This window comes from Sardina pilchardus, chromosome 2 (assembly GCF_963854185.1).
Source record: "Sardina pilchardus chromosome 2, fSarPil1.1, whole genome shotgun sequence".
In the NCBI taxonomy this organism is placed as follows: Eukaryota; Metazoa; Chordata; class Actinopteri; order Clupeiformes; family Clupeidae; genus Sardina; species Sardina pilchardus.
This window is the reverse complement of record NC_084995.1, coordinates 42,023,580-42,095,483: the sequence shown is the minus strand read 5'-3', so window position 1 is coordinate 42,095,483 and position 71,904 is coordinate 42,023,580. Positions and strand designations below refer to the sequence as shown.

At 45.4% G+C, this 71,904-nt stretch overlaps 4 protein-coding genes across 4 annotated transcripts in view; 3 read left to right on the top strand and 1 right to left on the bottom strand.

Annotated features, from left to right (window-relative positions):
* The window catches only part of rnf24 (ring finger protein 24), a 40,914-nt gene extending 40,600 nt beyond the window's left edge, over positions 1-314 (bottom strand). The window contains exon 1 of the mRNA XM_062530655.1: positions 1-314. This exon is cut by the window's left edge and continues 99 nt beyond it. The gene's annotated coding sequence lies outside the window, so the exon portion shown is untranslated.
* Positions 315-25,904: 25,590 nt separating this feature from the next.
* Positions 25,905-40,860, top strand: smox (spermine oxidase). The gene is made up of 7 exons (XM_062530654.1): positions 25,905-26,028; positions 30,174-30,408; positions 30,693-30,919; positions 33,465-33,638; positions 34,475-35,177; positions 39,477-39,637; positions 40,343-40,860. The coding sequence occupies exons 2-7, from the start codon at positions 30,201-30,203 to the stop codon at positions 40,493-40,495; spliced, it is 1,626 nt and encodes a 541-aa protein (XP_062386638.1). The 5' UTR covers positions 25,905-26,028; positions 30,174-30,200; the 3' UTR covers positions 40,496-40,860.
* Positions 40,861-52,351: 11,491 nt separating this feature from the next.
* LOC134099784 (atrial natriuretic peptide receptor 1-like) lies at positions 52,352-60,287 on the top strand. Its single transcript, XM_062552792.1, has 8 exons — positions 52,352-52,380; positions 54,423-54,532; positions 54,721-54,867; positions 54,978-55,132; positions 55,237-55,372; positions 55,481-55,569; positions 56,650-56,785; positions 60,277-60,287. The coding sequence occupies exons 1-8, from the start codon at positions 52,352-52,354 to the stop codon at positions 60,285-60,287; spliced, it is 813 nt and encodes a 270-aa protein (XP_062408776.1).
* A 2,050-nt stretch (positions 60,288-62,337) lies between these two features.
* Positions 62,338-71,904, top strand: part of si:dkey-37g12.1 (atrial natriuretic peptide receptor 2) — a 10,879-nt gene continuing 1,312 nt past the window's right edge. The window contains exons 1-11 of the mRNA XM_062552782.1: positions 62,338-62,427; positions 63,420-63,524; positions 63,665-63,736; positions 64,022-64,187; positions 65,348-65,500; positions 65,726-65,900; positions 68,439-68,582; positions 69,408-69,531; positions 71,195-71,263; positions 71,480-71,654; positions 71,802-71,900. Coding sequence (XP_062408766.1) covers positions 62,338-62,427; positions 63,420-63,524; positions 63,665-63,736; positions 64,022-64,187; positions 65,348-65,500; positions 65,726-65,900; positions 68,439-68,582; positions 69,408-69,531; positions 71,195-71,263; positions 71,480-71,654; positions 71,802-71,900 — 1,372 coding nt within the window. The remainder of the gene's footprint in view (positions 62,428-63,419; positions 63,525-63,664; positions 63,737-64,021; positions 64,188-65,347; positions 65,501-65,725; positions 65,901-68,438; positions 68,583-69,407; positions 69,532-71,194; positions 71,264-71,479; positions 71,655-71,801; positions 71,901-71,904) is intronic.

Below are 71,904 nucleotides of genomic sequence, written 5' to 3'. Positions count from 1 at the left end.
AACCAGATCAAAATACACGGGGTTCTAAATGAGACCCGGTTGTAGTAAAAGCCACTTGCTCACCGTTACCTGTTACGAAAGACAATCTCGCCGCACAATCATTGATCGGTAGTCTTAACTTCACCAACCAAAACAAATACAGAGGATCTTGCATTTAACAATGTTTTGGCCACTACAATTAAGCTTGACACGAAAATCTCCTTAGATGCTATTCTCTGTGTTAAGGCAGTCTCTCAACTGGCTGGTCGATTCCTTTCTATACGATTTTGGCAAACAAATCTGCACGTAGCACACAACACGGTCCCTCCTCCTTGCCGGCTCAACACAGACAGAGGGTAGAGGAGTGTGTAGCCTGCACTGGGATGTAAACGGGCGGTGACGAGAGGGAGGGGAGGGGGTGCATAGTCGCACTAAGCCCGCCCGGCTCATGTGCGATGCAGTTGAGTCTATGCACAATGATTGAAGAGAGAGATTTAATTAGCACCTAATAGTGGTGTATACCTGGTGTATACCCCAGAAAAGTCACAACTTACTTAAACAACACCAGAAACCGCATGGCAAACTACGTGCACGACTGAATGTGAGGCAGTTTGAATGTGAGGCGATTTGGTCATATCCAGTTGACCACAGCAGGGCATTGTTCAGCTCAATTCCACGGAAACACTTGTATCAGTGAGCAGGTCTTTGCTCCCAGGCCAACTGAAACAGTCACTTACCAACTGGAGAGTGACAAAATAAACTGGTGACTGACCATGTTTATACAGTGTATCTAAACTACCCAACCATTACCGCAAAAGAGGCATTGATCAGGGTTTCATATTGTTATAGGCATCTTCAACTGTCTCTACTGTGAGGGGCAGCCGCAGACACCCTCAGCAGAGAGTTGTAATAATGAGTGCTACAAACTAGCCTACGTGCACGACTGAATGTGAAGCAGTTTTAGGCGATTTGGTAATATCCAGTTGACCACAGCAGGGCATTGTTCAGCCCAATTCCACGGAAACACTTGTATCAGTGAGCAGGTCTTTGCTCCCAGGCCAACTGAAACAGTCACTTACCAACTGGAGAGTGACAAAATAAACTGGTGACTGACCATATTTATATAAACTACCCAACCATTACCGCAGAAGAAGCATTGATCAGGGTTTCATATTGTTATTATAGGCATCTTCAACTGTCTCTACTGTGAGGGGCAGCCGCAGACACCCTCAGCAGAGAGTTGTAATAATGAGTGCTACTGCATGCCAATAAGATGTCCATGACAGGGCTGTATTGTAAGGAGGCCAAGTGGGCGTATCATGTGGCCCCCAGTGAATGGGCAGCCGGGGGTCGAGCGGGAGACCAGGATGGCAGTGCCCACAAAGGCTTTATTGACTATGGCACACTAGGCAGTATAGATTGGCACTGGATACCCTGACATGCTGGGCATAAAAGAGGGTGTGAGTGAGTAGGAAACCCAGGATAAACAGAGTGCAAATTCAGATATCCAGCGCCTCTCAACTTTACTTGGATTATTTTTGCATTTCTGTCACATTATGAGGCCCTAACATTTGAAATGCTTCAGAAGTGTCCATCGAAAGCCAGTTTTGCCCAATTGCTTGAATAATGGGCCTGCACCCGTTCTGTGCAAAAGGCTGATGGTGTTAGCATGATCACAGGGACATGAAGAGTGTTAACAGATCTGTATTTCCATAACCATGACAGCCACCGTAATCAGAATACACTTTGAGGGGGACATGCCTGAATGCATTACATGATCACATCGAACCATGGTAACCACACAAAGGCATTGCCAGAAAGCACATGCAGATGTTGCACAACCAAGTTTTTGAATATTTACAACTTATATCTGGATTTATCTTTGATGATTATAGTTATGGTTATAAATAATTGGTTCAACTCTCACTGGCACACAGAAATGAGGAAAAACAGTATTATTAGACATTATTATTTTGAGAAAAACAACCCAAATGTTGACTCAATGTATGCAGCCTTGATGGCAGCCATACTGCTACTGAACAATGCTGAGTCTTGATTTTGGAACAGTTCAACCAGTCCACAAGTTCCTCAGCCCAGCCTATGAACAGATGCACTTGACACTTAAGCGTCAGTCTTAAAGCATCTTCAGTTCAATCGCCGACCTTTACATTGTATATGCTATACATTGTAGTCCTGAACGTGTTAATGTTCATGTGTCACTATTACATAGGGATATTATTTAATGTAAATAGATTGGATTTGTCTTACATAACATGGCAGTTGGCAGACCCCCTGTGTGGATAGCATAGAGACAAATCTATTTGTGGCACATACTATGCCTGCAAACCCACTGAACCTTCCATCTCAGCCTTGTCATATTTATACCGTAGATAACATGTCCTTTCAAAATTGATCGAGGGAAGAAACATTGTGTCTACACAACAAATATCAGAGGTGTGTTGATTTTAAAGTGAGAAATGCCCGACAGACTAGACAAAGACATCCATCAAGACCTACGGTATATCACAAGATTAGATAGATACAGAGGGTAACATGTTATACATTATCTACCAATAAGGCGTTAAAACTGAGAAAACAATAAGCTCATGATACATGACAGACTCACTTCAAGTCAAGTCAGATTGAAACAACTAGTGGTTGACCAAAATAAAATTAAACATGTGCAAGTTAAGAATGAAATGAAGTAGAAGAAAGCAAATATCAAATAAAGTACAAAGTGCAAATAGGAAGTGAAAGGTCCAGAGAAGTAACACAGAAAAAAAAAACAAATATATCTGTAGTCACATAGTGACAACAAGGGTGAGATGTAAACAAGTGGGTTTTTAATTTTAATTTAATGAAGTGGGCAATCACACATGAGGGAATTTTTTCTCATATTTCAGGTCAAACAATAACAACAGATTTGTGTGAATGAAATTGTGCCTCTGCAGTAGATTTGACTAATTCCCTATGCTTCGTTTTTGTTGACACTGTGAGTGTTTGGCTGTTTTTTTCCTGTAATAACAATTTCAGTTGTTCTTTCCTGTGGGAAATAAGACATGGCCTCAGGTGTTTTCTGAAACGTGAGCACTGGTAAATAGCACACTTGTCAAGTGATTCACCCAAAATTTCAGGAAATCCAATAATAGTTCTTCCGTTCACAGGCCAGCCTCCACTTGAAAGTTATAATGCTTTCTTACAGTAACATATATATATATATAGCACTGCTTCCCTCTAGTGGTGTAATAGTTCACTACAGCACAGGTCACTGGGTGTGGAGCTTTGTCTTTAGACAATGCCAAAACCACCAGAAAATAAAACCCTGTATATGCAATGATCCAACTAATATAACTGACATTGTGCTAGTTAGTTATCTGCAGCCATGCATTGGTTCCAGACATGCATACGTTCAATCATGTCCTAGAAAAGATTACATCACACAGATGTTGTGTACAGGGCACCACGTAGGTGGTTATCATGGTGTTTTGTTTTTTTGGGGGGGTGGGGGGGCTTGGAGAAGGGATGGCTTGTTTATGAATGGCCGTGGCCCCGTGGTCCCATGTTTGCGATGTCTAAAGTCCTATAATCCCAGACTGAACTGCACACTGTAGTGTTATATAACGTTATGTAAAAGTCCACCACCCAGCCTGCATGTGTGAGCTCTCAGAGGCAGCAGTGGTCAGACCCACAGATATTTGGTTGTTTGGCTGCAGGATAGCGTTTAGCCTGTAGGTGCAGCCAAGTAGTTCCTCTCTTAGAGAGAGGATTATTGAGGGGAAAAGTTGGTGTTTCACCTTTAATATCTCTGTCAATTGAGGGACTCTCATTGAGGGACTCTCTCAAAGATACTCTCATTTGCTCACATTTTGGAAACAGAGATCTGACCATTGGATGAGCAAATTAAAAAGACTTTACAATTCAATTTAGATAATATAGGCATATTTGATACAAATGTTTACACAGAGGGAATGTTGGATATCCTTTTTAATCATTAAGAAAATACTGCCAGGTGTAAAACAAATCCTTGATGCATGTTTTTGGATATAAATGTCATAGAGTGGAGATAGAGAAAAAATAGAAAAATGGCCTTTGAAAATATGTATTACAGTTTTTTTTTCCAATCGTTTACACACAATTTTGAAAACAGGGCTCTTTTTGTCTAAACACATCACACAACTAACCAAACACCACACCCAATTAGCAGAACATAACAGATTGTTAGCAAAATTGAATATTTCTGTCAAAACAATAAACAAATTGATAAAACCTTATACTGTTCTCATATCACTAACACATTCTTTGAATGATTCTACACTGTCTCCATCTTATACACACCAACACAATAAATTCAAAACACATCTGCAAAACCCTCTTACAATATATGGATCTTATTCAGACATACTGTTTGAGAGCATTAGGATCATTTAGATGACAAAAATATTTTGATGAACCCTCATCAAGCAATGCACAAAACTGATGCTGCAGACAATATTTCTTTCTTTCACTGCTCCATATGTTCAGTTACAGTGACAAGTCAATCAACAGAAAATGGCAAAATTATAGTTCTTACTACTGTAAAGTGTAGAACAATACAAATCTGTACACAAATAAAAAGTACTGTAGACTTACAGTCACTGAAGAAAAACTAAAGCAACAATAAACAAGTAACAACAATACGTAATACTCTAATCATCCGTCTAGCTAGATCAGGCCATACTGTAAGAGTTCATCCACATCACAGGCTATGGGTGCCTCTCATTTGGGCTTTTATACATCCTCCCTCGCTCCTCGGGCCTCGATCCTCACTGATCGACATAAAGAATGATGGGGCGAAAACAATGGGATAGTCTATCCAGTGTTATAGTTATAGATCAGTGGGAACGCCCCTCGAGGATCGAGAAGGCATGTTGTGAAGCACCTTATGTCTTCGTTGGCAAGGCAAGACTACATAACACACCTGAGTGCTGCGTTTTCAATTTTGCACATGCACACCTGGTGGATGTGATTATTCAATTTGTTCATTAGTGTGGTCATTGGCAAGTCAGGGCTTTGTAATGAGAAGGAAGTACCTTACAATCTTTATCTGTTTCTAAGGTGTGAAAATGTGTTTACATTTTGACATTCACTGTGTGTAATGTTTTGCAAAAAGTGTGAAGCTGAATTTGTGCTTACTGTAGTACTGCTCTGCGCAGGTGTTTTGCTTCTTACTGTAAGTGTTACATTTTGTTACAGTAACTGTCACACACATAATCTTAATTTTAGTGTGAACGATTGAATATAACTGTATAATTGAAACCTACAGACTCAATAAGTGCAGTAGAATAAAACACTCAAATGTATTTTGGACATTTCTTATACGAAAGAATAATTAGCCCAAACTACAGTGTATGTAGGAATATGATTATGTTCTTTTGTGTGTATGTGCATGTGTGTGTGTGTGTGTGTGTGTGTGAGTGTGTGTGTGTGTGTGTGTGTGTGTGTGTGTGTGTGTGTGTGTGTGTGTGTGTGTGTGTGTGTGTGTGTGTGTGTGTGTGTGTGTGTGTGTGTGTGTGTGTGTGTGTGTGTGTGTGTGTGTGTGTGTGTGTGTGTGTGTGTGACAGAGAGAGAGCGAGAGAGAGAGAGAGAGCCCTTGTGTAGTTTCTGTCAGCCTGTAGATGGGGGTGTTGTGATACTTGACAATGAGTCATAAATTGCAGTGCCATCCCCCAATAGCCGGTTAGCACACATGCTTTCTCAGTTGTAATTGAAAGTAGGTTTGGAAAAGGTACATTAACTTATGACTTGCAGCAGGAGTGTAACTATCAGTGAAACTAAACTTATATTTAAATAACACTTTATATGAACACAGCACTTTTCTAGATACTTAAATCGCTTCACAGTGGAGGGGGAAACCTCATAACCACCACCAATGTGTAGCGCCCACCTGGGGAACCTCACTAACCACCACCAATGTGTAGAACTCACCTGAGGAACCTCATAACCACCACCAATGTGTAGAACCCACCTAGGGAACCTCACTAACCACCACCAATGTGTAGCGCCCACCTGGGGAACCTCACTAACCACCAACAACGCGTAGCACCCACCTGCGGAACCTCACTCACCACCACCAATGTGTAGCGCCCACCTGGGGAACCTCACTACTAACCACCACCAATGTGTAGAACTCACCTGGGGAACCTTACTAACCACCACCAATGTGTAGCACTCACCTGGGGAACCTCATAACCACCACCAATGTGTAGAACCCACCTAGGGAACCTCACTAACCACCACCAATGTGTAGCGCCCACCTGGGGAACCTCACTAACCACCAACAACGCGTAGCACCCACCTGCGGAACCTCACTCACCACCACCAATGTGTAGCGCCCACCTGGGGAACCTCACTACTAACCACCACCAATGTGTAGAACTCACCTGGGGAACCTTACTAACCACCACCAATGTGTAGCACTCACCTGGGGAACCTCACTACTAACCACCACCAATGTGTAGAACTCACCTGGGGAACCTCACTACTAACCACCACCAATGTGTAGCACTCACCTGGGGAACCTCACTACTAACCACCACCAATGTGTAGAACTCACCTGGGGAACCTCACTACTAACCACCACCAATGTGTAGCACTCACCTGGGGAACCTTACTAACCACCACCAATGTGTAGCACTCACCTGGGGAACCTCACTACTAACCACCACCAATGTGTAGCGCCCACCTGGGTGATGCACGGCAGCCATTATGCAGCAGAATGTTCACCACACACCAGCGTTGGGTGGCGAGTGAGGGAGCGAATGAGCAGAGTTCCACTGGGGGATGATTACAGGGCCAGACGGAACGAGTTAGACAATTCAAATTCAAGTCAATTCCAAAGAAATACACGGCATGGCGGATTAGCGATTGTATTTGCGTGTCCATGTTTTAGGGACATTGAAATGGGCTTAAATGGGCTCCTGGCCAGAGAGACCTGCAGAGCAAATCCCACATTTACCAAAAAGCATTTTTGTGCAGTTCAGAATTAGTCTGGTTTTCACCATACCAGACTAATGAAACCATCGTACCACAAACAGCTTGTCATCTTGGATGTTGTGGTTCCCAAGTAGTTCTGGGAAAGCTGATTTCAGCCTACCTGGCTTTCGGAGGACTCGGCACAGGAATGGGCAAGGGCCCCCCGGGACCCAATGCTTCTTTTCCTTATCAGCAAAGTGGGGCTACCAGTAAGTTGCGTGCGCCCTGGTGTTCCAGGAAGAAAGATGATTTCATCAGGGGATGAGAGCATGTCAGAGTGCTGGACTGGCCTCTAGGGGGCAGCAAACTCACACTGAGGCCCTAGTGTTGTGACCTGTGCTCCACATCAGCGTGCCCTCAGCAGCCTCTGCGTCCACCATGTGCCTGTGCTGGTTATGGCTCAGCAGCCTCTGCATCCACCATGTGCCTGTGCTGGTTATGGCTCAGCAGCCTCTGCATCCACCATGTGCCTGTGCTGGTTATGGCTCAGCAGCGCAGGGCCTTTTGTTGTGCCTGATTGTCCAGGAGTGTTCCCCCCGGAGAGTTACATAAACCAGGGCCTTTATGTGAAGTTGCCATGGTTTTCACCCGTGGACTGGCTGGCTGTTTCCGTCACATGGACTCACACGAGCCACCGGTGGCAGCAGATGCTATGTGCATGTGTTTGAAATTTGTGTAACCGCTCTCTCTCTCTCTCTGTCACCTTCTCTCTCGTGTTTCTCATACACACTCTCTTGCACACACACTACCAGGTTCAAGTGTTTCTGTCGTGTCTCGCATGAGACAGGGAGGGACGCTCTCTCACACAGCTCAATATGTCAGTACTCTCTGCATGTCTATGCCACACTCCCGCGTGTGCAGTGCAACACGCTGCACTGATCTCTTAGTCCTCAGTGAATTTCACTTTTACATAAGAGACATCATTTCTCGTGTCATTATTTTTGTAACTCCCATTCTCTGCAGTGTCCAGCTCAGTTAATGTGGGTACTGAACATGGACACAACCTTCTGTGTTTTCTGTACTCTATAATAATTATTGTGTATCATGACTGTACTGTCTATTACCCAGGATCAGAATGGGGAAGTGGAAGGCAATGGATGATACTACTGTTTGGCTCATGTCATGTTCTTACTGGAAGAGCCCTTTTTTGTCTGAAAAGACATTCCATTCCAGTGCCCTTATCATGCCCCACAGAGACAATTATTTTACCACTGGTATTTTTTTTTTGTCCTCACATGTTGCATCAGACAAAATCTTTAAAATGACATCTGAATAGCAAAAAGTATTTTCCCTATTCTATTATGTTCTATCAATGTATATGCAAAGTGGAAACCTTCACTGGAAATAGAGAGTAATTATAAAACCACAGGCAAGGTTTAAGTTTTTTGTTAAAACTCTTCATGTCTCAGTCTGTCTTATGTCTCTTTGTCCCTTTTCTCTCTCTCTCTCTCTCTTTCTCTCACTCTCTTTCTCTCTCTCATTCTCTCTGTCTCTCTCTCTCACACACACACACACACACTATCTGTGTCTCTTTTTCTCACACTTTATCTCTATCTCTCTGTCTCTCTATCTCTCTCTCTGTCTGACCCATTGTTGCCGTGCTGTGTGCTGGTGCTGATGAGAGGTGCTGAATAGCTGTAGCCTCTGCGTGTCCGCGGCATGCGTGACAAGTGAGTGACTTTGTTTTGACTGGCAGCCAGCGCTCACTTTATCATCTTGCTAGATCCCGTGACAAAACGCTTGATCAGCAAGCGATATGTACGCCCCTGCATACCAGACAAAACAGACGCTACCCAATAGCTGGGAGTATAATGAGCTGAAATCTGGTGAGTGTTGATAGGGGAAAAATAGCTGTAAACAAGGCCGGATCTACTCTACTACATTTGGGTGGGCTGGCACAAATTGTTGGTGGGCAACAGAGCAAAGCAGCCAAATTGGAAAAAAAATTGACGTAAGCACAAAACACAAATACATGTAATTTGGATCTTATTTTGCGGAGGAGATTGGTTTCATATTTTGTGAGAATATGAGTGTGAATTTTTGTTCTTTAAAAATATGGCAAGTATTTATACAGCCTACTTTTTGGTGATGTGATAATACTGTAATTATCATAAAAGTGCAAAACCTTAAATGTAGCCTCTGGCTGGTGCTGACTTTTCGTTGGTAATTTGGCCACACCTGTTGTGATCATGATATTGAGGTTCAGGACGATGATCCAGTGCAAGATGATGATCAATGTCTTGACCACTTCCAATCAGAACACATGGAACCGGCTATGCGGTTGCCCAGCAATACGCTGAACCCGGGCATGCATTGACAAGACTGGTCTCCTTTTAGCTTAGCGGCCCCGCCTAGAGCCGGCCCTGGCTGTGCACTGAGCCTGGTCTCCTCTTAGCTTAGCGGCCCTGGCTGTGCACTGAGCCTGGTCTCCTCTTAGCTTAGCGGCCCTGGCTGTGCACTGAGACTGGTCTCCTCTTAGCTTAGCGGCCCTGCTTAGAGCCGGCCCTGGCTGTGAGCCGCAGAGGAGGCACAGGGATTGAAAGTGCTGCTGCAGAGCAGTGAACAGCTGACACAGGCACACAGGCACATGGCCATGGGCATATGTCTGCCTTAACATGCTGACATACTGCTGACCGAAACAAAAAGTCAGAGTTGCTGGTTCTCTTTTCCTCGTTTCTGAATGTGGGTCGAAGTTTAAATGGAGTGGAGGAGCACAGTTAACATTGCTCATAACAAATGATAATTGTATGATGAAAGCAGCAAATTTGGTAGAGAAACTCACTAAGGGGATCTGATCTGATTTAGAATCATATTGGCCCCTGGGGGCCAAGATGGCGATCTTTCCAAAACGGTAGAATAAGGTTTTAGGAGGAGAAGGATAGAATAAGAAACCAGAACCTAATAGTTAAATATTTTACCATAAAAATATACAATCGTGTACAACAAACATGGCTCAAAACAATCCATGAGGAATCCATCCATGTACAGGTGTAGTTGATCAGGTGTAGTTTTTAAAAAGAGAGACAAAAAACACTAATAACTATATGCTTAGTCATTAAATCATATTCTGTAACACTGAAATTGATGTTAAATTGTGTATTTATTCAATTGAATATGTTCATATAGTACTATGATAGCCTACTCCCACCATAATCCCATTACTTTTTGAAAAAGTACATGTGAGTGCAGTCTGCAGTGTACACTGCAATAGTAGATACCAGTACTACACATAAAGGTAGTCATTATGAATTCATTATGAATTAGGGGTGCACCGAACTCAAGATTCAGTTTCGGATTCAGCCGAATCTTCAGCTTTTTGAGGCGATTCGGATCGAGCCATACCTTGTTTTATCAACCAAACTGAATCCTATACAGCAAGGCCGTAATCATACAGTATACTTTGAGGGGAACATTTAAGACTGTACTGTAGGAACACAATAGAGAGTACGGATGTTATGGAGGTATTGCAGAACATCATAGAGGTGTTAAGGCCAACCTACACTTACTGGTGATGACATTCAATGGAAAAGAATGGAATGTGGATATGTAGAATACCATTGATTATGTGGTGAATTGTCTGGTGGGTGTTTTTACAACACTGGCATTGTTACCCATGTCATGATGAAAGACAGCACTCGACAAGAATGTGGAAGGCCAAGGATGATGCATGTTTACCACCTCCACTCTTATGAGTTTGTTAGAACTCTACCTCCATTCCCCTAAGTTCATTAGAACTCCACCTCCACTCTTCTGAGTTCATTAGAACTACACATCTTTTCATTTGTTAGTTAGTTAGAAGACTTTATTACCCCCATGGGGAGATGTTATGTAATGTTATGTTACATGATGTTATCTGCCACATAAACTGAACAAATAACAAGAAACCCTCACAGGCCCCCAATCACACGTACACATAATAGTGTTCTTTGGGTTCTCTGTTTTTTATTTATTTATTTATTTTTATTTATGTTCTTTGCTCCAACTGTGATAACAAATCCTTGGGGCTATGTTTTCAGCATGTGTGTGTGTCTGTGTGTGTGTTTGGGGGGGTGCATGATGTACATGTCACATGTGCTATAACTGTAACAGGATGTGTGTTTGTTTCTGCCTGGCAGCCCACTGAGTGTGTGTGCTGTGTATCTGCTTACAGGAGTCTGCCTGGAGGGGAGATAAGGAGATAGGGGAGGGAGGGTGTGGAGGCCCCAGCGACAGCTGATTGAGAATCCATATGCTGGTGCTTCCTCTGCTGGCCCCCTATAGTCCCACACACCCAGTCCCATGTAGTGATTACACAGCCCCATCAGCGCTGACTCCTCACCACTCCTCCCCTGGTGCTTCGTTTGCTAATGAAGACACCATCAGAGAGCACGTCAGCATGGCTGATGGTGGCTGTTGACCTTCTCCACACATATCCCCAAGGCAACATGTGCAATGTGTACGTGATCCATACGTGCTCTCTACTGGTCTGTAGAAAACAAACTTCTCCACTTGCACTGTAGGGCAGGTTGAAAACGCACACCAGCAGTGTGAGCATAAGGAGTTGAAGGCCCAATTTAAAGTTAGTATTAAATCATGATGCATACAGAGGATCTGTGCACTACTGCACTGTATAACCCATACCTGTGAAAGTGTCAAGTGAAACTTTTGGGAAGATTTTGTGTCTCTGATGCAGTCACTTTAGCCCACCCACTGGGTAGCCTAAAGCAACGTGACCATCGTCAGCCTGATGACGAGGCGTGCACCTGGACAGCCTCAGAGGCCAGGTGTGGATGAGAATACCGCAGGAGAGGGAGAGGGTGCGGGGAGCCGCTCTGTCCAGTGCTCCAGACCTGAGGTGGCCCAGCATGTTGACTCCAGGCCCGCCTGCCCGTGTGTAGCGGCCGTGCGTACAGCTGAGCGAGGCTGACCTTTCACTGCACAGCCAGTCACATGCTGCGCTGAGCGCTGTGTTTTGATACACGACACCCCAGCTGACGGATATCTGAGCCCGACCTGACACACGCAGCGCCGCAATACCAGCCTTCGCCTCATAGGCCAGTCAATCTAGCTCAAAAAAGGGCCAAAACTTAAACTAATTGCAATAGTAATGGTTCATACTTTTTATTGATCCTTAAACCCTCCTGCATCACATATTAAAAATCTACCCATTTATATTTAGTGGAACATACTTTTATTCAAGGTCAAAGGTAGCAATTTCCAATGCATTTTGCCGTTGGGATTTACTACTGGTGAAATGGGTAAAATTTTAAACTATAGATATCAAATTGAAACTTTCACAGTTGCTTACTCACATTAAGGCAAATATTTTTTGTATTGCAAGTTTTCTGAAATGTGATGTTTAGATATGCAAATGAGACCAGTTTTACCTAAATATGCAATAATTTGCATATATTTCTAGAAAACTAAATCTGAACAATAGGTACAGTCAGCTTCAAAATAATTGCTGCATTTTGCTTCTATATTGGATACCAAAAGCCTATGCAAAGGGAATATTAGATATTACTTCATATCACCTCAGAAATGAGGAAATCAAGTCAAGTCAACATCAATGCGTTTCAATGGAAGTACATTATAGAACAAATGATTGTCAATGATATGGTATGATGGAAGTATCTAAATCACATGCGAGGATGTTTTACAAGGACCCGCCTTCATAAATACATCTCCTATCGAGAAGTCCCAGATTCTTGTGTGAAGCAGACAGCGAACTACAGGATCTGGCGAAAGTCAGGTTATAATCACGATTCACGACACTTTTTCACAGTCAAGGAATAGCACCGAGTGAAAGTCAACGTTGGGTTTATATCTAGTGACAGTGGTGATGTCGTTAATTTGAATAAGTAGACCTAGGCCTACAGTAAACTTAGTCAGAAGATCTAAAAATATAAAGCATCATGCTAGCTTTGGTCTACTTGCCACCTGTGAAGTGTGAATCCCCCTGTTGCAAGCTGTTGACTAGACAGTGCTGTTCCATGTAAACTGCGGTGGTGGACTGCGTTTTGATCCCTGGTCATGCCACCCCGGACCAGCAAATGTGACGTGATTTATCTATGTCTATATATCTATCTATGATATCTATATATATATCTATGTATTTATCTTATCTATAATCTGCACTTTTTACTGCTGAACACTGTCTTGCCCATTTCTCTTTATAATCCTGGACCTGGCCTGTAGACCCGTTTGCAATTTGGTGTTGGGGGAATTTCTCATTTGAACTGAGTTAGTGGGTCCCTAGACATGAAAAATCACAGAGGTGCTCGTCCGCCATAGCGCCACGAATTACGTAATGGTCAAATCAAACATGGCCATTATCGGCTATGATGAAAATCCAACTTTTTTGTTTCTGAATGTATATACACATGTTATACATCAATTTAGACTTATTATGGTATGTGGAATTCATTTCTGATATTGTTATGAACATATTGGGTGATTTCGACCTTGCAAAGGTCATGGTTAAGGTCATTTTCCTATCTCAAAAAGACATGGAAAGTAACTCAAATGTACAATTTGCCCTTATGTGCACTAGACAGAGTTCATAGAAATAGTCAATGTGCATGTTCTACTGCACAATCTGCTCACCAAGCAGGCTGTTGACCACACCCATCCCTCAGCCACTTGACAAGTTCTGGGTGTCTTGGGAGAACAAGTGGAATCTCCAGCGGTCAGCTCGGGATATGGTGTGCAATCGAGCCGGTGGCAATGCTACTGTCATTGTCAACTCTGTTGTGATTGATGATGAGGTTACTCATACTTACAATACTTAACTTTGGAGAAGCAGACACCTTGACAGGGCAAGATGCAGCGTTGACTGAGAGTACTTGGTGTGTGTCTGGGCTGGGGCCAGGTCAACTACAATGCCACTTGCTTGCAACAGCCAAGGACCCAAAAGCAAGACTATAGGTCAATGGAACATGGATGGACGGAGCAATTTGGCACACTCCTGCCATCAAAATGTCCGAAGCCCTTACCACAAGTAATCACAGTGGCCCTCATTTATGAAATGTGTGTACGACCAAAAACAGGTGTATGACAGGCGTACGCTTTTTTCCACGCAAAGCATGGCATTTATAAATTTAAACGTGATCGGTGCTATATGCTCAAATCTCACGTCTAGTCTGAACTCACGTACGCAAGTTTTTCAGGCGGCATAGCACCGTGCAGCAGTAAATCGGCGGTGTAGTAGTGGATTAGAAAGATGATTTCTGCGCTCAGATGTACGCTGGTTTCTACGCTCGGCTGATTAATGAGGGCAATTATGTAAGTGAGAAGGGAAGTGTGAAAATTCTTGATGTGGATGTGGTTCATGCACCGTATTCTGCCATCATCCTGTAAAAACACATCCCACTAACATGTATGTACAGTAGGCCTACACTGGTCATGTTTATGTTAGTAACATTACACAAATAATAATACAAAATGCCAATGCAGACTCAAAGCAAGCACAATATACAGTATTAATTTTCATATTAAATATGAAAATGTTCTAATTAACTATACGTGACATAAAAATGTCTAACATAGAAATGGATTCTACACGAAAAAGTACTATAGAATCAATTGAGAAAAGTTTGATAGTGACCTTAACATATCGTTCAAGTTGCTGGCAAACAGATTCCGCATATTTGCGGCAAGGTCATATTTTCAAATGCAAATTATGTTTCTGGTGAATAGTTGTGGTGGTTAACTTTTGTTGTATGTCATTTTTTTCTGTTAAGGATTTGCATAGAGGCAATAGGACTGGTATCTGTGGTCAGAGCCTTTTGTTCTGTGAACTTGCACAGGCAAACTTGCTCATCACTGAAATACTTTAAAACTGCAGCATTTGACTGGTTTGATCAGTTGGAGCAGTTTCATTTCCCTGTTGTTGAGATTATGAGTTTCAGGCAGACACAACAATCTTGTTTGGGATGTGTTCAATAATTGGGCTATAGGCCCGGTTTCATTTGACATTTCAAGTTCAAGTATTTATTTGCCATTTGCTCAAGTATAGTGCGGAATCGGATCACTCACTCAACATTCATTAGCACCATGAATAAATAACAATAAGATCAATAACAAAATTGCAGAAGTGGTAGATGAGTTAGATGTGTGTGTGTGTGTGTGTGTGTGTGTGTGTGTGTGTGTGTGTGTGTGTGTGTGTGTGTGTGTGTGTGTGTGTGTGTGTGTGTGTGTGTGTGTGTGTGTGTGTGTGTGTAATCTACATGCATAGTTACAGTTGTGCTGTTAGTCATTTTGCTGTTTTTGCAACATGTATGAGAAATCAACTTCATTGTCAAGTGTTACTCTCATTAGATGTTGTGTGTATTAAAACATATCTCTCTGTTGTGTTATAACAAATGTATAGGGTTCATGCTTGCATGAGCACCTAATTGAGCCGTCTCTCTCCCGGTTATATCCCGAGATTTAATGGGGAAATGTGAGTGTTTACCTTGCACTTGCAGTGATGTGTGCGTGCGTGCGTGCGTGCGTGCGTGCGTGCGTGCGTGCGAATCGGCCGATTTTCACGTGATCGGCCATGACCGGCGACCAGCCGGTCAGTCCGACACCTGCCGATTTTATGCCGGTCAAATGCACTCGCACGTAGAATTGCATGGAATTTACTGAGTGGTCACTTCACTAGGCTACGTAAACAGCGCTCACTGCCCGTCCCTGCCGCTAATTGCGTGCCCACAGCTGAACCACAAGCGCAATGATTGTCAATGATATGGTACGATGGAAGTATCTCAATGCATGTCAAGTCACATAAAGAAGATATTGACCCTTAGACAACATATCAAGTGAGTTGGCATGCACTGAAATACTTCCATCATACCATATCATTGACAATCATTTGTTCTATAATGTACTTCCATTGAAACGCATTGATTTTGACTTGACTTGATTTCCTCATTTCTGAGGTGACATGAAGTAATATCTAATATTCCCTTTGCATAGGCTTTTGGTATCCAATATAGAAGCAAAATGCAGCAATTATTTTGAAGCTGACTGTACCTATTGTTCAGATTTAGTTTTCTAGAAATATATGCAAATTATTGCATATTTAAGTAAAACTGGTCTCATTTGCATATCTAAACATCACATTTCAGAAAACTTGCAATACAAAAAATCTTTGCCTTAATGTGAGTAAACAACTGTGAAAGTTTCAATTTGATATCTATAATTTAAAATGTTACCCATTTCACCAGTAGTAAATCCCAATGGCAAAATGCATTGGAAATTGCTACCTTTGACCTTGAAAAAAAGTATGTTCCACTAAATATAAATGGGTAGAATTTTTATATGTTAATTAGATATACCTAGGGATCACAAAAAACTTGGAATGATTACTATTGCAATTAGTTATGGGTCAAACGCTAGATTGACTGGCCTATCAGGGCCAGTGTGATCAACACACCCGGACTCAGCAGAGCTGCTTGTGTGTGTGGAGACCAAGTGCTTTTGCCATAAAGAGCCTTTGTTGACTTCTTATTCATACAATAGGATGAAGAACGGGATGTGAAATGTTATTAGGGCAGTCAGTAGTAGATTTTTGGCTGATTTAAGAATAATCACAGAAAAAAGGGAAAAAGGCCTCTGGATATCCGTAAAAGAATAAAATAGAATAAAAGCAGAGAGACATTGATAATGCTGCGATCCGTAAGCCTGCTGTGAAGTGCTTGTCAAAGCTCCCTAATCTGAGAGAGGAAACTTGCCACAAACATCGGCATTCTTTATCACATGCCAGAAACTCCTGCTTTATTTAGACGCGCACATTTTATCATCAAATAGTTCCCGTCGTGCGGAGCAGCACCTGGCCCCTCTGATGCGTGTGGTGCCGCTGAGCAGCGCGGCGTTTGAACAGGGGGCTGCTGGGAAGGGGGTCAGGATGGGGGAGGCCGACAGGCTCATCCCTTTCCTGCGCACACGTTTAAAATTAACACGTTGCCCTTGATTCAACCTAGAGGGCTAGAAGTCACCTCCACCCTCCCCAGTCACGTTGTCACTGTCGGAGGCTGAAGATGGACACGAGGCGATTGTTTGGGAGGTGTGGGGCGCATGGAGGCTCTTCCTCCTCCTGGCCCGGGCAGGATGCCGCGAGTGTTATTGCAGACCCACCCAGCAGTCGTGAGTGCGCTGGTCTGCGTCCCCACCCGTTGAACGAGGCTAAGAATAGACGAGTGCAGGCGCAAGACGGGTGGACACACACTGCAGCGACTGCCATGTAGACAACAACGGGAGTAGGGGTGCAGGCTATAAACACGTACACACACACACTCAAACACAGGCACACACACACACACACACACACACCAGTTGTTTGTTCTCCTTGATTGCTGAAACTATCAAGTGCGTGGCTACATTTACAGGGCCAAGTGATTATTACTTTTCTTATTATGACAAAGTTCTCCATGATGTCAGGATCTAATGCTAAGTATCACACATGTCCCAGTGCTCAGTACAGGCGAGGATCTTTTATGGGCTATTACAGCCATCATAAAGTTTATACAAACTTTTACAGGATCATCCCTGAAACAGCGGAACCATTTTATTGCGTTTTTCAGTTTTCGTACATCCACTTGCTGTAGTCTAAGTCATGCCCTGAGATTTGCGATCAATCAATGCATGTTATAATGCACGTGTCTGAGTCATTCTCTTCATGTGAATCACAGAGCCTAGATTGCCTCTGATTCTATCTGCCACATCTGACTCTGAGTAAAGACTATCTGCATCCGCACAGAGAGAATAGGAGATAGACACTGGAGAGCTGGCGGATTGGGTAGTCCAGTGAAATAGTACAGTTTAAGCACAAGACAAGATAGAAAGTGTTTTGTGCTTGCTTTAAAATTAGATCATTGTTTATAAGACATGAAGTGTTTTGTTTGCTTCAAGCTTGTGCTTCCAACTCTGGCGCTGCCCATCTCTCCTGCTGCACTGTTTACAGCATCTCATTGAGCAGGAGAGCGGCCCTGTAGACCCGATCTGAGTGTGTGTACAGTATCTCATTGAGCAGGAGAGCGGCCCTGTAGACCCGAGCTGAGTCTGTGTGCAGTATCTCATTGAGCAGGAGAGCGGCCCTGTAGACCCGAGCTGAGTCTGTGTGCAGTATCTCATTGAGCAGGAGAGCGGCCCTGTAGACCCGAGCTGAGTCTGTGTGCAGTATCTCATTGAGCAGGAGAGCGGCCCTGTAGACCCGAGCTGAGTCTGTGTGCAGTATCTCATTGAGCAGGAGAGCGGCCCTGTAGACCCGAGCTGAGTCTGTGTACAGGCAGCACAGACGGTGGCATTAGTCATGCTGGAGTCTGCTTCACAGCAGAAGGAAACAGAGCGCCTGTAGCTACTGACAGAATTGTGCTGGTTTTACATGACGGCCCCGTCTAACAGCGCGGCACAAAATAGGTCATCATCATCATCGTAGAGCTTTCTATTTCCTCCCGGCTCGGCTCTCTGATGAGGGGCCAGCAGCCTGCGGTCGGCTCAGAGCAGCGCACATGGAGCAGCGCCGGGAGACAGTAACCTGCCAGGTGATCAGCACCTTCACCTGCTGGATACAGTAGCATCTGATCACCTGGGAAGAGACTGTGCCAGTGTGCCCTGAATGTGTGTGTGTGTGTGTGTGTGTGTGTGATCACCTGGGAAGAGACTGTGCCGGTGTGCCCTGAATGTGTGTGTGTGTGTGTGTGTGTGTGTGTGTGTGTGTGTGTGTGTGTGTGTGTGTGTGTGTGTGTGTGTGTGTGTGTGTGTGTGTGTGTGTGTGTGTGTGTGTGTGTGTGTGTGTGTGAGTGATCACCTGGGAAGAGACTGTGTCGGTGTGCCCTGAATGTGTGTGTGTGTGTGTGTGTGTGTGTGTGTTCACCTGGGAAGAGACTGTGCCGGTGTGCCCTGAATGTGTGTGTGTGTGTGTGTGTGTGTGTGTATCACCTGGGAAGAGTGTTTTAGGGACAGCTAACAGCCAGTGCGCTCACAGCGCTATCAGAGCAGTAGTAAGCTAAGAGGTTTATACACCTCTTTTCTCCCCCTCCTTTTTTCACCATGGAAACTCTCTCCCTTCTTTTCCATGGTGAACTTACATGGAAATCTTTCTGTCAAACCCACAAAAAAAATCTCTCTGCCCTAAATTATATTGTAAAACCTTTTTCACATGGAACATTCTCTGAGAAAGTGATTTAAAAAGTCATTCATGTGGAAATAATCAAATAAACAAATGTCATGTCTCATATTATTTTCCTTTAGAACCCTAATTCACTGAATCATTTCTTCAAACTGTGAAATGATTACCATTAAGATTAGTGTTCCATTTTTATCATAGAGTTGAGGAAGTTTCTAGCACCAATAAGATATGTGCAGTGCCTACCTTTATCTCTATATCAAGATACTGCCATTTTACCCACTTTTCTTTACCAAACTGCTCAAGCTCTGCCAGGTTGCTAGGGATTCGGGTGTGAACAGACATTTTTAAGTCCAGCCACAGATTTTCTAGGATTGAGGTCTGGGCTTTGACTCGGTCACTCCAGAACATTTACCTTGTTGTCTGTAAACCATTTCTGTGAAGTTTCTGCTGTAGGTTTCTGCTCACTGTCTTGCTGCAGAGTAAATCTTCTCTCATGTCATAGTTCTCTTGCAGACTGAATCAGATTGTCCTCCAGTATTTCCATATAATTGGCTGAATTCATTTAACTTTTACCTTTACCAGCCTTCCAGGACCAGCTGTTTAGAAGTAGCTTCAAATTGTGGATGGTGTGTTTTGTGTGATGTGCAGCGTTTGGTGGCCACCAAAAATAACATCTAGTCTGATGGCTGAAAAACTCCATTTTGGTCTCATCAAATCAATGAACCTACTTCCATTTGACCTGGGAGTTTTCAGCTTCAGTCGAGATAAGAGCCTTGCCACCAACCCAGCTTTGATTGGTGAAGAAATCACAATGAATTCAAATTAGTTTGTAGACGTTTTCTTTCACTCTGACATTAAAGAGGGGATTTTTGTAAATCATTGTAGAAAGGCCCAATTAAATTTACAAAGATTCTTTTTAGTAAAGCAATAATAGGGGAAATATCCAAGGGGGTTAACTCTTTTTACAGGCATTGTAAGTGTATGTTTTACTTCACTATAGGTAAACAACAAGTAATATTGTGAAAGTGGTCTTTTGGAGTGCTATTTAGGTTTAAACGGCAGTTTTGCTGCCCCATTTCTAAGCCCTTCTGATGTAAGCTGCTTAAAACCAGGCGAGAAAGCAGCCAGCTGACTTGTGTGTACCTTACGCGCTTTTCCAGCGTGCAGCAGACATGCTGAGATGTTGCATTCATGTTTGGACGTTAGTGTTGCACTTGGTTACAGAACTTGGAGTCAATTCATTACTTTGGGATGACTTCTATTCTTGCCAAGAAGGTTGTGCAACAGGTGGTCTGATTTGGGGTGCACTGACAAGATGGGGACAAAAGAGAATGACACAGTGTGCAAAGAAGAACATTTCACTGAGCCTACACAACAGGGGTGGGGGTGGGGGGGGGGGGGGGGTTCTTTCAATGTGAGAGGGTAGTGTGTCTAGAGTGTCTAGTAGAACAGAGATGCTTGTACCTTGCTTGTCATTCTGCCCATGTTGATCTCTGTTCAAGCCACAGTTGCCTCACATTTTTAATTCAATATTGCTCCCAAATAGTAGTGGGGTGCCTGTTGTGTTTTAGGGCATCAGGGGACGCAGTGAGCAGTCTGTATTGCAGCTGTCCCTTCTGTCTCCGCATACCAGCTCCATCTGCCCAGTACCTCCTTCCTAATCCTAGTTAACTCTCTCTCTCTCTCTTTCTTTCTCTCTCTCTCTCTAATTCTATGACCAGAGTGACCAAAGTATGTCTACACTATGTGTCGGAGTCCCCTTATTCATGATTTCACCCCCTCCCCATAAAGGTAAACCCTTGAGTATTTTACCCACTTCATACAATTGGAGATGAAAAGCTAGCTGTTCAATTATAGATGGATTCCCTAAACAAAAGGCTGTACATCATGCCTCCGATCCTCATCATATGCCACTGTTTTAGATCCTCATCTCCTCTCTCCACGTCAGCAGTATCAACTTTAGCCTACTGCTACACATTAAACTGCAGCCACTTAAAAATAGAGTGGTTTCAAGCATGTTATTTACATCAAAGCCTAACGAGAGACTTGACTTTCAATTACTCCACACTCGCAATTATACCTTTGAAGTGAGATGCAGATGATTTGACTTGCACGTGGGGGATTGCAGTGCCCTCTAAGTGTACAGTGTCCAAATCACTCCTCATCTGCTTTCTGCAGGGCTGTGGGCAAGGCAAGACAGGGCACAGCTTTCTTCTATTGTCCCAGGCTTCCTCCAGTGCGGCCAGCTCTTATGCAATGCCACACAGCCATCAAAAGCAGTAGCCCGTCCTTGTGCTCTCCCCTTCACGAGGCCCTGGTGGCGCTACTCTGAACAGCGGCTTGCTCATTGGCCAAGAGGGCAACCCAGGGTAGGCATGACTGAAAGGGGCCTCATAAAAGCTGGTTGTTGCTGGCTGACACCAGCCCTCCTGCCCGCTTCCTCTGGCTGGCCCCGCCCCTCCAAGTCGATCAAAAGACACTTTCTTTCCCCATCTTTTGTTGTGCTGCATGAAGGCGCATGGGCATTCCATTAGGGTGGGCTTGGGCAGGGGAGGTGGTGGTGGGTGGGGGTTGTGGTACTTGGGTCTACTGTGTACCCCGGGCTGGCCAGACTCACAATGTGGCATCTATGCGAGCCACTACCGGAACAGACAGAGAGTCCATTCTACTGGGCCAGCAGCTCATTGTCGCCCCCCCCCCGCGCCGTGGCCAGTGATTCTGCTGGCCTGCCCGCGTCCTGCCCGCGTCCTGCCGCTCATGCCTCTTCACGTGCCACGTACATAACAGCCCAACGCTCCGCTCCAGCACACTCCGCAACATTAAGATAACACGTGTGAATTAGGGGCAAGGGGACACAAATAAAGAGCCCAGAGTATGTTGCTATAACCTTGGATTACGTAACTGTTTCATACTTGGTAAGCTTGCTTTACCAAATGAGTGGGTAGTCCCCTTCCTCTGGCTTGTTGGGTTAGCCTAGCTTAGGACTAGAAGAGCCGGAGTCTCCTTAGGCTATGTTAGTCAGATGATCAGAGGGCTGAAGTGTATGTGTTCACGATCAGAGAAAACTCAAAGCTTTATGCATCAGCTAAAATAAGACCCACCAACACGGCCTTCAAATAGTGGATGCACATTACTCCCTCAGGCATGATGTCATGAACAGCACATTCTGTGAGGCGTTCGTGCACGTTGGAGCCTATCACCTCTCACGTGATCCTGCTATCGATTCGCAGGAGAAAGGTGAAGTAAGGTGCTCAATGTTATCAGGATGACAGCATGAGGTATGTACAGCTATGGGTAAAGCACAGGAAGAAAAAATGCCTTGCATGTACAATTTCCTTATCTTTCTACTTGCAACCTCAACTGATTCATGGGGCAAAGTGTCCTGTCCTGCACAGTGGCCTGTGTGAGATGGCTGCACAGCAGGATAATGGCGGTTAGAGCACCACATCACAAGGCTCCTTGTGTTGCTGTCTTGTACGGCTCTTTTCCACCTAATCATCTTGCTTGGTGCCAAATACAAAACTCTTCATATGTCACCTCATGCTGCCATAATGATGTAACATAACCCTATTTTGTCAGTCAGTGAACAATGAACTAAAAGACACAAACAATTTAAACCCCTGAAAACTGCACATATTACTGTAGTAAGTGCCAGTAAGTGAAACAACACACAAAACAATTTAGCTCTAATGTTGATCCATATAGTGTCCTCTGAATTTGGTATCAATTTTATATGAAGCTGATATACACAGTACCACATCATCCCCATCTTAATTTTAGAAAGCTACATTCAGCATATGTTATCCACTCAATGTTATCCATGCAACACCCCATTCCCCACAATATTTCAGGGGGAAAAACAGCTATCATGTCACTAGGAGTATTTTTGGTTATTATTTGTTTTATTGTATCTGTTTGCTAGTTGCAATATTAAAGATACCATTTTTGTGGAATGGATTTTGATGTTACAGTGGTTAACTCGACAAGCAGCTGGCCTGGAGTTTAATCCTGGCCCGTCCCTTGTGGTAAACATTGCGTCGGTCAAAATTGTGTACTAATTTCCTGACCTTTACTGTTGATGGACTGGTGTTGCATTCTTGAGTCAGTTTGTTACTTTGAAAGCCTGTAACTGGGTTATAATAGTATATCAGGCATTTCAGTGATTACTATAGTAATACATTGCCTATAAGCATGCACATTTCAATGCAAGTATGAGATGGTAGCTCTGTTCTCAACATATACGTCCACTAAAATTCATGTCATCTTTTTAAACATTTCCAGCGTCTAGTTTCATTTCTGTGTCCAAATACAGATGAAACTAAAAGTTAACTGTTTTAAACAAAGTATCAAAATGTCTACATTGAGGAAGTGGTGATTTATTGCATTTTGTAGCAATGCAAAAGGATAGCCTACACAATTTTCAATTTATTGTAGATGACATAGTTTTTTGACATGGTGAAAGTGTAAGCCTAAGTGTTTCGCAAAGATGGACATGGTATTTCAGGACCTGGGGGAGTAGTGGAACCGCCACTGCACCATGCATTCTTGACCAGCACAAAGGGCTTCCCCTCACTTCACGGTGAGGCATCTGACGTGCTCTGTGGGTTCCTGGAGTCAGTCACTATGGGGTTTTCCCACAGCTGTCCCGTCACTGATATAAACCTTATCACCACTTCACACCTCAGCAAAGTTGCTCTGTTACAGAACTTTCCATTCTGCTCTGAACTCTGTGGTGATGGTTGACCAGAGGGGGCACAGGGTGTATTTTTGGTTGCCCATCCCCTCGGTGGCGTGCCGTGCCGTGCCGCGCTGTGGTATCCTCTGAGCCCACTCATTAGGATGCCGCCCCACGGCCCAGCCGCCGCCACCTGTTTCTGACTCTTCCTGAAGGGCATGCCCATGCCCATGCCCATGCCACCCCACCCTCTTTTTCCATCGCCAGGCTTCACACCCAGGCAGCGCTCCGTCACGTCACACCAACAGTCAGGTCTTCCACTCACAGGAATGTTGGGTTAGAAAAGGGCTGAGTCAGTGAGAGCGATGTGTTCAGTTGAAAATACAGAGGAGAGATCAGTTTATTAATCTAACAAAAAGTGTCCAATGAACTCAAAAATGTACATGAGTTGACTTCAATACCCCCCCCCTCCCCCCCCCCCCCACACACACACACACACACACACACCACCCCCACCATTTGCATTTCCCTTGGAAATGTTTTGGGTTGAGTGAAACTCTTAATGGGTTAGGCATTCTTTGGCCTTTTCCTGTGAAAACACCTGACATTGGACCTTGGGTTATTTTATGCATGTTGCCTGAATTGGCCAGTCCATGCATGACTGTTTCAAAGTCTGAATATGCGGAATGTTCCTACCAAATGGTAATCCTCTTGTGTTCACCAGCCCTGCCATTCTGGGGTGCTCTGATCACATGGCTCTGAGAGAAAGCCGCAGGACCCCTTCCCTGAAAATATGGCGTGATGTGCACGTGAACAAAGCTACTGTAAATGCTATGAAGCTGCCATTTTCCCTAGTTTCCTTAATTACCCATCTTGAACTATTTCTGTGAAAGCAGTATAAGCTCAGTGTGTTTAGCCCATTACTGCCATCAAGTCTAAAAATAGGCTCTGGCTCACATAATATCCTTTTGATATTTTTGTCATTGTTGAAATTGATGAAACATATATAATTTGCTTTGTTTGATCAAAGATTTCAGATCTTTGGTCACATGTTATTAAAATGTGATTTCTTTGTTTTCATCTTGAGCAGGCCTGTGTGTGTGTGTGTGTGTGTGTGTGTGTGTGGATGGAGTGACAGACAACTGTTAAAAGTGTTTGTGCTGCTAAAAAAGATTAGATTATTTGTACAGTGTCAATTCAACAATCCCAACACAAGGGCAGGAAGGGAGGTGGTCAGTGGCCCAAATTGGAGTGTTGATGACGGGTGATGTCATGATGACATCTCTCAGGGTGTTCCCTCCTGGTGATCAGATCTACTCACTAATTGCTATTAAATCGGCCCACAATATCTTACAAAGCGTAGGAAAAATAAAAAGTTATTTGCAAGTTACTGACTTGTATAATGTCAAAGGTAACCATGCAGGTTGCTGTCTTGTTAGAGACATTTGACCAAGTGATAGAGTATGCTCGAGTAAAATAGTTTTTTAAAGTAGAAATATAAAATGTTTTAACGCTTTTAAAGCATATTCTAAACAAAGTGAGTTTAGCATGACAATATCATGATAGTAATTATAATGCAATTACATCATGAAGCTAGACAGCCTGAGTCTTTTTTATCTTCGTAACATCTGCAGACTATGTACTACATGCAAAAAAAGAAAAACCATCCAGCCACGTAGAACAACTTTCCAAATGTAACACTATTACAATATGCAACCCTTTTACTATAAAGCAGCACACGTTAACCACCTCGCATAGCCCTTTTCATCTAAAGACAGCTTGTCTACGAGAGCAAGTCAACGTTATGGCGCGTTGTGATTACGCATATAGCTTAATATTTTTTAGAGATAGCCTACTCTGCTTCTGTTAAATATGTTATGTGTTAAAACCTTGATTACAACGCAAAGCACCAAAACTACAATAGCCTGCACATATTGGCCGTTATCATTAGACACCGAAAAAACGAATAGCCTACTCCGGAGATCTCTGATGAACTTTCAGATAAAGAAGTTCTGATGTGGCAGGCGCTGCTGGGCGCTCCAGTACCGGTTGGTAATTCACTTGACACAGCTCTGGCTATGCACTGGGTTGGTCTTATCCGTACACGTCACCACATCTCATAATTATTCAATAAGGAGGCAGTGGCAACAGGGAACTGGCTGCTTCTGGTTCCAAGGCACACATAAATACAAAGCGCAGCCGGAGACAAGGAAAACACAAAAGGACAAGAGCCACACTCACGTGTAAAGCTGAGGACTAACAGAGTCAGGTAACAGCTGTTTTTCAGTCGTTTTTATATTACTTAAGAACGTTCCGTGAATTGGTGTCGTGGTCGCCGAGACTGTTTCTGTATTAACCGATACCCATATGTAAACATCAAATAGCCTGGTATATTCCAAGCTGAGTGGGTCAGGTCTTGTCATTATCTTTGCTATTAAATATCGTATGTTGAATAAAACTACGATGTTGGAGATGCACAGCTTACGCCAAGGCCGTCATTAAGTTTCAATAGGCCTATGTGTACGTTTTTTCCCCACTTATTTTACTGTGAAGATGGACTGTGAAGGTTCTGACAGACTCAATGAAAACTTTACACGACTCGCCGGCTGTGAAAATATTTTTTGCTGATGTGCTTCTTTATTCCTGCGTTTTTGGAGATGAAGGGTTACTCGTCCATGGCTTTTTCTGTCAGTCTAACCAAATTCATTAAATTAAATGGTCTAAATCTGGGTTGCTCTGTACACAACGCAACTTACGTGGCAGTTGTGATGACTCGACTTTATAGGCGATATTACCTCTGTGCCTATTTTGCGAACTTGGTGAAGTAAGCCAAAAATATTTATTTGACCGAAGCGGCACCTTCCTTAGGCCTACTGTTTCCAAAATGTTAAACGTCCTTAGTTCATTTAATATGCTTCAACTTGTCTCAGTAGTAACATAAAGCTGCAATTATGACCGTTATGTTTGTTGAGGTTTACTTATAGCCTGTAAACAAACGTATGGTAATTGGGCATACTCTTACGCGACTGTGCTATGAATCACATTTTCTGGTTCTAAGTTTTTTCATAGGCTACCCACACACAGTCATCCTGCGCTCACACAGGTGACGACCTCACTGTGACATCGCACCCTCATGCGAGGTCTAGACTAACTGGAGAGGTCTCAGGTTGGGCCGGGAAACACATGCACAAACTACTGTACCTAGGACTGATGGTCGGTGGGGTATGAGGGGATTTTCAATTTATTCCGTCCATAAGAACATGATGACTGCAGTTCTGGATGCCATGAAGCAGGGAATCCATTACACTATTACATTGATGAACCAACAATAGCCCACTCTTTGTCTACTCTAGCCAGAGTATATAAAGGGCGTATGGAGTATGTAGGTTGCAGTTTCTAGGTCATGCGTAGCCCCCCACCCCACCCCCGTAATCTGGAGAGAGAGAGAGAGAGAGAGAGAGAGAGAGAGAGAGAGAGAGATAATACCCTTTACTCATTTACTGTGCACAGTATGCAGGGAACTGATTGCAAAACACATTCATGATACAGTATGTGGCAAACCCGCCAGTAGTAGCCTAGCCTACCGTAGACCACTACCACTAATAAAAGAAATAGCCTAATGTTTCTGGTGAGAAGTGACCATTCCATAAAAGTCTGTAATGGGCAAATATAAGGATGACTTGATAGATGGTCTCAGCCAATACTGACCCTGGGTCAAGACCTCTTCTGAAAAGCTTTAGTGTTGACACTACGGATGTCTCTGGGACAGAAATTGGGTCTATTTTAGGCATTTCACCTTGTGGGGTGTCAGTGGGGAAGAATAAAGGGAAATATGCTGTTTCTTTATCTCTTTTGTTATTTCCCTTTCCTGGTCTGGCTTTGCCTTCCTTGTATACTCAGATTTTGCCTTGAAGCAATAAATAGAAGGGGGGACGTGTACCTTTTTGATATTAAACAACTCCTTCCACATACTTTATAAAAAGCGGTTGTCTTCTCCTCGGCCTGGTCCCAGATGAGATGCTGTCCAGAGGCAGGGTCTCAGTGCACCGGCGCAGCACAACTTGGCCCGGAGAGTCAGAGACAGAGGGCAGCAGAACATATCCTGTTAGTGCTTCTAACGGTGTCTGGTAAATGTTCCAGGTTCTAGTCTGTCCAACCTCAAGTGTGCCTTTGAGTTGGATCTCTGTGAGGTGGTCATCAGTCACTCCAACCCACCTCAGCCATCGCTACTGCCGCGCTGCTGAGTGCTGTGGTCTGGCCAGTCAGTGGTCCACTAGGCTCACACAAGGATATGCCACCAAGACACAGTAAAGGCTACTGCTGACACAAGCCCTCTCCGCCTATGAGCACAGTCCCATATAGAGCATTATTGTGATTAGAAATGGGCCTCGTGTTGAAATGGAATTGGACTTTTTTTCATTCAAAGCCTTGCTTCTAAAAATTCATAATTCATGATTGGTGGTGGGTCAGCTTGAATAAGGTTGTCAGTGAGGATGAATGAGCGACAGTATTGCAAATGGAAAATCCTAGTATTGTTATTCTTATGACCTCTCAGTTGGTCATTTGTGTTGTTGTCAGGTATAATGTAATCTTCTTCTACCTGGAATGGTTGAAGACTCGGGTTTGTTTAACACCAAAGACTGTTTTTTCTGGCTCCAGAAACTTGGTGGTTTATATTGAAATAGCTAGACTGGAGGAGAACAGTACAATATTGTGTAGTTAAGTAATTATTCAATATGAGCTTGAATTGTTGATCTGGTCATTGTTGATTTATGAAGTGCTCTGGAAAGATCAGACAAAGCCCTTATTTTTAAGTTATGCTCAGGAGCATCCATTTAGTGATGATACCGTAAACAGTAACAGACAGACCAACTTATGGTCATAAGCCTGTTTATTAATGTTTAATGCATCCATCTAGTAGTCCAGTATGTCTTTTCTCAGACTTCCAGGACATGTTTCTGTTAGAGAGAGAGAGAGAGAGAGAGAGAGTGCAATACGAGAGAGAGAGTTATAAAATGAGAGTTCTGTAAGGCTTCATGCCATATGTCTGTGTGGGCTGCCATGTGTCCAGTGTTGCCGTGGTGATGGTTTGGGCTCTGCGGCAGGATAGGGGTAGGCAGGGAAGAGTGGCGTACAGTGTGTGGACCTCTGTGATGAAAGAAGGGGCCCACGGAGACGTGTTTAGTCTTAGTTTAGCGCCTCTCTGATGAAAGCAGGGGCCCAGGGAGACGTGTTTAGTCTTAGTTTAGCGCACTGTGGCTCTTCCCCTTTTCTCTCACTATCAGCCTCTCTGCTCTGTTGCCTGTGATTTGTCAAAGATGTCTTCTATCCTGCTCAGTTGAGTGTGTGTGTGTGTGTGTGTGTGTGTGTGTCTGTGTGTGTGTCTGTGTGTGTCTGTGAGTGTGTGTGAAAGAGAGAGAGCTTGTTTCAACTTGTTAGGATAAATAGTGGGGTTAATAGAGGCTTCCTGTAATTTAGTTTTTTCAAAGGTGTGTGTGTGTATGTGTGTGTGTGTGTGTGTGTGTGTGTGTGTGTGTGTGTGTGTTCAATGTGCTACATGTACGTCTTGAACTATGTTATTTTCTTCTTTGTTTGGAAGGAAGAAGATATTTTCCACATCAGTTCTGCAGCCATAATGTGTGTAGTTTACAGGTTGCAGCCTACAAGGTGACTGAGGACATGTGCTCATGTTTTCCACATATCCAGTTTTCTGAGCCTGATGGCAACAAAGTAACAGTGCATGTCATTCACATCCTGAAAAACCCAGACAAGGTCATCACTCAATGTCACTGGACTGACCTGAACAACAAAATGAGCCAAAACAATCTGAGTTCTGGAAAAACAAGGAGGCGGAGACTGTTTTAAGGTTTAGTCCTGGAAACAAACGATGTGACATTTTCGTTTCTTCAGCCGGGATTCACTGAAAGCATGTTATCAGTTTAAAGTTTCTGTGCTCTAAGAACTACTGGATGAAAGATGTCTCTTGCGCATGTCAGTGATGTACTTTTGTATGTTGTGCCACATTTGTATGATGGGATGGAACGTGATTTGATGCATTGGTGTGTGTGCTCCTGAAGAGGTGGCTGTTGCATTGGGAGTTCCTCTTGTGGTGTTGGCAGGGCGATGGCCGAACAGGAACAGGCCCACACAGTCTGAGTGAAGCCAAGCACTAAATCGCTTAATCTGGAGTGTCAGAATGTATCCATGTCATAAAGGCTTTGTTTGGAAAAGGGGGCTTGTGTGCTCTGCGGCCCTTTGAAATATAGACTGGAGTCAGTGGAGTGAGTCTGACCCACTGAAGCAAGCACTTACCGTTAAATACATTTGTTTGTGCATGTGCTAAAGCGCACTGTCAGGAAAGCAAAACATTGTGTTGTCGGTGTTCATCTCCCCTCTTCTCTGTCTCCTCTGCAGACGCACTAGAAGTGGAGCTTGGGCGGCATGCAAAGTTGTGAAATATCTTCAGACAGCACTGATGACCCCCTTAGTAGTGGCTTACGACGACATCGACAACCACGAATAGTAGTGATTGGCGCTGGTTTGGCCGGCCTCGCTACTACCAAAACCCTACTGGAGAACGGCTTCACCAATGTCACGGTCCTAGAGGCGTCCGACCGCATTGGGGGCAGAGTGCAAAGTATTCAGCACGGTAAGAGAACGGCAACAAAAGCTGATGGTGCCAGAGGAACTTACTAGCAGCGTATTTATTTGAGATATGTGTAGTCATTAAGGTATCACCCTCCATATGATCGGCCCTTGTTTCTGCTTGGCTGTAAGACTTGTTCACACCCTGTTTTAAGTTAAACAGCCAACGAGAGGTTCTACAGGTCGTAGAGGTGATAGTGTTGTAGTCCTTCACCAGCTGTACTGCTCTGTTACGGTGCTCTTTCTGTAACTAAATGAAATGCAACACATTTGCTTCTTCTCACACAGGTAACGCAATCTTAGAACTCGGAGCTACCTGGATCCATGGCGCCAACGGCAACCCAGTGTACCACCTTGCGAAGGACAGCGGGCTCCTGGAGCACACCACGGACGAGGAGCGGAGTGTGGGCCGCATCAGCCTCTATGCCAAGAACGGGGTGGCACACTACCAGGTCAACAACGGCAAGAGGATCCCCAAGGACCTGGTGGAGGAGTTCAGCGACCTGTACAACGAGGTAGCGTGCTCACCTTTCTTGAATTTACCCTTGGGGATCAATAAAGTATCTATCTATCTATCTACAGTATCTATCTATCTATCACCAGTTATTAGTGCGTATGAACGCAGGATGCAGGTTTGGGTCGAGGCACGTGCCCTTACACAGTGGGAAGTGAATGTTGCTGCTGTTAAAAGTCTGCAGTCCGTCACTCTGGTGATATTTGAGCCCAACTGAGCCTGATTAGCAGGAGCTGTTCTGGCTGTGTCCGAGCCTCCATGTTTGATTCCCATTTACAGAGCTGGACTGTATGAACAGCAAACTGTGTAAACGGTCAGCACACACACTGAACGGGCAGCTACAGTAGCTAGGGGACTATAAGGTGCAACGTGATGAACAGAAAAGTGAACTGAATAAGACCTGCAGGCTGTACCTGAGCTTCTGCAGGCCAAGGCTCATTGGCGACGACACGCCCATCTAAAGATGTGACACTTGACAGATAACAGAACAAGTTTCTAAAAGTTGGCGTCAAAGGGTGTCAGACGGCACCAGTGGGCTTTGCGCCGTTAAAAGTTCTAAACTTTGCCGTCACTTGACGAGTGGCAGACGTCGCCAAAGGGTACTGCGTAGTTGTGTCAGCCCGAAAGTATGTTGCAATGTCTTTTAGCCTCTTTTGAGTACATATCTATTTTAAACGAGAACTGTTGAAGCTTAGTTGACATTTGCTGCTACACATCGCAGACTTTTGGCTCACACCAGCACACAGTTCCGTCCTTTCATGTGTGTTTTTTTAACTAATAAGTACAGGGTCTGTGTTTTGTCCAGGCCTTTGAACCCCGTGCCCATGGCACCTCACCTGCGCTCGCTGGCACCATCTCGCTAGGGCCCGACTGGGCACTGCTGTGCCCTCTGTCTTAGCTCGCGCTGACATCCGCTGACGCATCTGCTGTGATGCACTGCGGAATTTGGAACGCTTTCATGCCATCCCCGGAGCACAGGATGTTGCGTGTGGCCCACTTACTTTACTGTAGGTGACTGTGATCATCCGCTGGCATCCATGCCCATGCCCACAGATGGGCACCTCTTGTGGCATCATGCCCATTGCCCGCAGATGGGCTCACCTCTCGTGGCATCAGGGAGCTGTCCTGACACATCCGCCACATCATCCTCATGCCTGACGACACTCAGTGTGTGAATCTGAACCAGCAGCTTTACAGCACCTCTGGTGGTGCTACTGTACTGTAGGTCTCACAGAATGCTTCTGATGTTATAACCCCTGTGATTCCATATAGTGTTGTTACTGCATTGTCAAGGCCAAGCAATTCTTCACCGTACAGCATATATTTCATAAAGCATGAACATTATTGTTGTCACAGACTTTAGTGGATATAGTAGGGCTGTAGTCAAGACCACCTTTGTCGAGTCCAAGACAAGTCCAAGACCAGGACCGGTCGAGACCAAGTCAAGACCGAGTCCAAAGAGGTTCAAGTCCGGACTCGAGTACTACAGCCCTGGGATATAGTTATTGAAAATCAGAATAGTTTTATTTAGAATATGCTGTGCAATATGTCACAATGGCATATTTTGTAATACTTAACCAGTTGAAACTGACAAAAACTAATTGTGTGTATGGTAGATGTAAAGAGAATATGATATGAGATTGGACTCTGCCATGCTATTAAATGTTGGCTATTGTCTGAGGCTTTGACTAGACAATAAAACAGGCCTTGTTCAGACATGTCAATGGTGTGGTCTCCTAGGTGATATCATTCACCTTCATGTACATGCGGTTTAGTTCCGTTAACAAAGGAGTTCTGTTCAGTGCAACAGCACACAGTCATATAAATTACACTCAATCGCAATTAGATGGTATATCCATTTTCAGAGAGTATCGTTTGTATCAGCATGACAGGTTGATTAAAAATGGAAATCAGAACATGACAAATGGCTGACAAGTCACTGGTATGAGTGTTCTCCTTTCCTCTGACACTTCTGCTGTGCTCGGTGAGAAAAATGGCTAAACTCAAACTAATGTGTAGCTTCAGGTCCCTTTTCTCTGACCACATAGCTTGACTTATAGTGACCCCTGGCTTGACTTCTTTTCCATGGAACAGCTTGCTCAATCAGTCTCGTGACTGCCTCACGTGACAGCTATACTTGCCCCAGACTCTGAATTTCTCTTCTCAGTTTTCAGCTCAACATTACCACTCTTCAAATCATGTTCCCACCGTGGGCCACAGCCATGCTGAGCACTGTTGAGCTGGGACTCCATCAGCCGTGAGATTCTCATGAGGTGTACAGCGTTGCGCTGCTGTGGCATTGAGAATAGTGTTGGAGCCACCCAGCTTTGCTACTCATTTACTGGCCTGCAAAGTTATGGGTTATGAGAGCAGGTCTCGCTTAAATCAGGAATTTCAAATCTTAGTTTTGCCCTTTTGCACATGCTTTCAGTCTTCCCTCGGGAACAATTTGTGCTTTGTTTGCAGTGTACAGTTGGTGGTATGTTTTTTTCCTCACATCAGTCATTGATCAGGTTTGTTTTTGTTTGTGTGTGTGTGTGTGTCAGGTGTATGAGCTGACTCAGGAGTTCTTCCAGAATGGAAAGCCTGTTGGGGCTGAGAGTCAGAACAGCGTGGGGATCTTCACGCGTGATGTGGTGCGGAGGAAGATCATGCTGGACCCTGACGACTCCGAGAGCACCAAGAAGCTCAAGCTCTCCATGCTGCAGCAGTACCTCAAGGTGACGCTCGCTCTCACACGCTCTTGCTCTCGCTCGCTACGCCTGCACAACCGGCTCTGAAGCGTATACACAATATTCTATTTACAACCTTTCACACTATGCAAAAAAGATGACAAGCTGTGTCATGCCTACCATAGCAAAAAGCACACTGAAATACTGAAGCTCTGATGTCCCTTCCTGTAAGTCTGATACAAGTATTGGAAAGGAGTTGTTTGGTCGATCTAAAAGAATTTAGGAGAAGAATTCCTCCCTTATATCACATACCCTGGAAGTTTGAGCATGATCAACTTGAGCAATTACCTCAATTGCCTCAATTTCCCCTGTCACCATACACCTGCCATACCCTTTAAAGAAATCTGTAACCTTTGTCCTGCGTCTGAGAAGGCATGTTGCATCCTGCAAGCACACAGAGTGTTTTTACTGGTTTATATCCTTGTGCGTACTTGTGCTATGTGATCTGTAAATACCAGTGACTGTGACGACAGCAGCTTCTTTAGTAAGCCACCCTAGTGCCTCAGGGCAGGAGCATGTCTAGTGATGCAACAGCAACAGCAATAGGAAGGCGCTGCATATTGCACAGATTGTCCATCCAGATAAATATGTAAACAGCGACGTGGGATTTGTTTTATTTTCCATGTCTGTTTTTTTTGTCTCTCTGTAAACAGTAAAGCATCCTGTGATAATAAGCATCCATTTACTAGTAAGCAAAAGCACCCTAAACATCATGGTTCTTTGTTTATCCAGTTATCGTGTTGAGAAGTAATTGTTGGGTAGAATCATAAGTGCCACATGTTTCATGTGTGTGTGTGTGTCTGTGTGCGTGTGTGTGTGTGCAGGTGGAAAGCTGTGAGAGCAGTTCCCCCAGCATGGACGAGGTGTCGCTCAGCGAGTTCGGCGAGTGGACGGAGATCCCGGGAGCGCACCACGTCATCCCCGGGGGCTTCATGCAGGTGGTGGAGCTGCTGGCGCAGGAGATCCCGTCGCGCGTGATCCGCCGGGGGAAGCCCGTGCGCCGCGTCCACTGGAACTACAGCCTGCAGCAGGCCGAGGAGATCGGCGCGGACGAGCACGACCACAACCGCGACTGCCGGCCCTGCCAGGCGCCCGCGCACGTGGAGTGCGAGGACGGCGAGCGGCTCCCCGCCGACCACGTCGTCGTCACGGCCTCGCTGGGCGTGCTGAAGAAGGGCCACGAGACGCTCTTCTCGCCGGGGCTGCCGCGCGACAAGGCGCAGGCCATCGAGAAGCTGGGCATCAGCACCACCGACAAGATCTTCCTGGAGTTCGACGAGCCCTTCTGGAGCCCCGAGTGCAACAGCATCCAGTTCGTGTGGGAGGACGAGGCGCAGCTGGAGACGCCGTCCTACCCGCAGGAGCTGTGGTACCGCAAGATCTGCAGCTTCGACGTGCTGTACCCGCCCGAGCGCTACGGCTACATGCTCAGCGGCTGGATCTGCGGCGACGAGGCGCTGCTCATGGAGCGCTGCGACGACGAGACCGTCGCCGAGACCTGCACCGAGCTGCTGCGCACCTTCACAGGTCAGTAGGGGTCAGGAGGGGTCAGCTGCCTCAGGAGGGGTCATCTGCCTCTGATGTTGTGTGTTCCAGGATCAGTCTTAGGAGAGCCAGACTAGCTCTTAAATGGTTACTTATAGGCGTATTGTGTGTTCCAGGGTTAGTCTTAAGGCAGCTCTTAAATGGTTACTTATAGGCGTATTGTGTGTTCCTGGGTTAGTCTTGGGTTAGTCTTAAGCCAGACTAGCTCTTAAATGGTTACTTATAGGCGTATTGTGTGTCCCTGGGTTAGTCTTAAGCCAGACTAGCTCTTAAATGGTTACCTATAGGCGTAGTGTGTGCTCCTGGGTTAGTCTTAAACCAGACTAGCTCTTAAATGGTTACCTATAGGCGTATTGTGTGTCCCTGGGTCTTAGTCTTAGGAGAGCCAGACCGGCACTTAAATGGTTACTTATCGGCGTGAGTGTTGTGAAACAGACAAGACCTCAGCGACTACTCACGTTGTTTCATTCCAATGGAGCTTACTTAACATCTTATCTATTGATTCAAGCAGCCAGTCAGACGTGTAGTGTCTCCGAGGTTGTAAATGTCACTCATCGGCGAGGCAATTGTTCCCTCAACAACACCATGACACACTCACATGTCACATTACAAGATGACGTACACAGTGATCAGATTACTATATCCGCATAGTGGTTTTATCTTTTATATATCAACATTCAGACATCCTAATGTTTTATTTATCATATATACTAAATATTCAATCTGCCTTTGAGCCAGTGATAAGATTCATTCATCATGACCTGACGCAGTAAAATGAGGCAGGACTATTCCCATGGTTACACCAGTATAGATCACTATGTGCCACCGCCAGCACTGCAGTACACAATCTAAAGACATCTTAAAAGAAATACTCATTAAGGTCGTAGAATAGTATGAGTAGTAAAATATAATAATAAATAGGTTTTTTTTCTCCACTCTGAACGGTTTACATGTAGGAAGCAGGTGGTGGCTATCCATATAATAATATGATAGATACTCCACTCCAGGATGATATTCACTATAAAATGGTTTATTATAAGAATAATTATACACAAAGCTGCAGATCTTCAGCAACCCCTCAGTGCAGCGCACCATTGAGATGTGCACTAGTGAGCAGCGGAGCTCTGTGAGATGGTGGCCAGCGTAGTGGGTGAGTCATGACTCATGCCGGTGTAATTCCACTCGTGGGCCTCCAGATAGAGGAAGTGATGTCATGGCAGCCCCTCTGCAGGCAGAGCGAGGCCTTTGAGTGCATGAGGCGAAGCGTGCAGTATTTGCAGGTTGAGTCATGTATGACTAAATGCCTCAGAACGCATCTGCACACACATGACTCACTCAGAGCCTGGTCTACTGGGCTGCAGCGCTGCTCTACCTGGCTAATGAATATTCCCAATCTGTTCCTGTCAGGTCCCCAGTCTGTCATGCAGGGTGGAAAGCATCCAATTCTATTTGAAATCCGTGCTTTCATTCTTTGCTATAGCCGTTGCCTTGGGCTTAGCACAGTTACATAAATCATTAGCCGCAGCTCTGCTGTATGCATTGCATCCATATGTTTTTATGCCTCTGTGCCAGCGATTATACCACTGAAATGTGTTTGAGTTGTACGTACGTACATGTCCCAGTCTTGTGAACGTGATATCTCAAGAACTCTACATACTGTAGCATGTGCTTCAAATTTGGTAGGAATGTTCAATTGGACTGGAGATGAACTAATTTGATTTTGAATGTCAAAGGTAAAAGTTTAAGGTTACTGTGTGACTACGAAGTACCAAGTGCCATTCTTGTCAACGCTACAAGTATCTCAAGAATGCCTTGAGGCACGTGCTTCAAATTTGTTATGAACATTCACTTGGACTAAGACATCCACTGGTTAGATTCCTTGCAACGCTATAATCTATGCATTACATGCCCATTAGCACATATGCATGTCAACCAGACATTAGCATCTGTGCGGAGGCATACGTCCACAACGCCATCATTCTCATTTAGGTTATATCATTGTGTCCCGTTGAGACTGTAGAAATGGATGAAGTTGTCCAAGAGTGCTGTGAGTGTGAGAGAGAGCAGGGTGCTGATGTGAGTGGAGGCAGGGTGCTGAGTTTGTTGCTTCAGATGACCCCATCAGCAGGCATGCCCCTCCTCCTGTGGGAACGGGCGTTATGCATCACTATGGAGAGAGAATGCTCCAGATACGAGATCACACAGAGCTAAGGAAGGCTGCCGTAACGCAGTGGCCTCAGTGAAGGTCGGAGCTTAGAATGCCGGTCAGCAGTGAAAGCCCCTGGGCATCAGCTGGTCAGAAGTCAAGGTCCTCCCCTCCCTCCTCCCCCCTCCCCCCTCCCCCGCTCATTGTCTCTGTTGAATGGAGAGGCCAGGGAGTCCGCCTGCCACTGACACGCCACACGAGGCTTACTGTAGGCGGCTGCAGTGGGCTGTGCTGCAGTGCAGCCAGGCTGTGATGTAGGTCAGGCGGCGTAATCCTCCACAGGGCCGCCTCATCACTACTCTCCCCTCGGCCCGGCTCTCCGCTCCTCCTCTCCTCCTCTCCTCCGCTCCTCCACTCCTCCGCTCCTCCTCTCCTCTGCTCCTCCTCTCCTCCACTCCTCCACTCCTCCGCTCCTCTGCTCCTCCACTCCACCTCTCCACCTCTCCTCCGCTCCTCCACTCCTCTGCTCCTCCTCTCCTCCTCTCCTCCACTCCACCTCTCCACCTCTCCTCCTCTCCTCCTCTCCTCTGCTCCTCCTCTCCTCCGCCAGCAGGGCTGCACTTCATTAGTGGCCTGAGATTGGATTGGGATTACAGCCCCGCCCCTGCTCCTCACCTGGGCAGGGAGCGGAGAGAGTGAGACAGGTGTGTGATGAGACAGCCCCGCCACTGCTCACATGGGCCTCACCTGGGCAGGGAGCGGAGAGAGTGAGACAGGTGTGTGATGAGACAGCTCCGCCTCTGCTCACATGGGCCTCACCTGGGCAGGGAGCGGAGAGAGTGAGACAGGTGTGTGATGAGACAGCCCCGCCACTGCTCACATGGGCCTCACCTGGGCAGGGAGCGGAGAGAGTGAGACAGGTGTGTGATGAGACAGCCCCGCCTCTAGCGCACCCAGCAGCACAATGGCCCCTTATGAGCTGCCTGGCCCCGCTGTACCCGTCTCCACCCGTCTGTACTCAGACAGGGCGCTGGATGGCTGAGCTCGCCTGATCCTCTCATAGCACTACTTCAGACAATCGCACTCATTCATGCACTTATTTCATGCACTTATTACACTCATTTATGCACTTATTACACCCATTGATGCACTTATTGTGGCTTTTTATGTTGTTAGAAATGCTCTTAAAAACCTAAATGTTTTTTTTCCTGTTGTAAGTCGCTTTGGTTAAAAGGCGTCAGCTAAATGAAATGTAATGTAATGTAAAATACAAAGAGTAGTGGCTGAGATGGGAGAGAGCTGGACGCCTCGGTGAGCAGTTAATAATTCTCATGTCTGAGCAGGAGGAGGGCAGGCTGGGTAATGGGATCCCTGAGCTGCTGTAGGTCACCAAGTGGAACACTCTGAAGGTTAAGTTGAGTGCTCCTGGTGCATGCTCCGGCTATTGATATGTTGACCTGATAACATGGCCTATTCTCCAGGCAAGCTGAACCAGCTCTCTACCTGGTCTCTACAGTGTTTATTAGCAGGCAGCTTTGTTCATTAAAGTGAAGTGTTTGTGTGTGTGTGTGTGTGTGTGTGTGTATGTGTGTGTGTGTGTGTGTGTGTGTGTGTGTGTGTGTGTGTGTGTGTGTGTGTGTGTGTGTGTGTGTGTGTGATGAAATTGATGGCAATATTGCTACTAGGCTCTTGTCTGGCTATGAGGGAGTTTGTTGGCCAAGTGCTGGGGCTTGGCAGACCGTCTCTCACTTGGACGGAGGAGGGGGGACACCTGCAAAGCTCTCTGCTGCTCCGCAAGATCCCCCTCCTCCACTGTTAGAGAGAGAGAGGGAGAGAGAGAGAGGAGAGAAAAGAGAGAGAGAGACAGAGAGAGAGAGGGAGAGAGAGAGAGAGATAGGGGAGGGGGGAGACAGCTGCATGGTTGAAATCTCAGCAGATGAGTGGGGTGTGGGATGTGCCAAACATGCTAGGAAAAGCGGAGTTGAAATGAAATAGGCCCTAATCTCTCTCTCCACACACACACACACACACACACACACACAGCCATTACGGTGATCAGCATCTGACTTTGCCTCGTATGCCCTGCCTGGCCTGACTGTGACTCTGAGCGTGTGCTTTGCTCTCTCCCCCAACAGGGAACCCCAACATTCCGAAGCCGCGTCGGATCCTGCGCTCGAGCTGGGGCAGTAAGCCCTACATCCGCGGCTCGTACTCCTTCACCCGCGTGGGCTCCAGCGGAGGAGACGTGGAGAGGCTGGCCATGCCACTGCCTTACGCCAAGAGCACCAAGGCCCCGGTAAGCACCGCGCCGCGCCGCGCCGCACCGCACCGCACCACAAACGCTTAAGAAGGGACACACAGACAACTCATACAGTGTTCGAAAACATTCAACTATACAGTGAGAGTGAGAGTGCATTTCTCCTGGGAAAGAATGCCAAAAAATGATACACATTTCTGTAAGTGCAGAGAATTCTATAGTTTCTGTATGTGAAAGGAGCTACTGTGAGGAGACGCTCTGGCTGGTGTTTGTTGATGTTTACATGTCTGTCATTGAGCCCTGGGAGGAAGGCTGTTGTTGACATCCATACGAGGGCCTGTTAAGTATGTCTGGGGGGGTCAGCTAGTGTGCTGGGTCTGGTCTGGCTGTAACCTGAGAGGAGTCGGCCCAGCTCCGTGGCTTCCTGCCGAGGTGGGAACGCACTGTGGCCAATTACGGCTCTGAAAGGAACAGCCTGACCTCACAGAAGGCGCAGCGCAGCCTTGCTCTAGAGGTGCTTACGCTGAAAATAGCTTAGTGGATGCTGTACTTTATGTGTAACAGAATACAAGCTTAATCATCTTTAACTGAAAACAACCCCCTCGTCTATTTTCTCTGTGGATTCATTTGGCTTGTCCTGCGCATGTGCCTCTCTCCTGATAATCAACTTATCAATATTCCCTCCATCGTCTTCCCACCTCCTCTCCACTCTTCTCCCGGCTGCTGTGGGCTTTCCCCATCCAGCCTCTGCAGGTGCTGTTTGCTGGAGAGGCCACGCACAGAAAATACTATTCCACTACCCATGGTGCTTTGCTGTCGGGCCAGAGGGAAGCCTCCCGTCTGATTGAGATGTACCAGGACTTCTACAATGCAGAAACCACTAAGCCTAATCTGTAAATGAACCACTGACTAGTGAAACTACCTTTCTGTGTTTTTTTAATGCTTTCTGTTCTTAAAATTACTTAAATTATATATATATGACATGTATTAAAAAAAAAACTTGTAGGGGCATTAAGATGACAATTGTTTAAAAATCAAATCGTTTTTATTGTATGTAGATTTTAGGTCTGTAGATTTCACTTTGATATGTACATGAAGAAGCTGCCAAGTTGCTGCCATCTTGTTCTTAGCGGATTTTTTAAATCAAGAAATTGATATGTTTATAACACATCTATAATTTAACCTTTTGTAAGTGCCTTCTGTATTAAATGTCATGTCATTGAAGCAACAACAGGACTGAATTAAACTGTATATTAATGTGAGAGCTTGTGTGGTCTCTCCCTCTTGTGCTGGCCCCATTGCTGATAAAGAGGATGCCCTGTCCTTGTTACATTAAGCTGCTGAGCCTGTTTGCCAAACATTTGGGATTTAGGTTTTATCCTCTGGAAAGACTACTATAATGTCCCATACTACTGGCAATGACAGTGTTTTACCTTGCATCATGAGTTAAGATTGCTACTAGAGTAAGATCAACATGTTTTTGTCACATTGTGTCGTTCCTATAAGCCTCCACTCACACAAATGAACACCTCTGGTGTCGTTCTTTCGTCCCTTTGAAACGAGGGTTGTCCTTGCTGGCAGCACCCATATGCTGGCTCCTAGGAGCTTACAGCCAGTGCTCAGTGATTCCCACCATTAGCACGGAAATTAAACCAGCTGGGCGCGTTTGTGTGTGTGTCAGAGCGGAATGTTCTCAGCGTACTCATTCCATGTCAGAGTTCTGTAGATTCCTGTTCCCTCTCAGCACTCCACTGGTCTGACGCTGAACTAACTAGCTCAGAAGTCCCAGCACTGCTGCTGGGGTTGATGTCTGAGCATGTCCTCGTCCTGTCCTCATCTGACCGACACTGAAGCCCTGTGAGTGGTCTGCCCCCCTGTGGTGAGGGGGCTGAAGTGCAGTCTCTTGGAGGTCAGACTGTTCAGTGAAATCCTACCCCACCATTCCCAGTAAGGCACTCTTAAAGATTGACACACGAACCCTTGAAAAACACACAACCAGCTTACGATCACACCTAATACAAAAGCCATTTAAACAGACTGCCTGAGATGTTCCTCTCATGACTATGAAAGAGGTATTGATCCCTGCTGATGAATGGGTCGTAGAACTGCTCTGAGTACAGCTGAACTACACGTTTGATGGTCATGTGAAGTGACATTAGTCAGAGCATTAGTACAGTCTGTTACAACCATGAATATTTCAGTCATGGCCACTGGAAATTGATCTTGTTATTTTATCCCTTTCGAAAATGTAGCATTACAGCACACAGTGTCACTGTAATGTTCTCCCGTAAATTGGGCTGTAGTTCCCATCCCTGCTAATACAACCTCACTGCAACACAAGCCCCTCCACCCTCAGACCTGCTAATACAACTCACTGCAACCCCCCCCCCCCCCCCCTCAGGCCTGCTAATACAACCTCACTGCAACACAACCCCCTCCACCCTCAGACCTGCTAATACAACCTCACTGCAACACAAACACCTCCACCCTCAGACCTGCTAATACAACCTCACTGCAGAACACAAACCCTCAGACCTGCTAATACAACCTCACTGCAACACAACCCCCTCCTCACAAGTGTTAAATGACCTACACATAGTGATGAGTGCAGCAGAATAACTGAATAATAACACACACACACACACACACACACACACACACACACACACACAGGGCGGTCATTTAAGGCTCTTCCCACGTGCAAGAGGTCCAGCTGCATAAGCTACACACTGTACTAAATGCTGAGCTTCAACATAAACAAGATAGTGAATTCAGAGAGAGGAGATCTGCCGGAGAAAATCAATGTTTTCCCTACACTGTCCAGACATCATTAGTCTCCATCAAGGACTCAAGTGTTGCTCTATCTAATTTATCAGAACCTGGAGCTTTCCTTGGCCTGAAGACCTAGAAAGTAGCATTTCCCACGATCCATTTTTTCCTCCAATGTTGAGCCCAACTCGCTGCTGCTTCCCTAATAGAGCACAAATATTTATTTGGTATATTTATCATTTCATGTTCAGTTAGTGTTGACATGCTCTGGAATATCATTGCCTGCCTGCCTGCCTGCCTGCCTGCCTGTCTGCCTGTTGATGTAAAAACAAAAGGCTCTAGTCGGTTAGTTAGTTAGTTTGTGTATTTGTTAACATGTCATCGTACATGGTCACAGGCACAGGGATAGCACATACATAATCGAAGACATAGGGCACATATAGGCATACATATTTCATACACTATATACATTGACAGTGTTGTGAGTAGATGGGAAAACATAGGCCTACTGTACATTACTGCACTGTCCTAGAGAGTGCTGTGGTGAGATATTTCATAATGCTGTACCAATGAGCTCATATTGTCCCAGGGCTGTAGTGTGTCAATTACACAGTAAACTCTTGAGCTTGGTCCTTAGATATTATAAAGCTTCATAATATCTATGTTCTAGGTGACGAAGAAAACAGGAAGTAAAGATCTAAACAACCAGACAAATAGTTCATTTTTTCCTCCGATACAACCCTGTATTCCCAGAGTCTTGGCTATCACTGTTTACCCTTTCATTTGATAAAGAGCCACAACAGTCACAAATGGGTCTCCAGAGGGACTGGGTTTTTTCTGAGGGTCACTAGAGCACCTAGAGTTTATTACATATGCAGAGGGCAGGACTCTTTACACACTACAGTACATTTGCACTGAACTCCACACCACACACCGTCTGGTTCTGCCCTTGAAGTTCTGATACTATCTTCTTATAAGAGGAATTCTTCTGATGAATGAGATATTTACATGCCTTCTCAGATCATGACTGGTGAGGAAAAAGCATTTTCTTAATCATTTTAGTCTTGTAAAATGTGTAATATGCTGTGTAATACTGTATATTTTATCTTTCCTTGACGGTGAAAAGGTCATATTCTGAGAAAAGTCAGTTGTTGTGACTGATTTTTATGCTGGAAAATACTGTTGAGTCAAAGCGATATGTTGGAACTTATGTTATGTTCTCTTAATGACCGTTTGGGGGCTGCACTGCTTTGGGTAGCATGCATATTGTGTTTTTTCTCATTTAAATTCTAAAGCTTGGCATGTATGGATCATGCCTTTGCTTGCTGGTTTCTGGGCACATCAGTCATATCCCTGGTGCTGCTTGTCTTACAGCTCTGGTGGGGCTTTTCTTGAGATCAAGTCTGCTCCTGCTGTTGTGTGTGCTACTGAGCTCCAGCTCCAAGTTCACCGTGCTGCTGTCCATGCCCAACACCTCCATACCCTTCAGCGTCGGGCGCATTGGGGCGGGGGCGCTCATCGCCATAGACACCATCAACAACAGGACAGACCTGCTGCCAGGTCAGTCGTTTGTGGAGACGGCAGTGAGGACATGTTCCTACATATTGGGCCCTCCTAATAAGGGCAAAGTCAGTATCTGAGCAAGGTTCTCGTGCCTGAACTAACGGCATCATGTAGTGTGACACAGCTTTTAGATGACCCACTGCTGTTTGTGCTCATCTTTCTCATGGTGTTACGTTTGCAAATAGATTTTCCATAGTTCTTAAGCAACCTTTAATAAGACTTTAGACTTCACACTTTGCCAAGCATTAATATTGAGGTCCATTGTGAGTATGGATTGGAAATTTATGGAAATGTATCTTACTCTACATAAGTAATCTACTCATAATAAACAATAGTGACAATTTGACACGAAAACCATGCTGGTATAACAATAAGGTATTGACTCTTTCAACTTAACATTCATGATTTATGTAATTTTGTGTTTGCTCTCCAGTCTCCTCTTTCTTTGTACTTGTTTACTTTACAATAGTTCCTGCATTATGTTCCAAAATGATCATATTTCCATATTCCAGAGAAGCTCCCAAATTTTGAATGAAAAAAAAAAACACATTTCGACCCTACAGGGTCTTCAGGCTCAATTAATTTAGCCTGAAATTCGTATTAACTGAGGAAGATTCTGTCGAGTCGAAAAACCCTGTTGCTGTTTTTTTAATTCAAAATTTGGGAGCTGCATTCTGTGTGGACATTCACACTTTTGCCTTAATACGCTTTTGCTTCATACACTTCATACTTCATTTCATGTGCTGTTTAACCAGAGGGCTTGTGCCACGTGTTCATTTTAGGTGTTGGATTTCCGTGTGCACTTGTAGGTAAGGAGTTCCTTTGAAATCAAGCACTTGCGAAAAAAGAGTCCTTTTGTCCTGCAGGTCATCAGCTGGACTACCAGTATGTGGACGATGAATGTAACGATCTGACAGGTCCTGGGAAAATAGTGGCGCTTCAGCACAGACACAACTACGCTGCCCTCATCGGCCCTGTCTGTTCACAGGTGTGTGTGTGTGTGTGTGTGTGTGTGCTTTTCCTGCTCATTCCGCCCACTGTCCTCACATGGCAAAGGCAACACATTGTTAAATGTAGGTCAGTGCGCGGCACTTTAACCGTGGCTTCTGGTACAGTAGGCCTGTCCTTAGTGGCGTGAAACGTACGGCATTGTGGACTAAATGCCAACTGATTACTGTTGTGTCCCAGGTTTGTGCAGTGACCTCAAAACTGGCTGCTTTTTGGAACATCGCTGTAGTCAGCCCTGTGTGCGCAGAACAGCACTTGCTGGACAAAGAGGTGGGTTAGAAAATCACTACACTGAAAGATATGATGAAAATACCATTGAAATAATGAATAAAATGGACATGAAAAGGTCGGTTAATTTTATATCTCACAGAGGTTGAGAATTACTTTAAGGCTAAACATCTACCCTTATGATGCACATGTTGTGTGAATTTATACAGCCTGTGATTTCCATCCTATTCACTTTGTTGTGAAATACAGGCTGGCAAATTTGGGTCACTATCTATCACTTTAATGGCCAGAATAATCTTATCATGAGCTGAATACGAGACATTTTGACCTTTTAAATGGTGAAGTAAATCATTCTTGGCCTCCCTGTCCTATGGCACAGCGGTCCTCCCTCACTCCTGTCCTTGTCTCTGTGAGCTGCAGGCCTCCCTCACTGCTGTCCTTGTCTCTGTGAGCTGCAGGCCTCCCTCACTCCTGTCCTTGTCTCTGTGAGCTGCAGGCCTACCCCACCCTCACCAGGGTGTTCGGGCCCTTCACAAAGATGGGCTCCTTCTTTGTTGAGATCTGTAAGGAGTTTGGCTGGCGGCGAATCGGGATCATCCATGAGAATGACACTGTTTGGACCATTCCTGCAGAGGGGATCAGGTAAGGAGAATGAGCCTGGCACAGCTGAGGGATTTCATCTAGATACAGTGTTCTGAGCGGACAGAGACTTTTACGTCTACACTGTTGTACTGTCCTTGCTAAGGTGTATTAACTCCAGCTAGACAGTGAGCTAAACTCTCTTCCTGTCATTAATATGAAGAATGCCTTAAATTCCTTTTGATAGCTTTATTTTCAGTCTTCACATTGTATTGACCCAACAGATGAAAGAGTTGAAAGAGAGTGAAACTAGAAAACAAACAGCAAACATATTGCATTTAGTTGAAACGATCTCGTTTCTATAACAACACTTTAGAATAGGGATGCACCGATCCGACTTTTTCTGTCCCGATACCGATACCGATGCCTGGGCTCTGCGTATCGGTCGATATCCGATACCGATCCGATACCATTGTTAATTAATAAACTGTATACCTCACCATGTGGAAAAGACTAAAGGCATCAGGCTTGACTTCATTCTTCATTCTTTCCCTAACTAAACATTACTTTCCTTAAAAAATCTAACAAAATAACACTTAGATATAAAGGTAATGTATTATTATTATTATTATTATTATTATCATCATCATTATTGATTATATTACTAGTATTAAAAATAAACAGTTGTACACCAGCAGCAACTTGGAACAGCATTCAAATTCAAGTTCACAGTTATTACTAAATAATAAATCTAACAAAAAAACAATTTTGCAGATAAAAATCCATTATTAGTGACATACATTGAAACACCCCTGCCAAAATGGTGTCACCCGCGAAACCCCTCTATTTACTCATAGTGGTACGGTCCCGCAGTTTCCCCACGATAAACTAATTAGTTCACACGGAGTTTGAATGGTGGTAAACGGTAGAAGTTGTACGTTTTATCTAATAAATGCTAAGTTTTTAACAGCCAATTTGAACACTTGCATGTCTTTATACCAAGAACAGTTTATACAGATGATATGAAAATGACAATGTGTTTAGTTTGAGTAGCCTATTTTGTGTTGACTGTTACACATTAAACGTGTTGCCTAAATGCAACAACACGCATGAAGATCGTAATTAATCTATGACAAATGGTGGTTAGTATAGATATTCTTTTGATATCCTATGACATACATTTGGTATATTTATCCCATCCATGAATTTAGACACTCAGAGCACACAGTGAGGTGAGGCACACTCTAACCCGCAGCAGTGAGCTGCTGCTACAGCGGCGCAAATGGCTGGTTGCGCGTCATGGCTCAGCCTTTTTTTGAGACTATATTAAATTCGGATCGGCCCATGGATCGGCTCATTTTTGTCCGATCCCCGATCCAGCTATTTTGTTCATATCGGGGCCGATATCCGATCCAAATATCGGATCGGTGCATCCCTACTTTAGAATGGTAAAAAGACGTTCATTTTACTGCTAACGTCTCCTTAATCTAATTAGCATCCATCCGTTCGATTAGCTTCCATAGTTTTTAACATTGCTACCTAGCTTTTAGCTTTATAACTTCGTTTTTACATCATGAAATTACTACTAATAATGAATTAAGTACATTTTAACAAAAGATGATATACGTACAAGTGATGCCTCTGCTGGGAAAACAACATACAAGAGCGATTTCTGCCGTCTGCATATTAAACGAAGCTGCCAACTTCTCCGTTTACCACATTCTAAACGTGAATCACAAACGTGAATCTGGACATTTCCTGCCTACTTCCGGTATAGCTCCGAAAATACAAATGTCAAAATAAAAGTCCGGAAGAAACTGAAACTTAGGCTACAAATGAAAAGCATCACAATTTAAATGAAAATGCCTGAAAGGCAGAACACTCCCCGTCTGACCTATAGGGTCACTATAAACCTTTACATGTCTGTCTCTTAAACTTCAGTCTTTTGGCAGAAGAACTACTTCTGTCACCGGTCTCAGGAACACCTTCGGAGAACCTTGATCCGATGTCCTGAGCTCCACCTTCCGTACTTTGCCGTCTCTCCCGGAAAAGACAGCCTTGACCCTCGCCATGGGCCACGCATTGCGTGTGGCTTGATTGTCCTTGAGGAGCACAATGTCCCCTTCTTCCAGGTCCCGATGGGAATCTCTCCATTTCCGACGAGCTTGCAGAGTGGGGAGGAACTCCCGACGCCAGCGACACCAGAATCTGTCGGCAAGGGCTTGGACTTGTCTCCATTGCCTGCCGAGAAGATCCTTGTCTGTGAAGTCTCCGTGTGGCGGGGTAACTCCAACCTTCTGCGTAAGTATCATTGCAGGAGATAATATGAAGGGTGACTCCGGGTCGGTGGACACCGGAACGAGGGGCCTGGCATTGATTATTGCAGAGACTTCCATCATGAGTGTGCACAGGACGTCATGGGTGAGTTGAATGTTCTCTTGAAGTAGGATAGCGTCCAGGATCCGTCTGGACAGGCCTATCAAACGTTCCCATGATCCTCCCATATGGGACGCATGAGGGGGATTGAACACCCATGAGCACCCTTGCTGGCTCAAGAAGTTCTGAACTGCGCTGTTGGGTTGTTGTTGGCTCATTCCAAGTTCCTTTGCAGCAGCTACGAAGTTTGTTCCGCAGTCTGATCTTATCTGCTTCGCAGGTCCTCGTATGGCAAAGAATCGTCTCAATGCATTAATGCAACTGGACGTGTCCATGGAATCAATGATCTCGATGTGTACTGCTCGAGAACTCATGCAGCAAAAGAGCATTGCCCATCTCTTGCTTTGGGCCTGTCCGCCCCTTGTGCGCCTGGAGACGACTTGCCACGGTCCAAACACATCAACTCCTACATAAGTGAAGGGTGGGCATGTGTGCAGGCGTTCTTGAGGTAAGTCGGCCATGAGTTGTATCTCTGTTCTTCGGCGTAACTTTCGGCACACCACACATTTGTGCAGGACTGAAGCAATAAGCCTTTTTCCGCCAATGACCCAGAAGCCTGCCGCTCTCAGGGCCCCTTCTGTGAGGTGGCGGCCTTGATGTTTGACATCTTTATGGTACTGTCGAACCAGTAGCAGAGAAACGTGACTGCTCTTGGGCAAGATGATGGGGTTCTTTTCCGGAGTGCTCAAGTCAGCATGTTTCAACCTTCCGCCCACACGAATGAGGTTGCCTTCAAGAACAGGTCTGAGCTTCTGAATGGAACTGTCTCTGGTTACAGCCTGTCCAAGCTCCAGAGTTGTGAGCTCTTTTGTGAAGACATCTTCTTGGGTGGCTCTGATGATGGTGTGTCTCGCCTGAGACAACTCATCTGGACTACGTGGATGGTTGCAGTGGTGCCATCCTTTACAGTCACTGGAGGTGCTGTGCCTGTAAGCTCTGGCTATGTGAATTAGGAGCGCAATAGCTCTTGTGAGGGACAGCATTGTTGAAAAACGCTGAAAACGCTCAGTGCTAAGGCCTCGGTTTTGAGTTTGAGTCAGGTGGCTACTCACTTCAGGGCGTATGTCCGCATCTAATTCTGGATTTATGAGTCCAAATGTCTGACTTCTATCTTCCTCAGGTGGATTGTGTTTATGCAGAAAAGTTGGTCCAGTGAACCACGTTGTCTTTGCCAGCTGGGACGCAGGAACTGACCTGGACGCGTGGTCAGCCGGGTTGTCCTCTGTGTTGACATAGAACCATTGGTCGGGTCTTGTCGACTGACGAATCCGTCGGACTCGGTTATGGACATAGACGTAGAAGCGTTTGGTCTGATTGTAGATATATCCAAGCACGACTTTGCTATCACAAAAGAACTTGATTGCATCCAACTTCATATCCAGTTCATCTTGGATGAGTTCAGCGACTTCCACAGCTAATACTGCACCACATAATTCCAACCGAGGGATGGTAGGTTCGGACTGTGGTGCCAGCTTAGCCTTCCCTAGGATGAATCCTACTTCGATATGTCCCTCAGCTTGAATGGTCCTGAGATACGCCACAGCTCCAATGGCCTTTGTGGAGGCGTCCGAGAATACACATAACTCTGTGCGTACTGCATTAGAAAGTGACGTTGCAGTGTATGCACGTGAGATATGCAGCTTGCTTAAGTCGTGCAGTGACTCTCGCCATGCTTCCCATTGCTTCAGCTTTTGTTCTGGAAGAGGTGCATCCCAGTCACATGTGTCAACGCTGAGTTCCCTCAAGAGACTTTTGCCTTCAATGGTCACTGGAGCGACCATGCCTAAAGGATCGAAGATGCTATTCACTGTTGATAGAACTCCTCTGCGAGTGAAGGCCTTCTTGTGTTCAGAGACTGCAAACGTGAAGGTGTCTGTCGTTGTCTCCCACAGCAGTCCTAAACTACGTTGCACCTGTATGGCTTCACCACTGAGGTCAAAGTCTTTCAGGACTGCTCTGTCTTCCGGTGTGAATGCCTGTAGGACGGCTTCCCTGTTTGAGGCAAACTTGTGCAGCCTTAAGTTTGACTCGCCGAGAGAAGTCTGTGTTCTCTGCATGAGACTGATGGCTTCCGCTTCGGTGGGCACACTAATGAGCCCATCGTCTACATAGAAATGACGTTCAACGAACTGGACTGTGTCTTCTCCATGCTTGTGTGCACCCTCTCGGATGGCTTTCCTCAATCCATAGATGGCCACAGATGGGGACGGACTGTTGCCGAAAACGTGAACGGTCATCCTGTAGTCGACAATGTCCTTAGACATGTCATTATCTCTGTACCACAGAAACCTGAGGTAGTTCCTGTGGTGTGTGCAAACGTGAAAGCAGTGGAACATCTGTTGTATGTCAGCGATCACTGCTACCTGTTCCTTGCGAAAGCGGACCAGCACCCCAATGAGCGAATTGTTAAGGTCTGGGCCTGTTAGAAGAACATCATTTAGGGATGTCCCAAAGTACTTAGCACTAGAGTCAAACACCACGCGGATGCTGCCAGGCTTTTGCGGGTGGTAGACTCCGAAGGTCGGCAGGTACCAACACTCTTCATTCTCCTCTAGTGGAGGAGCCACTTCTGCATGTCTGTTGTCAAATATTTTCTTCATGAATTCCACAAACTGGTCTCTCATCTCTGGTTTTCTTTGCAGCGTTCTCTCCAGGGAGGTGAAGCGAGTGATTACCTGTTGGCGGTTGTTTGATAAACGTTGACGGGGAACTCTAAAGGGGAGAGGGGCGACCCAGTGGTTTGATGTGCTTCGGTACATTTCTTGTTCCATGATTTCCAAAAAGATTGTGTCCTCAATGGATGGGGCAGGTTTGTTGTCGGAATCCGTCTCAATGAAGACCTGTTGTCCAAGGGCTTCCAGTGACGTCTTGTGTGGTGGGCGCTTCTGCTCTCTGCCATGAGACACATCTTCAGTCAGCTTCATGAAGCCTTCGCAAGGTTTGAGAAAAGTGGGTCGGCCATTCTCTAGCACATTTGTTTTGAATGTGCCCACGGCTGGTCTATGTGCGTTCCCTAGGCACACGTCTCCTATTACAACCCACCCCAAATCCAGTCTTTGTGCAAAAGGAGCGTTGTGAGGCCCATTCACTTGCTGTCGGACTTTATGGACCCTCACGATGTCCCTGCCCAGTAGGATGAGGATTTCTGCTTTGGGGTCGAGCTCAGGTATGTGTGGTGCTACACCTTGCAGGTGCGGATGGTGACAGGCTGCGTCAGGGGTCGGTATTTCAGAGCGGTCGATGAGGATGTCGTTACACTCAATTAGTGATGGTAGTTGCAGGCTGATCTGCCCATCAAGTGATTCGACCTGAAAACCCTCTGCCTTTCTGCCTGATGTCTCTACTAGCCCAGCACAGGTCTTGAGTGCGTAGGGGAATGGTTGGCTCTTGATGTCGAAAAGCTCGAAGAAGTCCGATCGCACAAGTGAACGGTTACTTTGATCGTCCAAAACCACGTACATGTTGGCTGCCTTCTCACGTTGACCTTGTGGATATACTCGAACCAAACAAATCTTCGCACAGGATCTTCCTGTGCGCCCTGGACCACACACCTGGGTGCAGTGTGAGCTGATGGCTGTGCTGTCACCACCGCTGTGTTGCTCTTCCTCCCCGCCATTATCTGATGGCGTTGTAGGCTTTCTGATGACTTGAGGTGGTGGACCTGGATGCATAGCAGCATGATGTCGGTCGCTGTCACACTCTGCACACTTAACCTTTACCTTACAATCTCTTGCAAGATGGCTAGCTGATGTGCAGCATTTGAAACAAATCCCATGCTCTTTGAGAAGGCTTTTTCTTTCTTCAAGAAGCTTCGCTCTAAATGTTCTACATTTCCTCAGTGCATGTGGTTTGTTGTGAATAGGACAGTTTTTCTCTGGCCCATCAGGCGTTTTCTCAAGTGAGTTTGCAGGTGGATCTTTACTGGAAGAGATGTCTGTCTTGTGAACGGATATTTTCTTCCCGTAGTTGTTTGAAGCTACTTTGTCTGACTTCAACCCATTGTTGCTTGCACATGAAAGGATGAAACTGGGGTCATTCCTCCGGCGTGCTTCGTGACAGATGAAATCAGCAAAGTAATAGAATGGAGGGAAATGCCCATTGTTTTCCTCTTTAAACCTTGAGCCTACTGTTAGCCATTTTTCTTGAAGCGCATGAGGGAGTTTCTCCACGATGGGCCCTATGCCTCTGGCAGTGTCCAGGTAGGTCAGTCCTCTGAGGTAACCCTCTTCTCTGGCACCCTGGAGTTCCATAAGAAGATCGCCTAGGTCCCTCAGCTTCCCATAATCTTTGGTTGATATTCTTGGAAATTCATCCAGCCTTTTGAATAGAGACTTCTCCATTACTTCAGGTGCGGCATAGCACTCTTGGAGGCGGTCCCAGGCCTTTTTCAATGCTACATCTGGATTTCCTACATGCACAGAGCGGATCCTTTTGATGTGCTTGACAGACTCCGTTCCTAGCCACTTAATCAGCAGATCTAACATTTCAGTTGTTGTGAGTCCTAAGCCTGTGGTGGCATTACTGAATGATGACTGCCATGCTAGATAATTTTCGGGCTTATCATCGAATTGGTAGAGACTTGTACTCACTAAATCACGACGAGCCAGGTATCGTGCCAGGTGTTCTGTTTCAGGTGTCACGCTTGCAGTGGATGGAGCATACACAGGTACATACGATGGAGCTGTTGCCTTAAGTGGTGATTTGCGAGGATGATGGGTTGTCTTGGGCGTTGTGGGCTGTCCGCTGCCTCTAGCGGGTGTTGTGTGATGTCCACTAGTCCCAATGTTCGTTGCATGCTGTCCATCACGTCTTACTCGAGTTGTATGACCTCCACTGACTGGTGCGCTGATGTGGGTTACATGCTTGGATAAAGCTTGCTTGCTGAAAGATGGCTGCGTTGGAGCTGCATCATGTCCGGATGGTCCGCAGGGAATTTCATCCTCTTCTGGCTCTTCCTGTGACTCAGAGCTGTCTGAAGGATGCCATGTGACGAAGCTTGCATCTGATAATGCTCTCTCAGTTGTGGCATGGACGGTTACCTGAGTCCGTAATACGTTAAGCCCAGCTTGTGCTTCAACATATTCGTTAGTGCGCATTGCAATTTCATTTTGCAGCTTTTCATGTGACGATGGATCAGTCTTGACCGATTCTCCTTTGTCCTGTTCAGCTGCTTCTAATGCCTCGGCTTGGGCAATAGCTGCGGCTGCCTCTCTTTGAAGTGCGAGTGCGCTCAATTCAGCGTCCAACTTTGCTTTTCCTAATTGTAGCTCTGCTTCCTTCTCTGCTTTTTGTACCTTGAGCGTCGCCTCTCTCTCTGCAAATGTAGCTCGTGCCTTCGCCGCCTCTGCTTTGGCGCGCGCCCTTACTGCTTCACTAGATGTTGATGAGTGAGAACTCTTTGATTTTCTTGTATGCACAGATGCATTATCACCGCTGACTAATTCCATCTTCACTATCTTGTTTTTTCTACTTGCTTCTGTGGACGTTGAATTTCCAGCTGAATCACACTTTTTCACTGTACTGTCCTTGCTAAGGTGTATTAACTCCAGCTAGACAGCGAGCTAAACTCTCTTCCTGTCATTAATATGAAGAATGCCTTAAATTCCTTTTGATAGCTTTATTTTCAGTCTTCACATTGTATTGACCCAACAGATGAAAGAGTTGAAAGAGAGTGAAACTAGAAAACAAACAGCAAACATATTGCATTTAGTTGAAACGATCTCGTTTCTATAACAACACTTTAGAATGGTAAAAAGACGTTCATTTTACTGCTAACGTCTCCTTAATCTAATTAGCATCCATCCGTTCGATTAGCTTCCATAGTTTTTAACATTGCTACCTAGCTTTTAGCTTTATAACTTCGTTTTTACATCATGAAATTACTACTAATAATGAATTAAGTACATTTTAACAAAAGATGATATACGTACAAGTGATGCCTCTGCTGGGAAAACAACATACAAGAGCGATTTCTGCCGTCTGCATATTAAACGAAGCTGCCAACTTCTCCGTTTACCACATTCTAAACGTGAATCACAAACGTGAATCTGGACATTTCCTGCCTACTTCCGGTATAGCTCCGAAAATACAAATGTCAAAATAAAAGTCCGGAAGAAACTGAAACTTAGGCTACAAATGAAAAGCATCACAATTTAAATGAAAATGCCTGAAAGGCAGAACAACTGTCAATTTGACAGGCACCTGGTCTCATGCAAAGATTTCTGGATTTGTTGTGTGTTAGGTACCAGGCAGAGATCAGTAACATCACAATCGCCAAATCCCTGGAGCTGAGAGGGAACTCCTCCCACACACACGTCCAGGCTCTGGAGGAGATGGCCGAAGTTGCCAGGAGTGTGTGACCTCTGTCGTCAACATCACAGCACACAATCTGACCCCTGCTGCGTTGGCTCTGCATGGTGTGGGCTGATGTCTGAGGTGCTCATGCTTTTTCCTCTGTGTGTGTGTGTGTGTGTGTGTGTGTGTGTGTGTGTGTGTGTGTGTGTGTGTGTGTGTGTGTGTGTGTGTGTGTGTGTGTGCAGTCATTGTGATTTCAGCTCGAGGAAATGTTGTGCGGAGGGTCCTCATTGAAGCCCATAGAAAAGGCCTCACCGATGGGGAGTATGTCTTCTTCTGCTTCGAACCCTACAAGCATGAGGACGTGTTTGGCAACTTTGACTGGGAGCAAGGTTTTGTTACACATGCATCAACACTATCATCATCCACATTCACACACATACACATCAGTATCATAAAGCGTGCATCCAGAAATGCGCACCTTTCTGAACTTTTGTTCCAGGAGACGCGTACGATTCTGTGGCCAAGCAGGCTTACCAGGCCCTTTTCCTTATCTCCCTCTACAAACCCAGCAATGACAAATACAAGGAGTTCAATACCAAGGTCAAACTAAGGGCAAAAGAGGACTTTGGCTATCTGTACTCTGAGGAAGAAGAGGTTGGTAAATATTGGTAAAAATCTTAAAAATATGACAACTTGATGCTTCATAAGGAATGTTGTTGTCGTCTATTTGATTCCCCCCCCCCCATGATTTACGACAGGTGTCTGTTCTGGCTGCTATTGCACATGATACAGTGTGGCTGTATGCACAGGCACTGAATGACAGCTTGGCAGAAAATGGAGACCCGTATGATGGCTCCTATATTACCCGCAAAATGTGGAACAGAACAGTTACTGGTCAGCAAGATGGCTTCTTTCAATTCACTGGGATAAGCATGGGACAATGTTGAGCATCTGAGGTCAAAATTGAATATTATGGTGAATATTCAATTGCTTTGAACACAGGTATCCAAGGAGATGTGACAATGGACTCAAATGGTGACCGTGAATCGGCATATATGATGAAACACGTGGAAGGCAGTGGAGAATTTAAAGTGAGTTTCCAGAAAAATTCATCTTAAAAAGTAAAAGTAAAATTCTATCCCTAGGCTATATAGAATGGTTGCCATGGCCAATTGCGGTTTCCTAAACCTGAGGAAAATACACTCTGAATTTAGGTTAAGGGTTGACTCTATGAGGTTCATAGCCTCACGGTGTCACATAGCGTTACATAGCCTAACAGTGCTACATCGTCTCACAGTGTAGCCTCACATTATTACATAGCGTTACAGTGCTACATAGCCTCACATTGTTACATAGCGTTACAGTGCTACATAGCCTCACATTATTATAGCGTTACAGTGCTACATAGCCTCACATTGTTAGCCTCAGTGCTACATAGCTTCCAGTGCTACATAGCTTCACAGTGTTACATAGCGTTACAGTGTCACATAGCCTCACAGTGCTACAGTACATAGCCTCACGGTGCTACATAACCTCACTGTGTCACATGGTGTCTCAAATGGCTCACTTCTGTACTTACAATACCTAATTTGAGTGTGTGAGGGCGTTCACACTGAAAATTTGAACGACACGAAGGGCACTGCAAGTCCCCGGATGGTGTACTCATAACAGTCAAAAAGTTGAGTGTGGAACGATGGACACTTTTCGCCCTCAACGGACGCCATCTTGGCTATATAGCGGAAGGGGTGGGAGTATTGTCAAACTCGTAGAAATTGCAGTAGAGAAATCTGAAGCAGCAGCGGTGGAAAACACACTTTACTTACAGAGGTACAAGCAAGTTATAACATAAACTGTAAATGTTTTGACACAATACGACCATGTCATGGAGGAATAGCGTTTAGCGTTTGAGTGATATGAGACGACACTATTCTACTAAAATGTGCACACTATGCCAGTAAGCACACAGTGCACATAGGGTGCTGCACGAGAGTGTACTCACGGAAGAAGTCGATTTGAGACTAGGAGTAATAGCCTCACAGTGCTACATAGCCTCACATTGATGCCTGGTCTGTTGGGTCTGGCACCTCCCATAACCTTCAGTCCTCAGGACATCTCTGAGTAATGAATTCCATTTGATTTCACCTGCTGACTTCTGATTCACCCCTGTGCAGGTGGTTGCTAACTACTCTGGGACAAAGAAGGTGTATGAGGCAGTGAGAGGCGTCCATATTGTGTGGCCTGGGAGCCAGACAACCCCACCCAAGGACACACCTCAGTGTGGGTTCAGAGGGGAGCTCTGCAACACTGGTACTGACTCTGCATTGACTACACCAATAGGCTACACTATCATAGCAGTAACATGTAGCATATGAGTGCTATAACAAGCTGCATTGCCTACACCAGTGCACACTATCATAGCAGTAGCATGTAGCATATGAGTGCTATAACAAGCTGTATTCAGAGGGGAGTCGTTAAGAAAACTGTTTTGTGAGCAGATTATCACCACTTTACCCGATGTGTGTGAAGTCTAGTGTTGTTTGATACAGGCTGTTTTCTTTATGGTTAGTCTTTATGGAGAACAAATGCTACAACTCATTTAATTCCACCCCCACCCCCCCACCCCCCACCTTGATTAGGCTATGGGGTTGTCAAGTATGTGCTGCGAATTTAATGCTTGGCTGCATTAAGCCACTAAAACCTTGTTTTACAGGTTTTTAATCAGGACAGCACTTTTCAGATTGCATTACTTATATAATTGTAAAAGGGTTCTCCAATATTTTCTTAGTTAGCCTTTTAAAATGATATCAGATTAGTAAACAGAGTATGCCTTTGGAACATTGCTAATGAAAACAACATTAAGTGACTCTTGAACAGAAGAACAGTATGTTTGTGTAGCCAAATGGTAGATACGCTCTGTACAAATATGACTGCAGGGTGACATTAGACAGCATGCAGTAGGGAAACATCAGAAATACAGTATTAAGGGAGAATGAGTGGTTTGTATTGGCTCATGAACATTTTGGTTGATTTTATCAAAATGAACGAATTATCTTTTCAAATGGTTAAGATAATGTAGATGGTAGACGATGCAGTGTTTGACTGATATGCCACTGCCATTTCACTGTGAGCATACAGTGAGAGCCGCTGAATCCTTGTTCCACATGCATGCCACAGTGAGAAAGAGAGTTTGTCATGTTTAGCCTGGCAGCATCAGCATGATCCCAGTGGGACAATCAATCAAAGTCTCATGAAGCGGCAGGGTGAAGACCTACAACATCATCTCCCTACAGAGATCCGGGGGAACATCACGCTAATGTCAGCAAGTTTATCTACGTAGGCCTAGCATCTCACAGTAGCCTGTATAGGCAGACCGGGCCATTGTTGTGAGCTGATTGGTTATCATATCACAATTGCCTTTCTGTCACTCCACATAAACAGTGTAAGCAAAGAGAAAGGAAAGGAGAAGGAAAAGGAAAGCTTTGTGTTATGTAGCAAGTTCAGAAGCTCACATCTTATACATTAAAAACAGATGCAAAGATCAACAATGTAGATGTTTTCTTTGAAAGAAATCTAACACTTTACAAAAGCGTGTGTCACTAAAAGGATTGTGATGTTAGCTTTCAGACTAATAATAAATATTTCAAAAGAAAACGTAATGCTTGCCACGTTTACCCTCTGCAATTTTTGCTAATTACTTAAAAAATATTTTGTTTTGCTTTGAAATATAGCCTTTTACTATTTTCTTCAAGTTGTGGTAAGGACATACAGTATTTACATACCTTATATAGGAGAGTCAAAAGTGAGTGCAGTTGCAGAAACACTGGGTAATCCAACTCACAAGCGTGGCCAACAATAGCAGAGTAACAACATGGTAATGTGCAGGGCCTGCTACATTTGGGTGGGCTGGTAATGTTGGGGGGGCAGCAGCAAAAAAGCGGTCAAATTAGATGAACATTTGCATAAGCACAAAACACAACCACAAAATGGGCAGTATTTCTAATACGTATTGTGTAATGTATTTAATACTAATGAATACAAAATCATATTTTGACATTTTGTTTTGTTGAGGAAAATGGCTTCATATTTTTTTACCAAAGATACTTTATAGGCGTTTATTTTTGTAGTGTAAAAATACTGGCAAATATTTTTGGGAAAACCAATAGCCTACTTTTTGGTGATACTGTGAATGCAAAACACTGTGACTGGTGCTGACTTAGTCGTTTGCCCAGACCTGTTATGATCATAATATTGAGATTCAGGAAGAGAAGTTCCTGAGAATTTTAATGATCACTTTCTTGAGAACTAAGATCTAGTCGGAAAACACATGGAACTGGTTATTTGGTTGCCCTACAACTACATTGCTCAATCTGGGCATGTATTGACGGTGTCAGAGACTTGTCTCTACTTATAAGTGTCTCTGCTTATCCCGCTTGACAAGTTCAGTTGTGATTTTAGAGTGCATCTATGCTACAGTATTTAGCTTATGAGATGTAACAGGCAGGTCAGCATAGTTGATCTGTGGACTGTTTGCAGGTTATAGCATCTCTCATCGGCAGAGAACAACTGTGGTTCTAATGCACTGTCTGATTAATCAACAGAGTCAGTGCACTGTTGAAGGAATAGATTAAATAGACATATTATTTTTGGCACTTTCAAACATACAGAAATAGAATATTTTATTTCAATACATGGTTGATACACTTAAAATCAAGGTATTTGATATGCAGCAACTCTAGCTGGGGGGCGTTTTTTTTTTTTTTTTTTTGTCGTACCAACAGTACTCAGTGACTTCAAGACCAGGAGGGGGGGTTTACCACTCATACATAGGCCTACTGCACTATTATGTACCAGCTAGTAATTACACTCAATACCAACTGATCTGCATTCATGTTGGGTTTGAGGCTGCACACTGAGCAGATGCACAGCTGAATAAGAGAATCTTGTGTGGGCAAGACACAGTGCTTGGGTGGGCTTAGCCCCCCCTGGCCCCTAGCCTAGAGCTGGCCCTGCTAACATGGCTTTTATGTTCCAAATCCAAATCCGTCACAATCTATAAACTCCTGCAGTGTTACACGGGAGACAGTAGGGGGAGCTGTTGATCCACGAGGTGTGTGTTGAGCATGTGGTTGACCACTGTACTGCATGCTCTCCTGCATGGACACACCACACACCTGTGTTTTCGGGGTGACCTTTAGGGTCACGGAGCTTATTACAGCTCTGTCCCAGACCCTCCTTATGAGAGAAAAGATAGAACAGCCAACACTCAGCGAAACCTCCATGAATTATTCACTGGTGCCTGCCAGACCAAAATCACTCTCTGTACTGATATGTGTTTTAGGGCAAGCCTTTATTGAAGTTAAGCCTTTATTGAAGTCCTTCTCTGCGATGGAAGATTCAGAAGATTACAACACCGTTATTTTTTCTTTGGCTGGGTTTGTCCTTTCTGTTGACTGAATTTCAACTGGTTTTTTTCTGGAAAATATTTGATTTCTTCTCCTCGTAGATTTGTAATTAAAAACATCTGCCACGTCCCACACCCATCCACACCGAGGCCAGTGACTTTGGATGAGTGTTTAGACGATATATCCAAATTACTGAGTTATTTCATCTTCACCACAGACAGAAAGTTTGCTATTGCTGTGGGGCTGATATCGGGCCTGCTGGCCGCGGGAATGATTGCTGTCTGTGTCCTGTACAGGTGAGATGGCCCTGCAGCCTTATGGCATTTCCACTGCTTAATGATTTGCTCTAACTCTGTGTTGCTCTTGAGAAGGAACGCTCCATATTGTGATCCTCAGACAAGATCTGAGGACTTTCATATTATGTTAATGAAGGGTGACCAGACGTCCCTGGTTTCAGGTGACAGTCCCTGTTTTTCGTTGCCTGTCCCCCGGAAAATACAGAAAAACTACCTACACTAGTGTGTCCCCGTTTTTTGAAGATAAAACTTGTATGTATTTCAAACAGATTGGTAGTCAAACTGAAAATGTCCCTATTTTTTCCACATTGTTGGGATTATGTCCCCGATTTTGGTCTCGGACATCCTGGTCGCCTTATGTTAATAGGCAGATCACCAATTGATAATTTAAAAAAGGATGAAGGTGTTCAATTTGAATATGATTTATGTGTCTAGAAATCAAATTAATTCTCATTTAAACTTTGACAGCTTTCTCTTTCCTATTTCACTTTTTGAGAATTTCCTACAAGTTCATGACCTTCCATTGCAATTGAAGTCATATGCAATCAGTGCATATCCTTCAGTGCACTCCTGTCTTGCGTGCCTTAATCACTTGGTGAAGGCTCACTGCTGCTCTCTCTGCAGGAAGTACAGGCTGCAGGAGGAGGCGACCATGATGCTGTGGAGGATCAGCCCAGCAGAAGTGAGTCTGATGGAGCTGCACTCCCCTGCTACAGCAGCTAAGGTGGGGCAGCAACCCTCATACAGTACATTCTGCAGCATCTCTACTGTAGGTCCCCGCTTCAGGCCTTAAAGGACCATGCCAATTTCTTGGGAAATGGGCTTACAGTTGCTGGAAATGGCTTACAGCAGTTAGCCTGTAGCTAGCTTATTTTAGCCTGAATACATACTGTAGCTAAAGGAAACTATAGGCTAACTGGTGCAACCCACTTCCAGTGACTTATTTTGAATTATAAAACAGGCTAACAGTGTCAGACTGTGTTATTGCACACAGAGAAGAGAAAGCTATGCATCCTCTTATCCAGCACAGCTAATAAGCTAAGTTCACCAAAAAGTTTATACTGTATAAATCACTCCATATAGCCAGGTTTGGGCACACTAGTGGTCCATTGTTATGTGCGATTGTTACAGTGTTAACTATAAATGTATTACATAAAGTATCCACTTAATTATTTATTAAAATACATCTGTCTTAAGTGAATTTTAGAAATATCTAGATAGAAAGATATCTAGAAAAAAAAACTCCAACCACATTAACATTAATATACATTATTCACCTCCAAAAACGTAACATTGATGTGCCGGACTATTTCTCTAGCCTGCAGGGCTGTGATGGAGAGTTCTGAGATGGTAAATAGAGTAATGGGGTAATGAACTGCACTCATAAGTTTGAGTGGTAAAGGGTGCACAGGGACACTAGGCGTGAAGCAACACAATCATTCTCACTGAGTACCTGCCTGCTCAATATGCAGCTCAGTGAAAGAAAGATAAAGTCAGGAATAGTTCACAGAATATTTATTGGTGGAAAAATGTGGCGCTTTGGCTGTAGTATATTTGTAAACATCACTTTGGCTGCTGATAATACCAAAGAACTCTATGCTTAGCACCCCAATCTTTGGTCAATAAATACCATTCACTCCTGATTATGACCAAAAATGGGCATAGTTGATCAGTAGGAACCACATGAGCAGATCTGCAGTCCTAGTTTCACCAAAACTACACTATCATTATTGGGTCATTAGGTCTTGAGCGTTCTGAATTCTTTGGTAAATGGAAGAGAGAGGGCAAAGCAAGGACACAGTGTACACTCATTTATTCATGAGACCAGGGCAGAACACAATGTGATATTGGAAGATCTAAAGGTATGTGCTGTTATCTGAGTCGTTATCTGTTATCTGAGTTATCTTGAGTCGTGGATCTGTCTGAGGTTTCTTCCTATATGTATCTCCAATTCTAGGGAGTTTTTCCTTGCCCCTGTTACTCATGGGCTCTCTTTGAATGTCTAACACTCTGTAAAGCGCCATGAGACGTGTAATGTTTTGGCGCTCTATAAGTGAAATTAAATTGAAATTGAAATTGAATTGAAATCTCTTTTATGCATTATGCCTTTCTTTTGCAAGGTTCCTTACTTTCTTTTCTTTTCTTTTGCAAGGTTCCTTACATGAGGAGCAGAGCCATGCAGGCGTCTGTGGAGTCCATCATTGGCCACGTGCAGGACCACAGCTCCTCTCACAGGCCTGCTGTCTACAAAGTGAGCTCAGTACACCACCTGGCCCTTTGGACACACACACTTGCTCCTGTGGAAACAGCCATTCATTTCAATGAGATCGAATAGGTGTCTGTTCTGCCGCATTTCAGCTGAGTCTGTTATGTAATTGCTTAAGAGCTCGCGAGGTGTGATGTCTTGTGGATGCGGGTATTGGAGATGTCTCATCTCTGGCAGTGTGTCTGACGTGCACGTGTGTGTGTGTGTGTGTGTGTGTGTCCCTCAGGAGAATGTGTGTGCGATGCGTCTGCTCCACGTGAGGAGTGTGAGTCTGAGCAGTGAGCTGCAGACAGAGCTCAGACAGGTGGGATATGGGGACACCCTAAACAACACATCCCACACAACACACCCCACACAACACACACACACACCCCACACAACACATCGCTCCCATGTGTCTCTCACCTCATCCTTGTTATTGGCACTAAGGCCAGGGATCTACTTGCTTTTAACTACTGTACGTGTACACGTGCACAGACACACCATGACAGCCACACATATCCTGTGTTCAATTCGTGACGGTGAGAAGCAATATTCACATGACCTATGGAGGTGATAGTATAGGTGCAGTATGTGACCGTACATGAGCACGCCAGACGCCAGAGATTTATTTACGACTCTAGGTCAGAATAACACTTGGAGTCATCCAGTAACATATGGAGTACCCGCATAGCACTTGGACAAGGTAACGTTCACAACACAGCTAGCTATGGACATGAATGTGCACTAATGTGCAAAATTATTGTCAAAAGAGCAAGTATATCCCCAGCCTAGTGTCACAGTATGTTCTGTCAGTGAAGTATCCTCTCTGAACTGCTATTTTGTGTGTGTGTGTGTGTGTGTGTGTGTGTGTGTGTGTGTGTGTGTGTGTGTGTGTGTGTGTGTGTGTGTGTTTGTGTGTGTGTGTGTGTGTGTGTGTGTGTGCGCGCGCGTGTGTTTGTGTGTGTGTGTGTGTGCGCGCGTGTGTGTGTGTGCAGTGTAGGGATTTAACGCACCGAAACATCTGCAGTTTCATCGGGGCCTGTCTAGAGGCTCCCCAGCCCTTCCTCCTGACTGAGTACTGTCCCAAAGGAAGTCTGCAGGTACTGTAGGAGCCCTCACTTATTCAGTCGTTCAGTTGACCGATGCTCTTCTCTTAAATCCCGTCCTCCTCACAGGCTTGCATGGTTTTATGTACTCAACTCAACTGATGGTTGTTTTTGTGCTGTGTTTCATCTCCCAGGACATTTTAAAGAGCGAGTCAATCAAGCTGGACTGGAGTTTTAAGTACTCCCTCCTGCTGGATATCGTGAAGGTATATCGCCCTCAAACATTCGCTCATTCACCCCGATTCGCCCCTTACTTTTATGGAAGTGGGGAGAGACAAGCTGTCGTGAATTGCAGTTTGTTTTGGAATGACTCACTGCTTGGTTAGTGGCCGCATGCCTCTGTGTTTGCAGACGGCCTTAGAGCAGCCTGTGATTGTGTTCTCTCTCTCTCTCTCTCTCTCTCTCTCTCAGGGGATGGACTACCTGCACTGCAGCCTGTGATTGTGTTCTCTCTCTCTCTCTCTCTCTCTCTCTCTCTCTCTCTCTCTCAGGGGATGGACTACCTGCACTGCAGCCCGCTGCGCTCCCATGGTCACCTGACCTCCAGGAACTGTGTGGTGGACAGCCGCTTCGTGCTGAAGGTGACGGACTTTGGCCTCAGCCCCCTGAGACGAGTGGCCTCCACCATTCCCCCCGACAGCCCTGCGTACCACCAGGGTAAGAGCCCTCACAGACCACCTCACTTTACACCTAACCTCACAGACCACCTCACTTTACCTCTCTAGAACCTCACAGACCACCTCACTTTACACCTCTAGAACCTCACAGACCACCTCACTTTACACCTCTAGAACCTCACAGACCACCTCACTTTACCTCTCTAGAACCTCACAGACCACCTCACTTTACCTCTCTAGAACCTCACAGACCACCTCACTTTACACCTCTAGAACCTCACAGGCCACCTCACTTTACCTCTCTAGAACCTCACAGGCCACCTCACTTTACACCTCTAGAACCTCATAGACCGCCTCACTTTACACCTCTAGAACCTCACAGACCACCTCACCTCTAGAACCTCATAGACCACCTCACTTTACACCTCTAGAACCTCACAGGCCACCTCACCTCTAGAACCTCATAGACCACCTCACTTTACACCTCTAGAACCTCACAGACCACCTCACTTTACACCTCTAGAACCTCACAGACCACCTCACTTTACCTCTCTAGAACCTCACAGACCACCTCACTTTACCTCTCTAGAACCTCACAGACGACCTTACTTTACACCTCTAGAACCTCACAGACCACCTCACTTTACATCTCTCGGGCACGTGACGTGACTGGTAGTGCCAGTGAACACTGCATGCCCAGACTACTCCAGGTTCTGGTAGTGACAGTGAACACTGCATGCCCAGACTACTCCAGGTTCTGGTAGTGACAGTGAACACTGCATGCCTAGACTACACCAGGTTCTGGTGGTGACAGTGAACACTGCATGCCTAGACTACACCAGGTTCTGGCAGTGCCAGTGAACACTGCATGCCTAGAGTAGGTTCCAGGTTCTGGAACCCCTCAAGCCTTTTTAAAAATTCAAGTGACTGTATGCTGTACACATATCTGTTGATAAGTGCAGTTAAAGAACAGTATGGCTGTAGGTTAGGCGTGATTGTCCTCTATCCCCAGCCCTGCTGTACAGGGCTCCAGCGCTGCTGTACACATATCTGTAGATAAGTACAGTTAAAGAACAGTATGGCTGTACAATAGGTTATGCGTGATTGTCCTCTCCCCAGCGCTGCTGTACACATATCTGTAGATAAGTGCAGTTAAAGAACAGTATGGCTGTAGGTTATGCGTGATTGTCCTCTCCCCAGCCCTGCTGTACAGGGCCCCAGAGCTGCTGAGGCAGACCATGCCTGCTAACGGCACCCAGAAGGGAGACGTCTACAGCTTCAGCATCATCATCCAGGAAGTCGTGTACCGCCGTGGGCCCTTCTACATACCAAACACCAGTCTCAAGCCCATAGGTACACACACACACACACAACCACACACACACACACACACACAACCACACACACACATACACACACACACACACACACACATAGTAGTGATATAGCCCATGCATGTGAACAGCCCAGGTTATGATTACAGTAATGGTGTTTAATGCCCCGTTCTCCATCAGTGTTTATCAGTGTGTGTGTGTGTGTGTGTGTGTGTGTGTGTGTGTGTGGCTCTGTCTCTCTCAGACATCGTGAGGAGGGTGCGGGCGGAGTGCAGGAGCCCGTTGAGACCGCACATAGACCCGGCCGAGTGCCCCGAGGAGATGGACGCCCTCATCAGGAGCTGCTGGACAGAGAGGCCTGCTGACCGGCCCGAGTTCTCCTCCCTCAGAGTCACCATCAAGAAGCTCAGCCCAACCGGGTCAGTACCAGCCCAACTGGGTCAGTACCATACCAGCCCAACTGGGTCAGTACCATACCAGCCCAACTGGGTCAGTACCATACCAGCCCAACCGGGTCAGTACCATACCAGCCCAACTGGGTCAGTACCATACCAGCCCAACTGGGTCAGTACCATACCAGTACTCAACTGGGTCAGTACCATACCAGCCCAACTGGGTCAGTACCAAACCAGCCCAACCGGGTCAGTACCATACCAGTACTCATCTGGGTCAGTACCATACCAGTACTCAACTGAGTCAGTACCATACCAGCCCAACTGGGTCAGTACCATACCAGTACTCAACTGGGTCAGTACCATACCAGCCCAACTGGGTCAGTACCATACCAGTACTCAACTGGGTCAGAACCATACCAGCCCAACCGGGTCAGTACCATACCAGCCCAACTGGGTCAGTACCATACCAGCCCAACTGGGTCAGTACCAAACCAGTACTCAACCGGTTTGAAAAGGCAGACAAATCCAAATCCAGCCCAACTAGTTACAGGAAAGGTGTTTAGTTACCATTCTGTGGTGTAACCATCTAATGCTGGTAGTAATGTCACTTCCAGAAGAATAAACCAGATGCTGAATCTGCTGGCCTTCACATAAAAAGACTTGGCTTTGGATGCAGACTTCACTGCATATTCCTTTATACATATTTGATAGAGGCATTTTGGATTAAAAACCAGTACAGCCTAGACTGTGAGATGCAAAATACTATCAAAAGAGACAGCAGATTATTTCAGCTTAACCATTATTTGATTGTCTCAGAGATTCAATTGCCGAGCCTTGTTTTTATTTAGCTTACATCAATCATGTGTCTGTGGGAGAATATTAATGGCCTATTATTATTTGAGTTTACTGGAGACAGATAACACGGTCTTACTCCAGGGAGAGAGAGAGTGAGCAAGAGAGCGAGAGAAAGAGAAAGAGAGAGAGAGAGAGAAAAAAAGAAAGAGACAGAGAGAGATGGTAAGGGTATGCGTGGGTGCATGTTTGTGTGTTTACCTCACACATTCCTGTGTGCACCACCTTGCCACCTCCTGTGATGGCGGCCCAGAGCGCCGGCGCCTGACTCCTCCCCGAGTGGCACGCTGCAAGCATCTGATTGGTGGATACCTGCTCCTGAGTGGCAGGTGACAGACTTGAGTGGAGACGCGCAGCCGAGAGGCCATCAGGCTCATTAATAACACTTAGTGATGACAGCCCCTAATCAGCTGCACAAACACGGCGGCGTGGTGGCCGGGGCTCGGGGGACGCTTGACACGCTGCGCGGCGCTGAGACTCGTCCCCCGAGAGAGGAGCTGTCAGCCTGCCGCAGCACCCACATTAATCCCTCTGGGGGAGTCGGCACCACACACACACTCATGAGAGCAGAGACTGAGGAACACACACACACACACACACACACACACACACACACACATGAGAGCAGAAAATGAGGAACACACCACACACACTCATGAGAGCAGAGAATGAGGAACACACCACACACACACACACACACTGATGAGAGCAGAGAATGAGGAACACACCACACACACACACACACATGAGAGCAGAGAATGAGGAAGACTGACAGCAGATGAAAGAGAGGAAGAGGAGGTGGCAGGAAGGGATGACACAGTGGCAGGAGAAGAAAGGGAGAGGAGGATGATGAGAGGATGACGGAGGAGGACAGGAGAGGGCGGGGGAAGGAAGGAGCCCGTCCTGTAAATGACTACTAATCCATGATGCTCTTCATCTTGCTCTGCTCCTCTGGGTACCTCTGGTCACGTGTCCCAGTCAACTGGACATCAGTGTTATACGCTGAGTGTCCATGACACAGCACCTCCTCACTACTGCATGCTCATATGGATAGAGTAGATGTATTAAAGGGACACCAAGCAGTTTGGGAAACAGTTTCTTTTCTCGTTTTTCACTCGCAGGTTTCTCTGCAGAGCTCCCCCTACTGCTTCAGTGTAGATATTTTACAACACTCCTCAATCCGTCAGTCTGCCGTTTCCTCTGTCCCTGTTCCTACGACAACAGTTTACTCACTTTATGCTTCTTTTCACTGGCTCTGCCATGACGAATATCTAGGAAACTCCATCGCTACCTTGTTCTAGCCGGTGCCTGGCGTGTGTGTGTGTAGTGCAGTAAAGCAATGTGTTACATCACAAGCATGATCGCTATGCTGCGAGACTCTCTGTCTTTGAGTCCAGTGGCCCGCTGGCCCCTAGTTGCACGGGCGGTTATTCCACTCACAGGCACTAGGGAGAAGTGAGACGGCCACCATTCAGCCGAAGAAAGACATATAGCCATTCCAAAGCTGTTCAGTTGAGGCTCATTAAGCCAAACGACTGCATAGCTCCACTTGAGTGGTTTGGCTCATAAAGCCGCGCAGCGGAAACCCATTTATTCTTTGACAAATAAGCGTTCTAGTTGTCTCTTCATCAGGCCAGACTGACTTCCCCCTCGCTGAAACACTGCTAGAGTCATCGAGTTGCGTTCACCAACTGTGTGTGTTTGCTCCAGGGGCAGTGAGCACATCATGGATGACCTGCTGTCCCGTCTGGAGCAGTATGCGTGTAACCTGGAGGAGGTGGTGAGCGAGCGCACGGCACAGCTCCTGGAGGAGAAGAGGCGGGCTGAGGGCCTCCTCACGCAGATGTTGCCACGGTAACGCATTAGCTGCGCACCCGCCACTGTCGTCTGCCATGTAGATGAGCTGCTCGCCTCTCTGCTCTCCCTTCCCTCTTCTCCTCTCCTCTCCTCTCTACAGCTCCTCTTATTCACTCCATCTCCTGTCCTCTCTACAGCCCCTATTGTTCACTCCCTCTTCTCCTCTCCTCTCCCCTCTTGTTCACTCCCTCTTCTCCTCTTCTCTCCTCTCCCCTCTTGTTCACTCCCTCTTCTCCTCTCCTCTCTTCTCCCCTCTTATTCACTCCCTCTTCTCCTCTCCTCTCCTCTCCCCTCTTGTTCACTCCCTCTTTTCCTCTCCTCTCCTCTCCCCTCTTGTTCACTCCCTCTTTTCCTCTCCTCTCCTCTCCCCTCTTGTTCACTCCCTCTTTTCCTCTCCTCTCCTCTCCTCTCCCCTCTTCTCCCCTCTTATTCACTCCATCTTCTCCTCTCTTCTCTACAGCTCCTCTTGCTCACTCCCTCTTCTCCTCTCCTAATAGTGCAGTATGTCTTTGTGTTAACTTTCTCTATTGTTCCCATAGTCCTCTCCCTACCTGTATACAAATGCATACTGGCACTCCAACAAGACTGTACTGTAAATAAGTACGGAAATACACATATAAGTCATTCTTCTATGAAACATTTGTATACATGAGTTCCCCTGGTATGCGTTGATGTTGGTATATGTTGCAAAAGATTTCATGGTGCCTTTGTCCAGGGAGCAAACCTTTTTTTACACGGCAGGCATACAGTATGCACATTAAAGAACTTGGAGAAGTTTATTTTTGTGTCTCTAAAACAAGTGTTTTGATTCTGCATGTTTAGGTCTGTTGCCGTACAGCTGATCACTGAAAAGACGGTGCGGGCTGAGACGTATGACTGCGTCACTATTTACTTCAGCGACATAGAGGGTTTCACCGCCATGTCTGCTTCTCTTACCCCCATGCAGGTGAGGCACATATCCAGCTACTGAGTTCAGACATGCACACTTAACCAGCTACTGAGGTCAGACATGGACACTTACCCAGCTACTGAGTTCAGACATGCACACTTAACCAGCTACTGAGTTCAGACATGCACACTTAACCAGCTACTGAGTTCAGACATGCACACTTAACCAGCTACTGAGTTCAGACATGGACACTTACCCAGCTACTGAGGTCAGACATGCACACTTACCCAGCTACTGAGTTCAGACATGCACACTTAACCAGCTACTGAGGTCAGACATGGACACATACTGTACCCAGCTACTGAGGTCAGACATGCACACTTACCCAGCTACTGAGGTCAGACATGCACACTTAACCAGCTACTGAGTTCAGACATGCACACTTAACCAGCTACTGAGGTCAGACATGGACACTTACCCAGTTCCTAAGCTCAGACATGCACACATACTGTACCCAGCAACTGAGGTCAGACATGGACACATACTGTACCCAGCTACTGAGGTCAGACATGGACACTTACCCAGCTACTGAGTTCAGACATGCACACATACTGTACCCAGCTACTGAGTTCAGACATGCACACTTAACCAGCTACTGAGGTCAGACATGCACACTTAACCAGCTACTGAGTTCAGACATGAACACATACTGTACCCAGCTACTGAGGTCAGACATGCACACTTAACCAGCTACTGAGTTCAGACATGGACACTTACCCAGCTACTGTGGCTGTGGTGCTCAGACATGGAGAGATGGGACATGTGAGATAGAGAGAATGCGGAAAAAGACAGCATGGCACAAACAAGCACTCTTTGGTAGCTGCACACACTGTTGTGAATCGCACATACTCAGTCAGTTGGAATGGAATGGAATGTATTGTGCATGTAGCATGTACTGTACCGTGGTAACTTGTGTTCACTCCTATGTCTATCCGGAGCCCCACCCCTTTTCAATATAGGAGCACCCCTATTGGAAGAGAGTTTGTTGTGAACTGTGGTTGTTGTTTTGCTGTCATGGCAACAGGTATGTGTTGTCGTATGACTAACAACACTGAACCTGATCCTATGGCCGTGAATGGATCAATACGTCAAAGGGTAGAGTGGTAGGTGGGCAGATTTATGGAGCTGGAAAGTGACAAAGAAAGAAGTGATATATTTGGACAGGCTCTAAATTAAGTTTGGACGTTTTTTAAATGCCTTTCATCGTTTATCACCTAGAGCTGTGGGCGAAGTGTGTGGCATTGCTGAGCAGGGCTCAGTGTGGTGGGCTGAGCCTGCTCCTGGCTCCTGTGCTGGGGTGCAGCCACTGTGGCGTGAGGGCCGCTCAGCCCTGTGTGTCAGGAACAAGCTTCTGTGTGTCAGGTGTGCATAGCTCAGAGGCGTGACTGGGGAGCCCAGTGGAAATAATGCATCGGCACACGTTTATTTTGGGGCTGGAGTGGACACACAGCTGTGGCGCATTGGAAAAATATTGTCTACTTAAAGTTGATGAGTCTCTCTCTCTGTGTGTGTGTGTGTGTGTGTGTGCGTGTGTCTGTGTGTGTGTGTGTGTGTGTCTGTGTGTGTGTGTGTGTGTGTGTGTGTGTGTGTGTATGTGTGTGTGTGTGTGTGTGTGTGTGTGTGTGTGTGTGTGTGTTTGTTTGTCTATTTTGTTTTCCAGGTGGTGAATGTACTGAATGATTTATATACTTATTTTGACAACATCATTGACAACCATGATGTTTACAAGGTAAAGGAACTCCGGCCTCAGACATTCAGTGATCATTATGAACAAAACGCTACAGTATGTGACACTTATGGCATCTACAGTGGGCTGTTATATCATCTAAAGCACACATAAAAGGCACGCTGGAGAATATAAAACACTGTAATTGACACTTTGCACATAACTGAATAGGTCTTATTGTGATAGTCTCATTCACACTCCCCTCTGCTTCACCCATAGGTGGAGACCATTGGCGACGCCTACATGGTGGTGTCTGGTCTTCCTATCAGGAATGGAGATGAGCACGCTAAAGAGATAGCCAGCATGTCGTTAGCCATAGTGCAGGCCATGGCCCGCTACCAGAGTCCCCACGTGCCGGGCCAACAGATGAAGGTCCGCATCGGACTGCACTCAGGTACCGGTGCCTCGGACTACAGTGGCCCTTCTGTAATCACGCGTATTGTTGCGCTCACAATAAAAACAGATGAAGACGCACTCATAGAGTGATTGCTGCTCAAGGCAATCTTCATGTTATTCACACTAGTCCCTCACTGTGCTTCAGGTCCCTGTGTAGCAGGTGTGGTGGGTCTGAAGATGCCGCGCTATTGCCTATTCGGAGACACAGTGAACACTGCGTCCAGGATGGAGTCACACGGCCTGCGTAA

Bases quoted from the DNA above. Each gene is read 5' to 3' on its own strand.
- smox (XM_062530654.1), top strand. From the start codon at position 30,201: ATGCAAAGTTGTGAAATATCTTCAGACAGCACTGATGACCCCCTTAGT. The intron at 30,920-33,464 runs GTAGCGTGCTCA...TGTGTGTGTCAG, and splicing joins TCAGCGACCTGTACAACGAG to GTGTATGAGCTGACTCAGGA. The intron at 35,178-39,476 runs GTCAGTAGGGGT...CTCCCCCAACAG, and splicing joins GCTGCTGCGCACCTTCACAG to GGAACCCCAACATTCCGAAG.
- LOC134099784 (XM_062552792.1), top strand. From the start codon at position 52,352: ATGGGCCCTATGCCTCTGGCAGTGTCCAG. The intron at 54,868-54,977 runs GTTTTGTTACAC...CTTTTGTTCCAG, and splicing joins CAACTTTGACTGGGAGCAAG to GAGACGCGTACGATTCTGTG. The intron at 55,570-56,649 runs GTGAGTTTCCAG...ACCCCTGTGCAG, and splicing joins AAGGCAGTGGAGAATTTAAA to GTGGTTGCTAACTACTCTGG.